The sequence below is a fragment of the Oncorhynchus gorbuscha genome, linkage group LG22, assembly GCF_021184085.1.
Source record: "Oncorhynchus gorbuscha isolate QuinsamMale2020 ecotype Even-year linkage group LG22, OgorEven_v1.0, whole genome shotgun sequence".
NCBI lineage: Eukaryota > Metazoa > Chordata > Actinopteri > Salmoniformes > Salmonidae > Oncorhynchus > Oncorhynchus gorbuscha.
Genome location: NC_060194.1, coordinates 40,333,712 through 40,394,659, shown reverse-complemented (window position 1 = coordinate 40,394,659; position 60,948 = coordinate 40,333,712). Strand labels below are relative to the sequence as shown.

The following is a 60,948-nucleotide window of genomic DNA, read 5'->3' as shown; positions in this document are numbered from 1 at the left end:
AGGTAAAAAATATGTTTAAAAAAAAATTGTTGTAGCAACTAAGGATTCTAGCTTTAAGTATGTCTAACCTGCCCTCATTGTCTTTCATTGGTAATAAAGAACGTGGCCTTAAACACAGATTGAGTATATCCCTGTCTGAAACTCAGGACACACACACTTGAATTCAACGATTTGTGTTAGCCTGAGATCAGCATTAAATAATTGTTGGTTAAGAAATAAAACCTCAATATTCAATATTTTTTTTATTTTTTTTTGTTAGCAATCCACATTTGCTGTTTTGTTTTTAATAATTCATTCTCATTTTTATACAGTATTGAAAAACAAAAAAAACAACAAAAAAAAAAAGTGGTGCATTCACATCTTTCCCAAGGGATTCTTTTAAGGTCGATCTCTACAAGGGTAAAACGGTGAAAAGCTGGAATCCATCCATGTTGAAATTCTCACAGGGAGTAAGAGTAGTTGGCCTGATAAAAAAACAAATCTACAACACTTCATGGATTTTTTTTTTGTATTATTTTTTTCCTTTTAACTTCTGGTTTTTGTCATTTTTGTAAAGGGAGGAGTCAGCTTCCCAGCATTTATCTTTTAAAAAGGAACTTCCCCAGTCCATGCGCACAACACTCCCCCTCAATCCATTTCTCCTCTCCCACAACGCTCCTCTCCTCTTATGCAACGTAGGTGTAGACTTTGCGATCCTCAGGCGTCCGTGCCAAATATTCTCTCTCTATGAGTCCTTCAATGCGCTTCTTAATGACCACGGGGCTGGGGAGGAACCGGGCCCTCAGCTGCTGGGTGACCTGGGGAGAAAGGCAATACAATAACACTATTAGACACTACATTATCGTTTCTCTGGTTCAAGAGACTGTGCTGAAAATGTCCTTGAAATATCATGTTAATGTCCTGTACCGAAATTCTATGTCCCGAAATATCCAGTTTATTTTCATTAAAAACAATAACATGATGATAGGTGAAAGAATAGCACTGAGATGATTGCCGGCACTCATGTTGCAAAAGTTACCTCAAAGTACTCACTGAAATACTGTAGGGATAAACATTTCCATGTAAAAATATAAATTGAAAACAAAATCTTATATTCAACCAAATTGACTCAGAAATGATCTAGGGATGCAGATTATAATAATAAAAACTATCTTCCAAACCTGGCTGCACACCAACCCTACACATGCTGTGACGAGGGACTGAATGGACAACAGATGGAAATGTACCAGCTTTGCTCAGAGACAATTTATGCTTTTGATCCGAAAATGTGGTCAGTGTTTCCATATGGAGGCGTTGCGGAGCCTCCGGAAGCATTCAGAGGTAAAACTGAGCTCCATACCGCATCGCCGTGCACCTTGCACATTTCGAAACAACGCAGAGTGCTCCGTAAAACTAAGCATTGACATGATTGATTGATGGAAGGTGAGGGGGGGGTCCTGTATAAACACAAACTCACTTCCTTGACAACAGCTCTGCACTGCTCTGAGAAGTACGAATGCCCTGACTTCTGCAGTGGCCCGATCATCCTTACTGCTGCACGGCCAATGCAGACAACAGATTGGCCACACAGCGCCTTTTAGTCTGAAATATTGAACAATATGTGTTGTCCCTGTGAAATAAACCAAGTCCAGGGCAGTACAGCAGGTGGAGATCAAGGCAGAGAGTTCTCTCCAGACCCCATGGGCCGGTTTCCCTAAACAGATTCAATGGAAATTCTCCCATTGAGCTAGTTATTCTTTAGTCTAGAGCAGGGGTGTCAAACTCAAATACCCAGTGGGCCAAAATGTAAAACCTGAACAAAGTCACGGGCAACGTTGAACAAATTAACCTTTTAATATGGACCCAAACAAGTTTTGCTTTAACATTGAATATGGAACAAGCATCGCTTATTACCATACAATATATCATTTAATAGTGGAGACAAGCAAAATCGAAATTTCAAATGCAAAATCGAATTTCAAATGAAAAAAACACATCAATGGCAGTCATTTATTAAATAAATAACATTTAAATAAAAATTGTATGCCTCTTTTCTATTTGCAGCCTTATGATTTAAATACCAAAATAAACCTTTTCCACTGGCTAATAATTTTACAAATAAAATGATAATAAATCAATCAACCATTCAAGCCCATGCCTTGTAGCAAGAAAAAGTGCATAAAGAAAACATTAATTATTGCACACTGGTCTAATCTGATGTGCCCAAGCCAGATACCTGGCATCTCTTCTTGGATGCTAGTTCATCAATGTCTGGGCTCAAGCTCTGAGCTGAAGAAATCCTCAGTATCGAGCGAAGATGTTCATCAGTCAGACGTCTCCTGTGAGTTGTTTTGGTCATCTTCATCGAGGAGAAAAGTTGCTCGCATAGATAAGTGCTGCCGAACATGGAGAGCATCTGAGCAGATTGGGTGCGGAGCTGAGGCATTGTGTCAGGGATGAACCGTGGAAACTGTGCGGCGCCCACAGCATCATACTTTGACTTCAGCGTGTCATTGCACTGGAGTTCAATCAGCTCCATTTGGATGTTGGTTGGTGCATTTTCCACATCAACTGCGAAGGGATTACTAAGCAGTTCAAACTTGCATTTCTGGGCATCGAAGTCGGCAAATCGCCGGCTAAACTCAGCGGCGAGAACACTGAGTTTTTCAGCAAACTGTGCGCATGGGAACACGGCGGTAGAGATCTGCGCTTTTATGGATTGGCAGCTGGGAAAATGGCAAGGGTTTCCTTGCAGCATCTGATTCTCCCACAGGCACAGTTTAGTTTTGAAGGCCCTCACTGCAGCGTACATGTCTGTGATGATGCGCCCCCGCCCCTGAAGCTGCAGGTTCAGCGCATCGAGATGGCTCGAGATGTCACAGAGAAAGGCCAGCTCACACAGGAACTTTTCCTCCCGGAGCTCTGCTGTATCCTTCCCTTTGGTTTCCAGGAATTGACATATTTCCTCACGCAGCTCGAAACATCTGTTCAGTACTTTTCCTCTGCTTAGCCATCTCACCTCTGTGTGATACGGCACGTCTGCGTATTCCGAACCACACTCCTCCAGAAAAGATTTAAACTGGCGGTGATTTAGACCTTTGGCTCTTATAAAGTTAACTACCTGTGTTACTGTGGTCATAACATGTTCCATCTTTAGGGCTTTGGCACACAGTGCTTCCTGATGTATGATGCAGTGGTAAACAGTTAGCTCACCTGCACAGTTCTCTTCCCGCATCTTCTCCCGAACCATGCCCACCAGTCCACTCTTTTTACCGCACATCGCTGGCGCACCATCTGTCGTTAATCCAACGAGTTTATCCCACGGCAGCTTTATTTCACTTACACATTTGGAAACCTCCTCAAAGATTTCCTTTCCTGTGGTTGTGCCATGCATTGATTTGAATCCTAATAGCTCCTCTGTAACACACAGATTTGAGTCCACTCCACGGATGAAGACTGACAGCTGAGCAGTATCAGATGCGTCGCAGCTCTCATCCACAGCGAGGGAGAACGCAACAAAATCTTTTCCCTTTTCCATCAGCTGGTCATACAGATTGGTGGCAAGATCACATGTGCGATCAGCTACTGTGTTCCTGCTCAGGCTCACGTTTGAAAATGCTTGTTTTTTCTCTGGGCATACGAGGTCACAAACCTTCATCATGCACTTTTTCATGAACTCTCCCTCATTAAAGGGCCGGGCTGATTTTGCGATCTCTGCTGCCACTATATAACTGGCCTTTACAACAGCCTCGCTGTGTGATGTGGCTTTTTTAAACATATTCTGTTGTGAAACCAAACTTCTTTTAATCTCCTCTACTTTCTGGCTCCTTTGAGTCATGTCCAGGTCCTTGTATTTGTCATGATGTTTCGTTTCATAGTGTCGTCTAATGTTGTACTCCTTACTTACAGCCACGTTGACTCCACAAACAAGACAAACAGGTTTGTCTTTTACATATGTAAACAGATATTCTGCCTCCCACTTGTCCAGAAAGCTCCTGTTTTCTGCCTTTCTTTTCGCCATTTTTGGGAAGGGTTAGCTCGCTGACAGTTGTAGCGTCTATGTTGCTATGACTACTGTCACAGAGGAGAGAGCGTTTCTGGGTCCTGTCCTGATTGGCGCGCGAAAACAGCAGAGCATTATGGGATTCGTGGTATTAGTGGTGAATGCGCTGTATAATACCGGCGGGCCAGCTCTAGTAGTAATTTGGTATTGTCTCGCGGGCCAAATATAATTACCCCGCGGGCCAAATTTGGACCACGGGCCAGAGTTTGACACCCATGGTCTAGGGCAAAGGTCCGTCCTCCACCCCTTTTTCCTCTGTCCACAGTAACCCCCGAAACTGATAAGTGGTCTAGTAGATGAATGTCAATGGGTTGGTAGGAGAACGGAAGAGGCTCCTCCCCTCCTCTACAGCCACCTTTCATTGGGAAGAGTCACGTGAATACTACGAGTCTTTATTAGAAGAGGCTCCTCCCCTCCTCTACAACCACCTTTCATTGGGAAGAGGCACGTGAATACTACGAGTCTTTATTAGAAGAGGCTCCTCCCCTCCTCTACAGCCACCTTTCATTGGGAAGTCACGTGAATACTACGAGTCTTTATTAGAAGAGGCTCCTCCCCTCCTCTACAGTCACCTTTCATCGAGAAGAGTCACGTGAATACTACGAGTCTTTATTGGAAGAGGTTTGGAATCTGCCTCACCCCCTTTGAATCCGTGTTTGTTTTGTCTGTATGCTTTTCTCCTTCAGACGTGTTAAAACAATATGCCTCAAGGTTTTACCTAGAAAATGTCTTGCACAACCAACTTGTTTTTATCATTTCACAGATGTATTTTGGGAACCACCCTAGTAAACGTCATTTAACTGATGACGCACGAGAGAAGGAGCTTCTCATTTCATAAACGCGCTTTTTTTTCTCTACTTTCCCTCTTCTTCTTCAAAAAGGAGGGGAAAGGAAGTCTCCATTTGATTTGCTCAACTGCTGAAAGGCCATCTCCATGGTAACACTACCACTTACCGTTAGAATCTCTATGGATGCCATATAGGCCTAAGCTTACTCTGTGTCCAGGAAACAACTCACCTCCTACCGGGACGCCGAGGCCTCCTCTACCTACCGGGACGCAGAGGCCTCCTCTACCTACCGGGACGCAGAGGCCTCCTCTACCTACCGGGACGCAGAGGCCTCCTCTACCTACCGGGACGCAGAGGCCTCCTCTACCTACCGGGACGCAGAGGCCTCCTCTACCTAGGGACCTCCTCTCTACCTACCGGGACGCAGAGGCCTCCTCTACCTACCGGGACGCAGAGGCCTCCTCTACCTACCGGGACCTACCGGGACAGAGGCCTCCTCTACCTACCGGGACGCAGAGGCCTCCTCTACCTACCGGGACGCAGAGGCCTCCTCTACCTACCGGGACGCAGAGGCCTCCTCTACCTACCGGGACGCAGAGGCCTCCTCTACCTACCGGGACGCAGAGGCCTCCTCTACCTACCGGGACGCAGAGGCCTCCTCTACCTACCGGGACGCAGAGGCCTCCTCTACCTACCGCCGGACGGAGGCCTCCTCTACCTACAGAGGCCTCCTCTACCTACCGGGACGCAGAGGCCTCCTCTACCTACCGGGACGCAGAGGCCTCCTCTACCTACCGGGACGCAGAGGCCTCCTCTACCTACCGGGACGCAGAGGCCTCCTCTACCTACCGGGACGCAGAGGCCTCCTCTACCTACCGGGACGCAGAGGCCTCCTCTACCTACCGGGACGCAGAGGCCTCCTCTACCTACCGGGACGCAGAGGCCTCCTCTACCTACCGGGACGCAGAGGCCTCCTCTACCTACCGGGACGCAGAGGCCTCCTCTACCTACCGGGACGCAGAGGCCTCCTCTACCTACCGGGACGCAGAGGCCTCCTCTACCTACCGGGACGCAGAGGCCTCCTCTACCTACCGGGACGCAGAGGCCTCCTCTACCTACCGGGACGCAGAGGCCTCCTCTACCTACCGGGACGCAGAGGCCTCCTCTACCTACCGGGACGCAGAGGCCTCCTCTACCTACCGGGACCGGGGACGCAGAGGCCTCCTCTACCTACCGGGACGCAGAGGCCTCCTCTACCTACCGGGACGCAGAGGCCTCCTCTACCTACCGGGCCTCCTCTACGCAGAGGCCTCCTCTACCTACCGGGACGCAGAGGCCTCCTCTACCTACCGGGACGCAGAGGCCTCCTCTACCTACCGGGACGCAGAGGCCTCCTCTACCTACCGGGACGCAGAGGCCTCCTCTACCTACCGGGACGCAGAGGCCTCCTCTACCTACCGGAGGCCTCCTCTACCTACCGGGACGCAGAGGCCTCCTCTACCTACCGGGACGCAGAGGCCTCCTCTACCTACCGGGACGCAGAGGCCTCCTCTACCTACCGGGACGCAGAGGCCTCCTCTACCTACCGGGACGCAGAGGCCTCCTCTACCTACCGGGACGCAGAGGCCTCCTCTACCTACCGGGACGCAGAGGCCTCCTCTACCTACCGGGACGCAGAGGCCTCCTCTACCTACCGGGACGCAGGGACGCAGGCCTCCTCTACCTACCGGGACGCAGAGGCCTCCTCTACCTACCGGGGACGCAGAGGCCTCCTCTACCTACCGGGACGCAGAGGCCTCCTCTACCTACCGGGACGCAGAGGCCTCCTCTACCTACCGGGACGCAGAGGCCTCCTCTACCTACCGGGACGCAGAGGCCTCCTCTACCTACCGGGACGCAGAGGCCTCCTCTACCTACCGGGACGCAGAGGCCTCCTCTACCTACCGGGACGCAGAGGCCTCCTCTACCAGGACGTCAAGGCCTCCTCTACCAGGACGTCAAGGCCTCCTCTACCAGGACCTCAAGGCCTCCTCTACCAGGACGTCAAGGCCTCCTCTACCAGGACGTCAAGGCCTCCTCTACCTACCGGGGACGCAAGGCCTCCTCTAGGCCTCCTCCTCCTCTACCGGGACGTCAAGGCCTCCTCTACCAGGACGTCAAGGCCTCCTCTACCAGGACGTCAAGGCCTCCTCTACCAGGACTTCAAGGCCTCCTCTACCAGGACGTCAAGGCCTCCTCTACCAGGACGTCAAGGCCTCCTCTACCAGGACGTCAAGGCCTCCTCTACCAGGACGTCAAGGCCTCCTCTACCAGGACGTCAAGGCCGCACCCACCTCTGCTACCAGGACGTTGTGCTGCATCCTCTTTCTGGACTTCATGATGCGGACGATGGCCGCCTCGATCTCATGCTTCCTGTCGTCGTCCACCTTCTGCCGCGTCTCCTTCCTCTCTGGGTCCGACTCGCCCTGCTTAGCAGCGACTGGAGGGAGGGAGAAAGCGAGAGACAGCAACCTTAGCACGGCGGAGGGAGGGCTGTCAACCTCGGCGGAGGGGGCTGGGGGGGGCCGCAACCTCAGCACAAGGCCACGTTCAGTAGCCGAACGTTGCAGATAGAAATACCACAAATAGAGCCAATTATTTTGCAAAACACGACATGTCAGAGAAGCATGTTTGTTCTAAATAGCATATCTCTATCTGCGCGTCCTGCTGAACACATCTCAGGTCATAAGGGCAAAGTCAAAGGTCAACATGCCCAGATGTTAAATGAGCAATAGTTGGAAGATGACCCCCTAAGCCTGTAGCTCCCCAGACCAGAAGACCACTGTGATATGGGTCATTTTATCATTTAGAATAACAGACAGACACACTCACCCGTCTGTATTTTGACTCTGTGCAGCTTGGAGGTAAACTGATCGTTGACTGTAAACACGTGGCCGTTCTCGATCTCCTTGGACTTGGGCTCCTTGGTGAGAACGCGCTGTGTGGGCTTCCCGCAGGCCAGCGACTGCAGGGCTCGCACCAGCTCCCTCTCCGGTATGTCCGTCTCCTGCTGGATCTCCTACAGTGGGGACGGGAGTGGAAGAGAGGGTAAAGGAGCATTGGGAGTGAAGGAGGAAGGGGAGCAGAAAATGGGAGGAGGAAAGAAGATTTTTTTTCAGCTTGCCATCTTTATCTGTGAATTCTAACACTTTGATGTGATGGAGACTGACCTGTATCTGGCTCTTACCTCAAACGTGGACTTTTCTCTGTTGTTGAAGAGTATGAGGATGGTCATCTGGAAGGTGGAGACCTGCAGTATGTGCTTCCTGGTGTTAGAGCCCGTCACCTGGGCTCCTCCCACTCCCACCTCCGAACCATCCTCCTGGAGAGACGGAGAGAGACTGTGACTGACCCAAACTTTAAGGAAAGCTTTGACTATGTACAGACTCAGTGAGCATAGCCTTGCTATTGAGAAAGGCCGCCATAGCCCGTCTTCTCTTGAGAGTCAGGTCTGCCTATGTGCTCACTGCCCACAAAATGAGGTGGAAACTGAGCTGCACTTCCTAACCTCCTGCCCAATGTATGACCATATTAGAGACACATACTTCCCTCAGATTACACAGATCCACAAAGAATTCGAAAACAAAACCCAATTTTGATAAACTCCCATATCTATTGGGTGAAATACCAGTGTGCCATTACAGCAGCAAGATTTGTGACCTGTTGCCACAAGAAAAGAAGTGAAGAACAAACACCATTGTAAATACAACCTGTATATATGTTGATTTATTTTCCCTTTAGTACTTTAACCATTTGCACATCGTTACAACACTGTATTTATACATAATATGACATTTGAAATGTCTTTATTCTTTTGGAATGTTTACTGTACATTTTAGTTTTTCACTTTTGTTAATGATCCATTTCACTTAATTTGGCAATGTTAACATATGTTTCCCATGCCAATAAAGCCCCTTGAATTGAGACAGAGTGACCAGAGGTAGAAAGAGATGGAAATGGGTTAAGAGAAGGGAGAGTGGAGAGAGAAATGTAAAACAGTATTGACAGTTCACATCATTCTGAGTAGACACCCCCCCCCCATGCCTTATTGTCGACAGGAAACCTTTACCTTCTTGATGGGGCCGTGGAAGGTTGCGTTGAGGTCAGCTGAGCCCATGTGGTGCTGGAGGGTCAACTGTCTGCCACTGTGTTTGGCCAAGTAGAACCTAACAGAAAAATATATATTAAATTGACTACACTGTGGAAGACACATGTAATAGATAACAGATCCATCGATGAGGCTCAGAGCATGGCCGGTACCTTCTGAAGACCTCGAAGGCGTGTCTCGGGGAGGGGGGGATGGTGCATTTGGGCGTGGCCGACTGTGTGGGCCAATAGCCAGTGGTGAGTACTCTTACTGTGAGGTCGACGCCCCCTAGAGACAGCTGGGAGAAACGGCAGTCACAACATGAAAAGGAGAACCAAGACACACAGGAGTCCAGGGTTTAGAACACAGAAACAAGACATGTTAGGGCAATGCCCGTTTTTCATTTGATAGAAATAGGTGGTGACAACGTGGACTGTTAGGGGGGGTGGTGACAACGTGGACTGTTAGGGGTGTGTGTGTGTGTGTGTGTGTGTGTGTGTGTGTGTGTGTGTGTGTGTGTGTGTGTGTGTGTGTGTGTGTGTGTGTGTGTGTGTGTGTGTGTGTGTGTGTGTGTGTGTAGACAATGTGGACTGTTAGGGGTGTGTGTGTGTGTGTGTGTGAGTGTGTGTAGACAATGTGGACTGTTAGGGGTGTGTGTGTGTGTGTGTGTGTGTGTGTGTGTGTGTGTGTGTGTGTGTGTGTGTGTGTGTGTGTGTGTGTGTGTGTGTGTGTGTGTGTGTGTGTGTGTGTGTGTGTGTGTGTGTGTGTGTAGACAATGTGGACTGTTAGGGGTGTGTGTGTGTGTAATGCAATGACATCTCCTGGTTTCAATGATGTTTCTAGAGACAATATCTCTCTCTTCATCACTCAATACCTAGGTTTACCTCCACTGTATTCACATCCTACCATACCTTTGTCTGTACATTATACCTTGATGCTATTTTATCGCCCCCAGAAACCTCCTTTTACTCTCTGTTCCAGACGTTATAGACGACCGATTCTTATTGCTTTTAGCCGTACCCTTATTCTTCTCCTCCTCTGTTCCTCTGGTGATGTAGAGGTGAATCCAGGCCCTGCAGTGCCTAGCTCCACTCCTATTCCCCAGGCGCTCTCTTTTGATGACTTCTGTAACCGTAATAGCCTTGGTTTCATGCATGTTAACATTAGAAGCCTCCTCCCTAAGTTTGTTCTATTCACTGCTTTAGCACTCTGCCAACCCGGATGATCTAGCTGTGTCTGAATCCTGGCTTAGGAAGACCACCAAAAATTCTGAAATTTTAATTCCAAATTACAACATTTTCATACAAGATAGAACTGCCAAAGGGGGCGGTGTTGCAATCTACTGCAAAGATAGCCTGCAGAGTTCTGTCCTACTATCCAGGTCTGTACCCAAACAATTTGAACTTCTACTTCTAAAAATCCACCTCTCTAAAAACAAGTCTCTCGCCGTTGCCGCCTGCTATAGACCACCCTCTGCCCCCAGCTGTGCTCTGGACACCATGTGTGAACTGATTGCCCCCCATCTATCTTCAGAGCTCGTGCTGCTAGGCGACCTAAACTGGAACATGCTTAACACCCCAGCCATCCTACAATCTAAACTTGATGCCCTCAATCTCACTCAAATTATCAATGAACCTACCAGGTACCCCCCCCAAAGCCTTAAACACGGGCACCCTCATAGATATCATCCTAACCAACTTCCCCTCTAAATACACCTCTGCTGTCTTCAACCAAGATCTCAGCGATCACTGCCTCATTGCCTGCATCCGTAATGGGTCAACGGTCAAACGACCTCCACTCATCACTGTAAAACGCTCCCTGAAACACTTCAGCGAGCAGGCCTTTCTAATCGACCTGGCCGGGGTATCCTGGAAGGATATTGATCTCATCCCGTCAGTAGAGGATGCCTGGATATTTTTTTTAAATGCCTTCCTAACCATCTTAAATAAACATGCCCCATTCAAGAAATTTAGAACCAGGAACAGATATAGCCCTTGGTTCTCCCCAGACCTGACTGCCCTTAACCAACACAAAAACATCCTATGGCGTTCTGCATTAGCATCGAACAGCCCCCGTGATATGCAGCTGTTCAGGGAAGCTAGAAACCGTTATACACAGGCAGTTAGAAAAGCCAAGGCTAGCTTTTTCAAGCAGAAATTTCCTGCAACACTAACTAACTTCCTGCAACACTAACTCAAAAAAGTTCAAAAAAGTTCTGGGACACTGTAAAGTCCATGGAGAATAAGAACACCTCCTCCCAGCTGCCCACTGCACTGAAGATAGGAAACACTGTCACCACTGATAAATCCACCATAATTGAGAATTTCAATAAGCATTTTTCTACGGCTGGCCATGCTTTCCACCTGGCTACTCCTACCCCGGTCAACAGCACTGCACCCCCAACAGCAACTCGCCCAAGCCTTCCCCATTTCTCCTTCTCCCAAATCCATTCTGCTGATGTTCTGAAAGAGCTGAAAAATCTGGACCCCTACAAATCAGCCGGGCTAGACAATCTGGACCCTTTCTTTCTAAAATTATCTGCCGAAATTGTTGCCACCCCTATTACTAGCCTGTTCAACCTCTCTTTCATGTCGTCTGAGATTCCCAAAGATTGGAAAGCAGCTGCGGTCATCCCCCTCTTCAAAGGGGGGGACATTCTTGACCCAAACTGCTACAGACCTATATCTATCCTACCATGCCTTTCTAAGGTCTTCGAAAGCCAAGTCAACAAACAGATTACCGACCATTTCGAATCTAACCATACCTTCTCTGCTATGCAATCTGGTTTCAGAGCTGGTCATGGGTGCACCTCAGCCACGCACAAGGTCCTAAACGATATCTTAACCGCCATCGATAAGAAACATTACTGTGCAGCCGTATTCATTGATCTGGCCAAGGCTTTCGATTCTGTCAACCACCACATCCTCATCGGCAGACTCGACAGCCTTGGTTTCTCAAATGATTGCCTCGCCTGGTTCACCAACTACTTCTCTGATAGAGTTCAGTGTGTCAAATCGGAGGGTCTGCTGTCCGGACCTCTGGCAGTCTCTATGGGGGTGCCACAGGGTTCAATTCTTGGACAGACTCTCTTCTCTGTATAAATCAATGAGGTCGCTCTTGCTGCTGGTGAGTCCCTGATCCACCTCTACGCAGATGACAGCATTCTGTATACTTCCGGCCCTTCTTTGGACACTGTGTTAACAACCCTTCAGGCAAGCTTCAATGCCATACAACTCTCCTTCCGTGGCCTCCAATTGCTCTTAAATACAAGTAAAACTAAATCCATGCTCTTCAACCGATCGCTACCTGCACCTACCCGTCTGTCCAACATCACTAACTACTCTGGACGGCTCTGACTTAGAATACGTGGACAACTACAAATACTTAGGTGTCTGGTTAGACTGTAAACTCAACTTCCAGACCCATATCAAACATCTCCAATCCAAAATTAAATCTAGAATTTGCTTCCTATTTCGCAACAAAGCATCCTTCACTCATGCTGCCAAACATACCCTTGTAAAACTGACCATCCTACTAATCCTCGACTTTGGCGATGTCATTTACAAAATAGCCTCCAATACCCTACTCAACAAATTGGATGCAGTCTATCACAGTGCAGTCCGTTTTGTCACCAAAGCCCCATATACTACCCACCATTGCGACCTGTACGCTCTCGTTGGCTGGCCCTCGCTTCATACTCGTCGCCAAACCCACTGGCTCCATGTCATCTACAAGACCCTGCTAGGTAAAGTCCCCCCTTATCTCAGCTCGCTGGTCACCATAGCATCTCCCACCTGTAACACACGCTCCAGCAGGTATATCTCTCTGGTCACCCCCAAAACCAATTCTTTCTTTGGCCGCCTCTCCTTCCAGTTCTCTGCTGCCAGTGACTGGAACGAACTGCAAAAATCTCTGAAACTGGAAACACTCATCTCCCTCACTAACTTTAAGCACCAACTGTCAGAGCATCTTACAGATTACTGCACCTGTACATAGCCCACCTATAATTTAGCCCAAACAACTACCTCTTTCCCAACTGTATTTAATTTATTTATTCATTTTGCTCCTTTGCACCCCATTATTTTTATGTCTACTTTGCGCATTCTTCCATTGCAAAACTACCATTCCAGTGTTTTACTTGCTATATTGTATTTACTTTGCCACCATGGCCTTTTTTGCCTTTACCTCCCTTCTCACCTCATTTGCTCACATTGTATATAGACTTGTTTATACTGTATTATTGACTGTATGTTTGTTTTACTCCATGTGTAACTCTATGTCGTTGTATCTGTCGAACTGCTTTGCTTTATCTTGGCCAGGTCGCAATTGTAAATGAGAACTTGTTCTCAACTTGCCTACCTGGTTAAATAAAGGTGAAATAAAAAAATAAATAGTGTGTGTGTGTGGAGACCAGGTGGACTGTTAGGTGTGTGTGTGTGTGTGTGTGTGTGTGTGTGTGTGTGTGTGTGTGGAGACCAGGTGGACTGTTAGGTGTGTGTGTGTGTGTGTGTGTGTGTGTGTGTGTGTGTGTGTGGAGACCAGGTGGACTGTTAGGTGTGTGTGTGTGTGTGTGTGTGTGTGTGTGTGTGTGTGGAGACCAGGTGGACTGTTAGGTGTGTGTGTGTGTGTGTGTGTGTGTGTGTGTGTGTGTGTGTGTGTGAGACCAGGTGGACTGTTAGGTGTGTGTGTGTGTGTGTGTGTGTGTGTGTGTGTGTGTGTGTGTGTGTGTGTGTGTGTGTGTGTGGAGACCAGGTGGACTGTTAGGTGTGTGTGTGTGTGTGTGTGAGACCAGGTGGACCGTGTGTGTGTGTGTGTGGTGTGTGTGTGTGTGTGTGACCACCAGGGGTGTGTGTGTGTGGAGACCAGGTGGACCGTTAGGGGTGTGTGTGTGTGGAGACCAGGTGGACCGTTAGGGGTGTGTGTGTGTGGAGACCAGGTGGACCGTTAGGGGTGTGTGTGTGTGGAGACCAGGTGGACCGTTAGGGGTGTGTGTGTGTGGAGACCAGGTGGACCGTTAGGGGTGTGTGTGTGTGGAGACCAGGTGGACCGTTAGGGGTGTGTGTGTGTGGAGACCAGGTGGACCGTTAGGGGTGTGTGTGTGTGGAGACCAGGTGGACCGTTAGGGGTGTGTGTGTGTGGAGACCAGGTGGACCGTTAGGGGTGTGTGTGTGTGGAGACCAGGTGGACCGTTAGGGGTGTGTGTGTGTGGAGACCAGGTGGACCGTTAGGGGTGTGTGTGTGTGGAGACCAGGTGGACCGTTAGGGGTGTGTGTGGAGACCAGGTGGACCGTTAGGGGTGTGTGTGTGTGGAGACCAGGTGGACCGTTAGGGGTGTGTGTGTGTGGAGACCAGGTGGACCGTTAGGGGTGTGTGTGTGTGGAGACCAGGTGGACCGTTAGGGGTGTGTGTGTGTAGAGACCAGGTGGACCGTTAGGGGTGTGTGTGTGTAGAGACCAGGTGGACCGTTAGGGGTGTGTGTGTGTAGAGACCAGGTGGACCGTTAGGGGTGTGTGTGTGTGGAGACAAGGTGGACCGTTAGGGGTGTGTGTGTGTGGAGACCAGGTGGACCGTTAGGGGTGTGTGTGTGTGGAGACCAGGTGGACCGTTAGGGGTGTGTGTGTGTGGAGACCAGGTGGACCGTTAGGGGTGTGTGTGTGTGGAGACCAGGTGGACCGTTAGGGGTGTGTGTGTGTGGAGACCAGGTGGACCGTTAGGGGTGTGTGTGTGTGTGTGTGGAGACCAGGTGGACCGTTAGGGGTGTGTGTGTGTAGAGACCAGGTGGACCGTTAGGGGTGTGTGTGTGTAGAGACCAGGTGGACCGTTAGGGGTGTGTGTGTGTAGAGACCAGGTGGACCGTTAGGGGTGTGTGTGTGTAGACCAGGTGGACCGTTAGGGGTGTGTGTGTGTGGAGACCAGGTGGACCGTTAGGACCAGGTGGACCGTTAGGGGTGTGTGTGTGTGGAGACCAGGTGGACCGTTAGGGGTGTGTGTGTGTGGAGACCAGGTGGACCGTTAGGGGTGTGTGTGTGTGTGTGGAGACCAGGTGGACCGTTAGGGGTGTGTGTGTGGACCGTTAGGGGTGTGTGTGTGGAGACCAGGTGGACCGTTAGGGGTGTGTGTGTGTAGAGACCAGGTGGACCGTTAGGGGTGTGTGTGTGTAGAGACCAGGTGGACCGTTAGGGGTGTGTGTGTGTGGAGACCAGGTGGACCGTTAGGGGTGTGTGTGTGTGGACACCAGGTGGACCGTTAGGGGTGTGTGTGTGTGGACACCAGGTGGACCGTTAGGGGTGTGTGTGTGTGAGACCAGGTGGACCGTTAGGGGTGTGTGTGTGTGGACACCAGGTGGACCGTTAGGGGTGTGTGTGTGTGGACACCAGGTGGACCGTTAGGGGTGTGTGTGTGTGGACACCAGGTGGACCGTTAGGGGTGTGTGTGTGTGGACACCAGGTGGACCGTTAGGGGTGTGTGTGTGTGGACACCAGGTGGACCGTTAGGGGTGTGTGTGTGTGGACACCAGGTGGACCGTTAGGGGTGTGTGTGTGTGGACACCAGGTGGACCGTTAGGGGTGTGTGTGTGTGGACACCAGGTGGACCGTTAGGGGTGTGTGTGTGTACACCAGGTGGACCGTTAGGGGTGTGTGTGTGTGGACACCAGGTGGACCGTTAGGGGTGTGTGTGTGTGGACACAGGTGGACCGTTAGGGGTGTGTGTGTGTGGACACCAGGTGGACCGTTAGGGGTGTGTGTGTGACACCAGGTGGACCGTTAGGGGTGTGTGTGTGTGGAGACCAGGTGGACCGTTAGGGGTGTGTGTGTGAGACCAGGTGGACCGTTAGGGGTGTGTGTGGAGACCAGGTGGACCGTTAGGGGTGTGTGTGGAGACCATGTGGACCGTTAGGGGTGTGTGTGTGTGGAGACCAGGTGGACCGTTAGGGGTGTGTGTGGAGACCATGTGGACCGTTAGGGGTGTGTGTGGAGACCATGTGGACCGTTAGGGGTGTGTGTGGAGACCATGTGGACTGTTAGGGGTGTGTGTGGAGACCATGTGGACTGTTAGGGGTGTGTGTGGAGACCATGTGGACTGTTAGGGGTGTGTGTGGAGACCATGTGGACTGTTAGGGGTGTGTGTGGAGACCATGTGGACTGTTAGGGGTGTGAGTGGAGACCATGTGGACTGTTAGGGGTGTGTGTGGAGACCATGTGGACTGTTAGGGGTGTGAGTGGAGACCATGTGGACTGTTAGGGGTGTGAGTGGAGACCATGTGGACTGTTAGGGGTGTGAGTGGAGACCATGTGGACTGTTAGGGGTGTGAGTGGAGACCATGTGGACTGTTAGGGGTGTGAGTGGAGACCATGTGGACTGTTAGGGGTGTGAGTGGAGACCATGTGGACTGTTAGGGGTGTGTGTGTGTGTGTGTGTGGAGACAATGTGGACTGTTAGGGGTGTGTGTGTGTGGAGACAATGTGGACTGTTAGGGGTGTGTGTGTGTGGAGGTATATAACAGTCTTACCCCCGTGGACTGTAGGTGTTGTCTGAACTCGTCCATGGTGGTGTTGGAGATGCTCATGTCTCTGAACATCCCTTCCAGTTTAGAGGTGAACTGACAGCCACACTCAGTCTACACAGAGAAGACAACACAGCACATCGAGTCACACAGCACAGCGAGTCACACAGCACAGCGAGTCACACAGCACAGCGAGTCACACAGCACATCGAGTCACACAGCACATCGATTCACACAGCACATCGATTCACACAGCACATCGAGTCACACAGCACAGCGAGTCACACAGCACATCGATTCACATGTTCAGGGTTGAGACCAGCACAATATGGAAAACCAGGTCAAACAACTACCAGTCCATTCTAATGCTTAGAGATGTAAGATAGTCAAGAACATCCTGATTATTAATGATAATAAAGTAATAATCTAATTCAAATCAAATGATTTAGTTATATATTGGGTATGAAATGTCAATGTGTAATTGACAGCAGACTCGTTCATCTCCTCACCTTTAGCTTAGAGATCATGTTCTTTTCAGAGTCGTCGGAGACACTCTTGTTGGTGAGCAGCCTCCGGGCCAAGTGCTGTTTGTAGTACCTCTCAAACACATCCTTCTCCTGCATGAACCGGAAAAGAACCATGGCCTTGTCCAGGATGGACTCCACCTCCTGTTCTGTCAGCTGGAGACCCAAACAGACAGAGTTAGGATATTGGTTTGAATAGTTTTGGGTAGGTACGGTAGATATGAAAGGTGGAGTAGATATGGAAGGTGGGGTAGGTACGGAAGGTAGCTATGAAAGGTGGGGTAGGTACGGAAGGTAGCTATGAAAGGTGGGGTAGGTACGGAAGGTAGCTATGAAAGGTGGGGTAGGTACGGAAGGTAGATATGGAAGGTGGGGTAGGTACGGTAGATATGGAAGGTGGGGTAGGTACGGTAGATATGGAAGGTGGGGTAGGTACGGTAGATATGAAAGGTGGGGTAGGTACGGTAGATATGAAAGGTGGGGTAGGTACGGTAGATATGAAAGGTGGGGTAGATACGGTAGATATGAAAGGTGGGGTAGGTACGGTAGATATGAAAGGTGGGGTAGGTACGGTAGATATGAAAGGTGGGGTAGGTACGGTAGATATGAAAGGTGGGGTAGGTACGGTAGATATGAAAGGTGGGGTAGGTACGGTAGATATGAAAGGTGGGGTAGGTACAGAAGGTATGGAAGGTGGGGTAGGTACGGTAGGTATGGAAGGTACGGTAGATACGAAAGGTGGGGGAGGTAGGGTAGGCGCGGGAGGTAGGGTAGGCGCGGGAGGTTGGCATGGAAGGTAGGGTAGGTATGGTAAGGAATGGAAGGTAGGGTAGGAGGTAGGGTAGGTATAGGAGGTAGGGTAGGTATAGGAGGTAGGGCATGGTCGGTAGGTGTGGAAGGTAGGGTCGGTGTGGAAGGTAGGGTCGGTATGGAAGGTAGGCTAGGTATTGAAAGTATGGATGGTAGGGTAGGCATGGACAGTAGGGTAGGCATGGAAGGTAGGGTAGGCATGGAAGGTAGGGTAGGTAGGGTAGGCAGGGTAGGCATGGAAGGCAGGGTAGGCATGGAAGGCAGGGTAGGCATGGAAGGCAGGGTAGGCATGGAAGGCAGGGTAGGCATGGAAGGCAGGGTAGGCATGGAAGGCAGGGTAGGCATGGAAGGCAGGGGCATGGAAGGCAGGGAAGGCATGGAAGGTAGGGTAGGTATGGTAGGTATGGAAGGTAGGGTAGATATGGACGGTAGGGTAGATATGGACGGTAGGGTAGGTAGGTATGGAAGGTAGGGTAGGTATGGAAGGCATGGAAGGATAGGGTAGATATGGAAGGATAGGTTATGTATGGAAAATAGGGTATGTATGGAAGGTAGACATGGAAGGTAGGGTAGGTAGGGGTAGGTATGGAAGGTATGGAAGGTATGGACGGTAGGATATGTAGGGTAGATATGGAAGGTCGGGTAGGTATGGAAGGTAGGGTAGGTATGGAAGGTAGGGTAGGTATGGAAGGTAGGCTAGGTATTGAAAGTATGGACGGTATGGAAAGTAGGGTAGGTATGGAAGGTAGGGTAGGTATGGAAGGTAGGGTAGGTATGGAAGGTAGGGTAGATATGGACGGTAGGGTAGATATGGACGGTAGGGTAGATATGGACGGTAGGGTAGATATGGACGGTAGGGTAGGTATGGAAGGTAGGGTAGGTATGGAAGGTATGGAAGGATAGGGTAGATATGGAAGGATAGGTTATGTATGGAAGGTAGACATGGAAGGTAGGGTAGGTAGGGACGGTAGGTATGGAAGGTATGGACGGTAGGATAGGTAGGGTAGATATGGAAGGTAGGGTAGGTATGGAAGGTAGGGTAGGTATGGAAGGTAGGGTAGGTATGGAAGGTAGGGTAGGTATGGAAGGTAGGGTAGGTATGGAAGGTATGGAAGGTATGGAAGGTATGGAAGGTATGGAAGGTAGGGTAGGCGCGGGAGGTAGGGTAGGCGCGGGAGGTTGGCATGGAAGGTAGGGTAGGTATGGTAAGGAATGGAAGGTAGGGTAAGAGGTAGGGTAGGTATAAGAGGTAGGGTAGGGCATGGTCGGTAGGTGTGGAAGGTAGGGTCGGTGTGGAAGGTAGGGTCGGTGTGGAAGGTAGGCTAGGTATGGAAGGTATGGAAGGTAGGGTAGGCATGGAAGGATAGGGTATGTATGGAAGGTAGATATGGAAGGTAGTGTAGGTAGGTATGGAAGGTAGGGTATGTATGGAAGGTAGGTATGGAAGGTAGGGTATGTATGGAAGGTAGGTATGGAAGGTAGGGTAGGTATGGAAGGTAGGGTAGGTATGGAAGGTACGGTAGATACGGAAGGTGGGGTAGGTACGGTAGATACGAAAGGTGGGGTAGGTACGGTAGATACGAAAGGTGGGGTAGGTACGGTAGATACGAAAGGTGGGGTAGGTACGGAAGGTGGGGTAGGTACGGTAGGTACAAAAGGTGGGGTAGGTACGGTAGATACGAAAGGTGGGGTAGGTACGGTAGATACGAAAGGTGGGGTAGGTACGGAAGATACGGGAAGGCGCGGGAGGTAGGGTAGGCGCGGGAGGTAGGGTAGGCGCGGGAGGTAGGGTAGGCGCGGGAGGTAGGGTAGGCGCGGGAGGTAGGGTAGGCGCGGGAGGTAGGGTAGGCGCGGGAGGTAGGGTAGGCGCGGGAGGTAGGGTAGGCGCGGGAGGTTGGCATGGAAGGTAGGGTAGGTTGGGTAAGGAATGGAAGGTAGGGTAGGGTAGGGTAGGTATAGGAGGTAGGGTAGGGCATGGTCGGTAGGTGTGGAAGGTAGGGTCGGTGTGGAAGGTAGGCTAGGTATTGAAAGTATGGACGGTAGGGTAGGTATGGAAGGCATGGAAGGTAGGGTAGATATGGAGGGTAGGGTATGTATGGAAGGTAGGGTATGTATGGAAGGATAGGGTATGTATGGAAGGTAGATATGGAAGGTAGGGTAGGTAGGGACGGTAGGTATGGACGGTAGGATAGGTAGGGTAGGTATGGAAGGTAGGGTAGGTAGGTATGGAAGGTAGGGTGGGTAGGTATGGAAGGTAGGGTGGGTAGGTATGGAAGGTCGGGTAGGTAGGTATGGAAGGTCGGGTAGGTAGGTATGGAAGGTCGGGTAGGTAGGTATGGAAGGTCGGGTAGGTAGGTATGGAAGGTCGGGTAGGTAGGTATGGAAGGTAGGGTGGGTAGGTATGGAAGGTCGGGTAGGTAGGTATGGAAGGTAGGTATGGAAGGTAGGGTAGGTAGGTATGGAAGGTAGGTAGGTATGGAAGGTCGGGTACTACATGACATTAGTCCATTGAAGTGTAGCAATTTAACATTTAGCAGGTTGAACACTGACGTACTCCTTTGACTCCCTTCTTGAGCTTGTCGTCGATGAAGAGGGAGAGGTACTCTGGGGAGCGGGAGTTGAGGTTGAGGAAGTACTCAAAGTCTCCGGCGATGGTCTGCTTGAAGAGCCGGTCGTTGTTGAACGACTCCAGGAGGAAACGGTCGAACCGCGTCTTCAGGTCCAACAGGCCCTATAGGACAGAGAATCAAATCCAACTTTATTTAAAGTGAATTTAAAATCACAGCTCACTTTACAATAAGTAATAACACTATGGAGATTGCAAGTGGTTTACGTGTTACAGTGGGGCAAAAAAGTATTTAGTCAGCCACCAATTGTGCAAGTACTCCACTTAAAAAAATGAGGCCTGTAATTTTCATCGTTGGTACACTTCAACTATGATCACTACAAATCACATTGTAGGATTTTTTATGAATTTGCAAATTATGGTGGAAAATAAGTATTTGGTCAATAACAAAAGTTTCTCTCAATACTTGTTATATACCCTTTGTTGACAATGACAGAGGTCAAACGTTTTCTGTAAGTCTTCACAAGGGTTTCACACACTGTTGCTGGTATTTTGGCCCATTCCTCCATGCAGATCTCCTCTAGAGCAGTGATGTTTTGGGGCTGTTGCTGGGCAACACGGACTTTCAACTCCCTCCAAAGATTTTCTATGGGGTTGAGATCTGGAGACTGGCTAGGCCACTTCAGGACCTTGAAATGCTTCTTACGAAGCCACTCCTTCGTTGCCCGGGCGGTGTGTTTGGGATCATTGTCATGCTGAAAGACCCAGCCACGTTTCATCTTCAATGCCCTTGCTGATGGAAGGAGGTTTTCACTCAAAATCTCACGATACATGGCCCCATTCATTCTTTCCTTTACACAGATCAGTCGTCCTGGTCCCTTTGCAGAAAAACAGCCCCAAAGCATGATGTTTCCACCCCCATGCTTCACAGTAGGTATGGTGTTCTTTGGATGCAACTCAGCATTCCTTGTCCTCCAAACACGACTAGTTGAGTTATTACCAAAATGTTACATTTTGGTTTCATCTGAACATATGACATTCTCCCAATATTCTTCTGGATCATCCAAATGCTCTCTAGCAAACTTCAGACGGGCCTGGACATGTACTGGGTTAAGCAGGGGGATACGTCTGGCACTGCAGGATTTGAGTCCCTGGCGGCGTAGTGTGTTACTGATGGTAGGCTTTGTTACTTTTGTCCCAGCTCTCTGCAGGTCATTCACTAGGTCCCCCCGTGTGGTTCTGGGATTTTTGTTCACCGTTCTTGTGATCATTTTGACCCCACGGGGTGATATCTTGCGTGGAGCCCCAGATCGAGGGAGATTATCAGTGGTCTTAAGTGTCTTCCATTTCCTAATAATTGATCCCACAGTTGATTTCTTCAAACCGAGCTGCTTACCTATTGCAGATTCAGTCTTCCCAGCCTGGTGCAGGTCTACAATTTTGTTTCTGGTGTCCTTTGACAGCTCTTTGGTCTTGGCCATAGTGGAGTTTGGAGTGTGACTGTTTGAGGTTGTGGACAGGTGTCTTTTATACTGATAACAAGTTCAAACAGGTGCCATTAATACAGGTAACGATTGGAGGACAGAGGAGCCTCTTAAAGAAGAAGTTACAGGTCTGTGAGAGCCAGAAATATTGCTTGTTTGTAGGTGACCAAATACTTATTTTCCACCATAATTTTCAAATAAATAAATAAAAAAATCCTACAATGTGATTTTCTGGATTTTTTTCTTCTCATTTTGTCTGTCTTAGTTGGAGTGTACCTAATGATGAAAATTACAGACCTCTCATCTTTTTAAGTGGGAGAACTTGCACAATTGGTGACTGACTAAATACTTTTTTGCCCCACTGTAACTCTTGGTGATGCCCTAAAAAGATCATTGGTATTCTTCTGTACTGAAATTCCAAATACTGTAGCACTTGGCAGTACATAGTTTTTATTCCTTTTGCTTATTTTCTGAATTACTGTAAGATGTACATATTGTGTCGTTCCTGGAAGCTGTTGCCGTAGTGATAACCAAAAGATACTCCCTAAAAAGAGTGGGCTGGAACCTTAGCTTCAATGCTTATTGGGGTAGTTACCAATGTTACTATTTTAAACACGCTTCAGATTTGAGTTCTTTCTGGTCAGAAAATAATCTGTGCCCTGATTGTTATGGACATGTTCTGAGAATAAAAATGCCAGACAGTCTTTGATTTGAGGTTAGGCCCAGCATACCTGGATGTAGTCGACAGGGTTCTTGCCCTCTCCCTCCTCTGACACCAGAGCCTTGCCCTGCTCCCTCAGGTAGGAGCTCATACACTCACACATGGTCTTCAGGCCGTTAGGCACACGGCTGAACAGCTTGTACATACAGCCCAGGTCTGGAGCGCAAGAGAAAGAGAGAAGAGATGGGAGAGAGCAAGAGGGGAGAGCAAGAGAGGGGAGAGCAAGAGAGGGGGAGAGCAAGAGAGCAAGGGGGGAGAGCAAGAGGGGGGAGAGCAAGAGGGGGCAAGAGGGGGGAGAGCAAGAGGGGGAGAGGGGGGAGAGCAAGAGGGGAGGAGAGCAAGAGGGAGAGCAGAGGGGAGAGAGGAAGAGGGGAGAGAGGAAGAGGGGAGAGAGGAAGGGGGGGGGAGGAAGAGGAAAATGGAGAAGAGACAAGTTTATGAAGGAAGTTCAAACCAATACACAGACCTACAGTCAGAACTTGACATTGGTTTAGATGTCAAAGATTCACTGGCTCTGTCTTATCTGTATTTCTCCATGTCTGATTTCAGAGTTAATCTGCGAGGTGAATGCAGAGCTCAGGAAATGCGCTTGAAGCAAATTTCGGTAAAAGAAAGAGAACTGAACCAGTAAATACATGAGTGAGAGTTAACTTATTTGTCTCGCCGATTTGAAAATCATCAACACGAGGGTTTGATTCAGTCAACTCATCTTTAATAGGTCTTGTACTATCTAGTATTTGTATCCGTCTGATAGTATGACATCTAGTGGCCCTTTTGAGTACTTCAGACTAACACACATGTTTAATTATCTCTGGCTCTCTGTGTGGCCTTCTACCCCACTATTGTTTGTGGAGATATGCTTCGATTGGTCGACTGACCAAAAGCTCAGCTATAATTAAAATAAATGTGGATCTGACTGGAAGTGTGCAGAGACTTTATTTCTCCCCGTTTCACTTTTGTCTCCAGTAGCTTCACTAATTAGCTTTGGGTGTCCGGTAGATTGTGCCTAATTGGCTACGGTTACATAGGCAACCCATTCAGATCTTTTGCCAATTATTTCCATATCTGATCCCAATCTGATATTTTTTCCTAATGTATGAACAGCAACAACGAGTCATATATTGAATATGATCTTTTGCCTGAAGATTCATACCATGTCCATACGTGTGGACCTCAATCCTAACGCAATTCTGATGCTCCAATATGTGGCCTCATTTGTATGATCTAAAAGGGATTTTTGTTTGTGCGCACATGACTTGCCGTTATCAACCACCCCGAAAATGTTATGCAACAGTGACAGGAAATGAGCGTTACATCTGTGTGCTACTTCAGAGGCTACATCAGAGAGGAGAGGAGGAGGAGGAGGAGAGGAGAGGAGAGGAGAGGAGAGGAGAGGAGAGGAGAGGAGAGGAGAGGAGAGGAGAGGAGAGGAGGGAGAGGAGAGGAGGAGAGAGGAGAGGAGAGGAGAGGAGAGGAGAGGAGAGGAGAGGAGAGGAGAGGAGAGGAGAGGAGAGGAGAGTGGGAATGTGCAAATCTGATATGAGTGTGGACAGTCAAAAAAAAATAAGACTGGATAGAAGACAATGGCTAGGTCTGGAGAATCATTGATTAACCCTGGATAACATGCCTATGTCCGGGCAAGAACGGGAACGCTGATCTAGGATTAAGTTTCTCTTTTAGACCACAGTGAAAAGGTTTCTATGGACAGGATGTGTTCAGCACTCATACTCGGATGAAAGAGCCCAGGTCTCCAGATATAATTAAACACACAAGTTCTCAGTCTTGATTAGAACTCAATTCAGTCTTAATCCATTGCCTGTAAAACAAGCCTGTTTTCCACGTTCACCTTCTGTCTTGCCGTTCTTGAGCATGTGAACCAGGCCAGAATTCTCCATCTCCACAATGGTCTTCATGTGTTTGGAGATGAGCTCCCGTTCCACCACCTTGACGATGGGCTCCTCTGTGGACTTGTCCAGGCAGTGCAGCACCCGCTCTATCTCCTCGTTGATCCTGGCCTCCACCTTCTTGATGTACACACTGGCACTGTTCTCCGCTAGGAACTTCTGGCTCTCCATCTGAGGGGTAGGACAGGGTACGGTTTGAGGAGGAGGGGGATGGGACAGGGTACGGTTTGAGGAGGAGGGGGATGGGACAGGGTACGGTTTGAGGAGGAGGGGGGTGGGACAGGGTACGGTTTGAGGAGGAGGGGGTGGGACAGGGTACGGTTTGAGGAGGAGGGGGGTGGGACAGGGTACGGTTTGAGGAGGAGGGGGTAGGACAGGGTAGGGTTTGAGGAGGAGGGGGTGGGACAGGGTACGGTTTGAGGAGGAGGGGGTGGGACAGGGTACGGTTTGAGGAGGAGGGGGTGGGACAGGGTAGGGTTTGAGGAGGAGGGGGTGGGACAGGGTAGGGTTTGAGGAGGAGGGGGGTAGGACAGGGTAGGGTTTGAGGGGGGGTAGGACAGGGTAGGGTTTGCGGAGGAGGGGGGGTAGGACAGGGTACGGATGAGGAGGAGAGGGGTAAAACAGGGTACGGTTTGATGTGAGATAGAGGTATTTCAGATACAGAACTAAGTGGAAGTTGGAAGGGGTTTATAGGGCAATACAAACTTATGTAAAACTGAAAATAAAAAGCATTTTATTTGTGTGGACAATTGTTGAGGAGCACACGATGGCGAACTGATGGGCTTCGACTCATGAACCAAGAGGTCACCTATGTTGGAATGTTGCTATATGGGGTTAGATGAGGATAGAGAGAAGCTCCACTGACTAAATGCAGCTTAACGTTTTGTAATAGCTTGGTTGCGTGTTTTTGTGGTTTTAGCATCCATGCCAACATCATAAAACAAATCTCAGCAGTCACAATGACTGGACAAAAAAAAAAAAAAAAAAAAAAAAAAAAAAGTGTGTGTAAAATGATGCCCAACCCACCTGGAAGAATTCTGCAGACATTTCTAAGAAGGGGGACTCAAAGTCTTCCTCGTACACAGACCTACCCTCCAGACCCAGAATCATCAGCATCTGACAGGCGTTCCTGATCGCTCCCCTGTGCACACACACGGAATAAACATATGATCTACATTTTTGAGGGGGGATTTCGCTCTTTAAAGAGATAAAAACCATATGATAGGATTTATAGTTTTATGACTCCTTAAAAACAAACAGTTTTAAAAAAAAAAGAAGTAACATTGAGTAAAACCTATTTGCCAGAGTGGTGATGAGTTGGGTATTAATGTAGTAGTTAATCTCCCAAGTTGAAAGGTCAGTTCTCTGTGAATAGGATGTGCTACTGCACTTATCATAGGCAAACATTTTTTAAAAAAACAGGCAAAGAGAAAGATGGAATGGTTTCAGGGGCTTAAACCTCACATCACAGATAGCCATTGTCCCCTAGGATATGACTTATGCACCAGCCTCACCAAATACCCACTATCTGATCAACAGTAGCAGGGACTGTATACACAAAGCAAATCAGTCATCATGACTAATACACTGAATAGATACAGGTCTTTATTTTGTTAGACAGATCCCAGAACAGTCCTTACCTGTCCACCACCTCTCCTTTCCTCTCCCGTGCGATCATGTCCAGCAGGGTCTGTCGCAGGTGGTCTCGGATGCAGCCGTAGCGCACCACCTGGTCTCTGAAGATGATCAGGCCCAGGTTGTAGACGTTCTCCACGTTGTTCTGCTGCACGTACACCCGGTCCTGGAGCCAAGGGGAGTACAGCGCGTTAGAGCGGCCGGTAAGTTAGAATAAAACTCATTTGAATACTTTGTCCTCCGAGGGGAAAGTTTACTCAAAGTTTACTCAAATTAAAAATTCAGGAACGGGTAAGGGGGGAGGACTCCAAAAAGTCAGTTTTTTTGCACTGAAAAGCCATATGATACCTGATAGGCTGGTGTCCTTGGTACTTGGTTACACTCAATACCAATCTATAGCCTACTAGGCAGACACAAAAGAAATATGTCTGAAATCTTAGTTCTGGGATTAGATGTTTTTATTACCAAAATAACACTACATCCTCTTCCCATGTATGCACACATGACTGTAAGTCGCTTTGGATAAAAGCGTCTGCTAAATGGCATATATTATTATTATTATTATTATATTATTTCTGCTCCTAACACTGAGCAGGCCAGGCAACTAACTGGAGACCCAGGACGCAGGGAAAGGTCAAACTTCCTTCCTTTTGTGAGCGTACTCTTTACCGTTCGTTTTATATTGTTTATTTCACTTCTGTTTATTATCCTTGTCACTTGCTTTGGCAATGTTAACATATGTTTCCCATGCCACTAAAGCCCTTTGAATTGAATTGAGGAGAGAGAGAGAGAGAGATCGAGCCCTTTAAATTGAGAAGGGGTGGGGAGGGGGGAGCGGGGAGAAGGAGAGAGAAAAACAAAAGAATCCCGAGAGAATTCTGCAGTCTCCATAGCGACTGTGTCACTGGATTGTCCCCCACCTCATACAGCACACAGTTGGCCTTACTGTTACAGTAAATCAAGGAGAGTTACCACTAGTTGCCCAAAAAACTGGAGAAATAAAAAACAGAAGTTCTTTGTTCTGCCCAGGGAAAACAGGGCAAACGGCAACTCGAAGGCTGGCCCGCCCAACACCCGCCATGACATGTCGTTAAGGAGAGTCTGCCCAGGGAAAACAGCAACTAGAAGGCTGGCCCGCCCAACACCCGCCATGACGTGTCGTTAAGGAGAGTCTGCCCAGGGAAAACAGCAACTAGAAGGCTGGCCCGCCCAACACCCGCCATGACGTGTCGTTGAGGAGAGTCTTCCCAGGGAAAACAGCAACTAGAAGGCTGGCCCGCCCAACACCCGCCATGACGTGTCGTTAAGGAGAGTCTTCCCAGGGAAAACAGCAACTAGAAGGCTGGCCCGCCCAACACCCGCCATGACGTGTCGGTGAGGAGAGTCTGCCCAGAGTAAACAGGGCAAAAAGCAACTAGAAGGCTGGCCCACCCAACCCCTTCCATGACGTGTCGGTGAGGAGAGTCTGCCCAGAGTAAACAGGGCAAACAGCAACTAGAAGGCTGGCCCACCCAACCCCTTCCATGACGTGTCGGTGAGGAGAGTCTGCCCAGGGTAAACAGGGCAAACAGCAACTAGAAGGCTGGCCCGCCCAACCCCCGCCATGACACATCATTGAGGAGTCTGCCAGGGCCATTCTTTCATACAAGGAAACTATTATTTACACTTTAGGGAAACCACTGGAGACAAAACTCCACAACTTTCTGGAGAAGCAATACTACTGATTAGTCCTGTCTGGGGTTAAAAAGACATCTGGAGAATACTTCAGGACCGGGGTTTGGGAATTCTGCAGATTCATGTAAATTCGGCATATTTTCCAGCAGATCCCTGGTATACAGACAGTAGTTGTGCTTCTTGACATGGTCGACATGGACAGGACATTTCCAATTCAGTGTAACAACAAAACTGTTGTTCTTCCATCAATAACCACAGAACACACAAGAACAGGAGTGTCAAACTTTCAATTAAGACCCAGGTGAGGGGAGTTCTTTACTACTAGTTAGTGACCTTAATTCATCAATCAAGTACAAGGGTGGGGCGAAAACCTGCAGACACTCGGCCCGCCGTGGAATGAGTTTGACACGTGAACTAGACCTAAAGCAGTACACCTACCATGTACATCAGGATGTCTCTGATCATGACCATGGCTGTCTGGTGGTCGTTCCACGCTTGATTCAAAGTCTGCAGAAAGTTATTGTTTAACGAGTTTAGGACATCTTCCCGTACCTGCGGAAAGACATAAGATAAGTACTGAGAGTCTTAGTAAAGATATAGGATAAGTACTGAAAGTCTTAGTAAAGATATAGGATAAGTACTGAGAGTTGTAGTAAAGACATAAGATAAGTACTGAGAGTCTTAGTAAAGATATAGGATAAGTACTGAGAGTCTTAGTAAAGATATAGGATAAGTACTGAGAGTTGTAGTAAAGACATAAGATAAGTACCGAGAGTCTTAGTAAAGACATAAGATAAGTACCGAGAGTCTTAGTAAAGACATAAGATAAGTACAGAGAGTCTTAGTAAAGACATAAGATAAGTACCGAGAGTCTTAGTAAAGACATAAGATAAGTACCGAGAGTCTTAGTAAAGACATAAGATAAGTACCGAGAGTCTTAGTAAAGACATAAGATAAGTACCGAGAGTCTTAGTAAAGACATAAGATAAGTACCGAGAGTCTTAGTAAAGACATAAGATAAGTACCGAGAGTCTTAGTAAAGACATAAGATAAGTACCGAGAGTCTTAGTAAAGACATAAGATAAGTACCGAGAGTCTTAGTAAAGACATAAGATAAGTACCGAGAGTCTTAGTAAAGACATAAGATAAGTACCGAGAGTCTTAGTAAAGACATAAGATAAGTACCGAGAGTCTTAGTAAAGACATAAGATAAGTACCGAGAGTCTTAGTAAAGACATAAGATAAGTACCGAGAGTCTTAGTAAAGACATAAGATAAGTACCGAGAGTCTTAGTAAAGACATAAGATAAGTACCGAGAGTCTTAGTAAAGACATAAGATAAGTACCGAGAGTCTTAGTAAAGACATAAGATAAGTACCGAGAGTCTTAGTAAAGACATAAGATAAGTACCGAGAGTCTTAGTAAAGACATAAGATAAGTACCGAGAGTCTTAGTAAAGACATAAGATAAGTACCGAGAGTCTTAGTAAAGACATAAGATAAGTACCGAGAGTCTTAGTAAAGACATAAGATAAGTACCGAGAGTCTTAGTAAAGATATAGCTTCTGTCTATGTTGAAGTTGCCTGTTGACACTGATCCAAGGCAAAGACATTTGAGATCAGCGTCTCCATTTTTTGGAGTTTCCAAACTAATGGTGTAAGTTAGGAATGAAATTGAATGAACTGATCCTAGATCTGTACCTATGGGCAACGTCTACCCAGGGCTCTGTGTTAGAACAGCTGGAGCCGGACAACATGTGGACATACAGGTTATGACCCCAGCTATCTGGCCTGCTGTATGCTAAATGTTATATTCATGAGAGAAGGCGATGCCTAATACTAAAATCCAGTGCAGACCAGCTGGTGGTTCATATGAATCAGCCCAGTCCCCAGACAGAATAGACTGCTACAGCTCCCATACTCATCAATCACAAGAGTTTAATCAAGTCTGTCTGTCTGGTTCTGTTTTGAGTGTGGTGAGTTTTCATGTAGGCTATATAGCTCTATCATCCGTATATCTATATTTTAGCTGAACGGGGGATTGTTTCATTGCGTGCGTACTTAATTTGCAAAGTGGATTGCACTGTGTTGTGTGTGTGCACAGGTTCTCAGCTGATTTTGCATATCAAATTGTGTCCGTTACAAAAGGTAAACTTTACAGAAACTCCTGGGCCTAATTCGCTGTGTAAGTCAACACCCATTCACAATTTTTATTTAAAAATATATTCTCTTTAATTTCCCCCAATTTTGTCATTATTTATTTATTTTCTTTTTTTGTGTTGAATTTTACCCCCTTTTCTCCCCAATTTCGTGGTATCCAATTGTTAGCAGTTATTATCTTATCTCATCGCTACAACTCCCGTACGGGCTTGGGAGAGACGAAGGTCGAAAGCCATGCGTCCTCCGAAACACAACTCAACCAAGCCGCACTGCTTCTTAACACAGCGCGCATCCAACCCGGAAGCCAGCCGCACCAATGTCTTGGAGTAAACACTGTGTACCTGGTTAGCGTGCACTGCGCCCGACCCGCCACAGGAGTCGCTAGTGCGCGATGAGACAAGGATATCCCTACCGGCCAAACCCTCCCTAACCTGGACGACGCTAGGACAATTGTGAGTTGCCCCATGGACCTCCCGGCTGCGACAGAGCCTGGGCTCGAACCCAGAGTCTCTGGTGGCACAGCCTTAGACCACTGTGCCATCCGGGAGGCCAGTCAAACTATTTTGAATGGGATTCAAGATTATATCCTCAAATTCATGAAGGTACGATATATAAAATGATATTGTGATTACGGATTAAATTGACTTCTACCAGATGCCTCTTATTACGATTTTCATATGCATACACATGCTTTTGCTCTTGAAGACCATAAAAACCAAACTACAAGGCGTGAGGGATGGTCACCTTCACAGCGTATTATGGGAAATTATTTATAGAAGATAAACAGCGGTGCATTATGGGAGGCGTAGTCCTTTACTTTGTTGACGAGGTGCTCGGTGACGACCTCCCGCAGGCCCGTGTAGAGCTTCTCGCCGTGTTTGTGCAGCACCATTGTGTAGGCGTTCCTGTAGAGCTCCTCGAAGCTCAGCCCACTGTTGTTCTTCCTCTGGATCTCCTGGATGGCGTTCTTCAGAAGGTCCCAGATGTTGTTGACATACTTCTCATCCATTGTCATCTAGGGAGAGAGAAATCGGACACAATGAAGAAACAATAATGACAACGGAACTGCTCTTCAACCCTTTTCACCAGTGTCCGTTCATTCTTAGTAAGGATTGTTTCCTCATTCTGCAAATCTGAACAGATGACATCTTTGTCAATTGATATATGACAGCAAGTGCACAGACGTTTGTAATTCATTTAGAGGTTGCTATCGGGTTAGAACAATGATGCAAGTTTATAAGTATCTTACAGTGTTTCATACAGTCTCAAAAGTTGTTTAGGTATGGCTATGATCGACGACAAGCCCTGCACCTAGTATGCATTTTTGTGATTTGCGTGAGGATTTGAAGCCTTAACTTAAAAATGTTCTAAGTGCTTGCTTTGATAAACAACAGGTGCAGCTCGTGTCTAAAACTTGAGTGATAATAACATGAAAAACAAAACAGTCAATTATGACTTCACAGTGACTCAATCATGGCGGTTGAAACAACCTTGTCTCAACACATTTGAAACAAAGAGAACGCCATTGGCCTATTATTAGGGATGTCTGTGTTTCTCATTGGTAGAGAGAAGGGAGGAGTTGGTGCATTAGGAAATCAAGTGACTAGGCTAATTGTAGTCAGAACATCTGTATTAGGACTATTGTGTAGGTTGTGATGGTGCAACACGCGATAAGTCAAATACAAAACAATAATACATTTATTTCAGTTAGGGATTTTCATTATACAGGTCATCTCAAAGACGCTTAAAACCAAAAGTACATGTAGTTCTTGGGCTGGACGATGGTCATCAACAGAGGCTGACGTGTCCAGGTCCCATCACCTCCGGTGGGTTAGAGATAGCATGACGTCGGTCTAAGCCTAGGTGTTTTTATATTTTAAAGTATTGGTAATTATCAATAGTAGAACGAGTACATAGCAGTAAATGATATATTTGCTTGCGTTCGTTTACATGATCATAATCTGACATTATTCATGCAGATAGGGTCTATAACTACAACAAAGTGAACAAACCAGGAGTTGTTATGCAAGCCTGTCTGTATAAACACATTAATGAATGAGATAATTTGTTGTGGGAAAGTATCTTGTCTTTCCCTAGGCAGGTGCAGAAGAATAGAAAATTCCAAGATGAGGTGAGGGGGAAAAAAATATGCAGACAGTAACATTTGTTTTAATCAACTACAGATATGATTCTGATTAAAATTAATGTGGGCACAGCAGAGGCACCAAGATGAGTCAAGTCTTTTTGCCCCGTAGCTTATTAGTATTACAACAGCTTAGCTAGCTATCAAACCCTGTCAAGATGTCCATTCTTTTGGCCATTCAAACCTCAGGGATCCAGTCACCTGACCAGAGAGCATATTAGCACTCCAGCCACAACCATACACCTATTAGACAGGCAAGGAGAGGGCTGGAACCTGTAACTTTGATTGACTTCATGGCCGTTTGTCCGCCAGAGATGGATGTTCAACTCACACATTGACATGAGGAGTAATTGAGGGTGATTGACTCAGCCTAAGAGTTTAAAATGAGAGAGAGAGAGAGAACGGGCCATGCCAACAAGTCATTATTCTACACCCGAGTGCCTCCCCTCCACAAAGTAATTACATAATCTGTTTTATTATATCAGGGCCAACAACTGAACTGAGGGGTACAGGATGCACCAACATGTGCAAAGGGGAAAACTGCCTAAATAGAATCCAGTTCTTCATGGCAGTCTAAATTAAAGCCTGCCCAATCATGCAGAGATGTAAGCAAACACATAGGCCCTAAACACACACACACACTACACTGAAAGTCACTTTGGTGGGCCTACATTTGGAACATGGGCCAAATAAACTGGGGGGCAAGTAGTTGTGTAAGATGAAAAGCTTATCCCTTCTCCTGCTCAGTTATTATTAGGTGGGGCTGCTGCAGGTATGCAGGCAGACAAAACTGCATATCCCATACCCTGGCTACTGTCCAGGTGCACAGACTGAGTGCGTGGTCACAGAAGCACTCGCACGGCCATTCCGCTGCTGTTATTCCTGCAGCATTCAAGCAGTCAGAGTGTAACAGAGTGCGTGTGTGCGAGATATTCAGGGGACGAGAGAGTACATTTCTGTCTAAGCCCAGGGCCCTGACTGCAATGTCATTCCTTCACACATACAGCCAATGTCTGACATCTAACAGTGTAGGGCTGCTCTCATAAAAACGAGAGACTAACGTTATCTAACTAACGTACAGCAATCGGTATACATGTTTAGCTAGTTCTGCAACATAGTCAGGCTACATATTGCCATGTTAAATATCTACAAATCACGACACCGATTTTTTAAAAACAACAACAAAAAACCACTGACAAATTAGTTTAGAAACTCTGTTTATACCCTTTCTGAGTTAGTAAGTTAGGCCTACGCTACAGGCAGTTTTTACGGATGGGCAGTTTGTTACACAGCTAAGGAACTAGATAACGTTAGCCGGTAGCTTACTAGCTAACGATAGATAGTTGACTTAAAAGTGTAGTTAACCAAGTAGCTAGTTAGTTACCAAGCTAGGTGTCTGCTAACTAGCTAATAAGGTTAGCTGGCTGCCAATGTATATAGTTAGCCAACGACCTAGCTAGAAACTAGTTTGTCAGCAACACCGCAAGTTAGCTAACGAACAGTTATCTAGTGGATATTTTCCAATGTGCACTGCACAAATAACAGACACTTACCGAATCAAAGCTAGCTAGAAAACTAGCTAGCTAGTTGTTGTTAGCTGACAGTGACATTTTCAAAGTATCTAGTTTAGCTAACTAGCCAGGCCCGTCTTTAGCAAATGACATCCCCGGTGCTCGCGTCTCAGCGTACCCGGCCAATACTTACAGGAAAGGCTCTTATCCTCATCTTGGTGTCCTTCTTGACGCCGCCTTTGAGGTTGGACATGATTAGTTTGTACGTCCCGTCTTCTCTACGTTATCATGAAATACTATTTTAGGCTGCAACAGGGATGCCTGCAAATGGAAAGTGGTAAAGATCCCCCTCGACCTTCCCCTTGGGCTTGGGTCCGTCTCTCTGCGCTGTTGTTGTCACTCCTCTTCTCCCAATTTTTGCCGAGCTTCTCCTTGCAGTGATGGCGGACAAGCTTCTACGGGGGCAATGGTAACTGCGAACCGAAATCACGCGAGATGAACCATGGAAAACATAATGTTGCAAAAAGATATAGCACGTTCATCCTCATTCTACCAGTTGGATATATATCCAATTAACTTTAACCCAGTATCAAGTCTGGACAATGTGTGTGTATACAGTCTATTCAGTTCATATCATATTGCATTTTATCAGGTGGCCAACATTGGAAGTGACATGGAGTTTTTTTTAAATATTACACAAACGCGCACATTTCAAAATAAAGCATTCTTTCTTTGTGCTCACTAGATACCTAGCTACATTATTGAGTAGTCAGTACCCATGCACTAGGCCTGTCAACTATGATGAGTTGGCCAATACAGTCTCAATCACATGATGTCCATGCTGTTTTGTTATTTAAATACCAGTGTGCATGTACACATAAAGCCTTGACACAGTGCTAATGTAAACTGAGGGACATGTGATGTCACTCGGCCTAATAGTGTGACAGGGTAGGAACCATGGCATCTGTTCCTTTAAGGAGACCCTTAGTTACCATGTGAAATGTATAAAAGCAACCTTTTTTTTCAGGTAGGCCTAAAATATTTTGTCCTAAAGGTCCTGAGAGGTAATTGTGATTTGTTGTTTCTGAACTGTTAAAGTAAATATAGGCCTATGTGTGTTATTTACTCTTATTGCCTTGTCTAACTGTTATTTTACTGTTCTCTTACTGCCTAGTCTAACTGTTATTTTACTGTTCTCTTACTGCCTAATCTAACTGTTATTTTACTGTTCTCTTACTGCCTAGTCTAACTGTTATTTTACTGTTCTCTTACTGCCTAGTCTAGCTGTTATTTTATTGTTCTCTTACTGCCTAGTCTAACTGTTATTTTATTGTTCTCTTACTCCCTAGTCTAACTGTTATTTTATTGTTCTCTTACTGCCTAGTCTAGCTGTTATTTTATTGTTCTCTTACTGCCTAGTCTAACTGTTATTTTATTGTTCTCTTACTGCCTAGTCTAACTGTTATTTTATTGTTCTCTTACTGCCTAGTCTAACTGTTATTTTATTGTTCTCTTACTGCCTAGTCTAACTGTTATTTTATTGTTCTCTTACTGCCTAGTCTAACTGTTATTTTATTGTTCTCTTACTGCCTAGTCTAGCTGTTATTTTATTGTTCTCTTACTGCCTAGTCTAACTGTTATTTTATTGTTCTCTTACTGCCTAGTCTAACTGTTATTTTATTGTTCTCTTACTGCCTAGTCTAACTGTTATTTTATTGTTATTTTATTGTTCTCTTACTGCCTAGTCTAACTGTTATTTTATTGTTCTCTTACTGCCTAGTCTAACTGTTATTTTATTGTTCTCTTACTGCCTAGTCTAACTGTTATTTTATTGTTCTCTTACTGCCTAGTCTAACTGTTATTTTACTGTTCTCTTACTGCCTAGTCTAGCTGTTATTTTACTGTTCTCTTACTGCCTAGTCTAACTGTTATTTTATTGTTCTCTTACTGCCTAGTCTAACTGTTATTTTACTGTTCTCTTACTGCCTAGTCTAACTGTTATTTTACTGTTCTCTTACTGCCTAGTCTAACTGTTATTTTATTGTTCTCTTACTGCCTAGTCTAACTGTTATTTTATTGTTCTGTTACTGCCTAGTCTAACTGTTATTGTATTGTTCTCTTACTGCCTAGTCTAGCTGTTATTTTATTGTTCTCTTACTGCCTAGTCTAACTGTTTAGAGGTAGGTTATGTTTGTCACTGTTGTTGATCCGTTTGTTGTTTTGTAACCTGTAGTCCTGTGAAAGCACTATTGCACTTCAGGAAGGCACTTCGATCGAAAAAGCCTTGTGTGTAGGTGTTTTGTACATTATTAAATCTCAACCCTAAATATTAGGCTACGTCTAGATGTTACACTTGGCCTTATACAACATCAGATAATGAAATTAAAATGGAGACGGGTGATATTTTAAAGAATTACTTTAATTCTTTTGGGTATGCACAAAAATAATTGTGTTACAATTACTGTTGGTATTTGCTCAGAGAATTAAAGAAGCCAGTGATGGCTACATGCGTGATAATGAGCCTCCACTGCAATACAGTAAACACACACAAGAGGGTAACGTTGCGCTCTTATCAATCCAAGGCTATAGTTATTTATTTAACCTTTATTTAACTAGGCAAGTCAGTTAAGAACATTAAGAACAAATTCTTATTTACAATGGTGGCCTACCAAAAGGCAAAAGGCCTCAAGCGGGGACAGGGGCTGGGATTAAAAATAAATATAAATATAGGACAAAACACACATCACGAGAAGATGAGGGTCAGGCGAGGGTCAGGTGATGAACGAATCAACTAAGTAAACATCACCCTTCACATGTCACATTATGCTGTCCAGTGTCCACCGTGCCTCCGTCAGAGGGTTATTCCATCTCTCTCTCTCTCTCTCTCTCTCTCTCTCTCTCTCTCTCTCTCTCTCTCTCTCTCTCTCTCTCTCTCTCTCTCTCTCTCTCTCTCTCTCTCTCTCTCTCTCTCTCTCTCTCTGCACCCTGGTCACATTATGCTGTCCAGTGTCCACCGTGCCTCCGTCAGAGGGTTATTCCATCTCTCTCTCTCTCTCTCTCTCTCTCTCTCTCTCTCTCTCTGCACCCTGGTCACATTGAAATCTCCTGGGTCGATGATCGACCAAGGACTGGAAGATGGAATATCTTCTCACAGTCATGACGATGCTCTCTGAATAAGGCAATAGACAGATTGTAAAATAACGTTGTGTAGCCAAATGCATTGCATTATCCCATTTATTCTTCACATGAGGATACAAACAAAAAGTATAACTGCAAGCAGCAATGAGCAGTGTTCACAGGATGACAGAAAGAACACAGGATCAGTTGGATAACAAAGCAAGCACATCGTGTAGGAACTATCTTCCTTTATGTGAAAGCATTACCATGTTTATTTTTCAATACCACAAGGATGACACAAGTGAAGTTTTGTGTAGTGCTGTAGGATGCAGGATGTTATCCTTCTTAAAGTCATTACTTCATGTATTGAGGTTATATATGAATATTTATATATATACTGCATATATTCATATATATATATATATATATTCATATATATATATATATATATATATATATATATATATATATATATATATATATATATATATATATATATATATATATATGCTGACTGTGCAAGCAGCAAGACTTACAATTTCACATTTTCCAGAATAAAATATACACATTTCACTAAATTCAGACCAATAATAGGGCTAGTATTATGATACAGATATACTAATAACAATAATTCACATAGTTTTTAAGCATAATTTAAATCAAACATTAATTTGCACGAGACAAAGTCCACTTGATCACTAGTTATTGCCCTAGTATCCTATGGTGCCACTGGTGCCAATGACATCTATAGTGCCACCAATTTGTCTGGTGCAGTGACTTTATAGCCACACAACTTCTAAGGACATATACATAAGGTTTACCTACCAAATGTCATGGCCCCATGTCCATTGGTTCAGTTGTTGTAGCCCTGTTGTGATATGGTGCCATCTAGTAGTGTAAGGTGGCTCACTTTGAATGCAGCAACTAATCAATCTCAATTTCATTAGAGGCTAATTCATTGAGTCTACATACCCATTCTGGAGTCGATATGGTTCATGAGAAGAATAATTAGAATAATTAGTATAAGTATTTTTATCATTGGCATACGTGCTTTAAATTGTATTTTTGAATTGAACCTTTATGTAACTAGGCATGCTAACGCGCATCTAGATGTACAGTGTAGCTATATTTTAATGGAGCAACTATTGTAATGATGTAATGAGTCTAAATGCAGAATCTGGAGTGAATCTGACTTATGGTTCATGAGGAAAAGATGATTGCATATGATTTTGTAACTCATTCTTTATAAGCATTTGCTTATAAAGAATGAGTTAGTTCACTTTTTTAGATTTTTATATATCAATAACAAATTCAGTGTGGTTTATCTTAAGGATATCCCTGACAGCGATGACAAGTTCAAGTTGATAGGCCACTGTGGAGTGGATTTACAGTGGTTTAAATTAACATATATTTTGGGGGTATTATCTCAAACTCAGTTAAGACATGTCCATGTGCCTACATTCCAAATTTGATCTTCCACGAGAAGACTTTTATAGCATATTTAGCATATTTGAGCATATTAGCGTATGTGCTAAGTTAAGGGATGTGCCATGGGCCTACATTCTAAATTGGGTGTTATTTGGTCTTATGTTTCATGAGAATATGTTTTAAAAATGTTTTCCGAAATTTCCAAGATGGAGGGAAATCTATCCTGATGGACCTTATGGGTCCTTGAGGCAGATTGGTTCATCATAAGGAAAGACACATACATACAACGTTTCAAGTCTCTAGGTCAAACGGGCCTATAGATATGAGAGTTTAATTGAGACTGCTTATAACAACTCCACCTATAGGCCAATCGGTGCCATTCTTTTTGACCAAGTTAATCATGGCCTCTTGTTTCTGTGTGCCGAATTAGAAAGCAAGTTACCAATCCCTGCTTTAGTTATTTGACCATGTCAAGGGAAACAAATGATACGAATACAGAAAATAACAATATGTTTTAACCCCTAAAAACAGAGAGAAAAAAGGAAAACGTGAAGGTTTGACTCACTTTTGTATTCGGCCACTAATGTAGGGGAGGTAGTACTCCTTCTTAACTTGTTTCCAACTCTTCTCAGCCCCATGTTCTCTAACTCCAATTTCCGGATTTCCGACCGCATTTCTATGATTACCTGCGTGAGTCTCCGTTCGCTATCCATGGTGCTGAAACGACTGACTAATGTCCGCGCGTAAAGTGCCATAGGGACAGAATATCTTACCCTTGGCCACTTGCCTCATCTGACCTGGTAAATAGATATCATGCTCTCCTAAACGGTTTTCCTCTGTACATACACTATTTCAGTCACATGGTAGGCCTAGTTTTTCCTCCCCTCATCTCGGTTGTCAATGTGATTGTCGCGCGCGGACCCGGTTAGTGAACCATGTGGAGCAACGTTTTTTTCCTCTCACTTTTTTAAATGAACAAAATAAACAATTACCCTGTCATCGCACCATTGATAACACAGCCACATGACGTAGGCCAACTAGTGTCATTTTCTTCTCTGAGACCCGATGCCACCCACTTTCTCTGCGACAGTTAAATATTTATCCGTTCTGTCAACGTAAAGCAGCAATAGGCAATCTAGTACGGGTCAGTGACACGTAGGACGACACTGCAACGTTGTGGTGATTTCATTAAATCACTTTCATTTTCTGTCTCTTGTTTACTGTCGTCTGCCATTCACCTGCATCTGTATGCTCTCCATCCGTTCCAGTCACTAAAAGTCATTTGAAAATAAAATAAAGTGTTATTGTCACATACACGTGTTGAGCAGATGTTATTGTGGGTGTAACGAAACGCTTGTGCTTCTAGCTCCAACAGCGCAGTAATATCTAACAAGTAATATCTAACAATACACACAATCTAAAGTAAAGGAATGGGATTAAGAATATATATATATATATATAAATAGCTAGATCTATAGGTGATTCCTATAATAGAAAATGTGTATACTTTTGTAGACCATTTTCTTGCAGGCCTAGAAAGTCCCTATCAATTTTTGAAAGTTGTGAAAAATAGGGACCTTTAAGTTAGATCTAGGTCAAAATGGATCCTTGAGAAGTCCAAAACATATTTTCCAGTTCCCACACTGCTATCATTATCTGCTATTACATACACTAAGTGTACAAAATATTAGGAACACCTGCTCTTTCCATGACATAGACTGACCAGGTGAATCCAGGTGAAAGCTATGATACCCCTCATATGTTTAATAAAATCAAATCAAATGTATTTATATAGCCCTTTGTACATAAGCTGCTGTACAGAAACCCAGCCTAAAACCCCAAACAGCAAGCAATGCAGGTGTAGAAGCACGGTGGCTAGGATAAACTCCCTAGAAAGGACAAAACCAAGGAAGAAACCTAGAGAGGAACCAGGCTATGAGCTCTTCTGGCTGTGCCGGGTGGAGATTATAACAGAACATGGCCAAGATATTCAAATGTTCATAAATGACCAGCATGGTCAAATAATAATAATCACAGTAGTTGTCGAGGGTGCAGCAAGTCAGCACCTCAGGAGTAAATGTCAGTTGGCTTTTCATAGCCAATCATTAAGAGTATCTCTACCGCTCCTGCTGTCTCTAAAGAGTTGAAAACAGCAGGTCTGGGACAGGTAGCACGTCCGGTGAACAGGTCAGGGTTCCATAGCCACAGGCAGAACAGTTGAAACTGGAGCAGCTGCACGGCCAGGTGGACTGGGGACAGCAAGGAGTCATCATGCCAGGTAGTTCTGAGGCATGGTCCTAGGGCTCAGGTCCTCCGAGAGAGAGAAAGAAAGAGAGAAAGAGAGAATTAGAGAGAGCATACTTAAATTCACACAGGACACCAGATAAGACAGGAGACGTACTCCAGATATAACAAACTGACCCTAGCCCCCCGGCACATAAACTACTGGAGGCTGAGACAGGAGGGGTCAGGAGACACTGTGGCCCCATCCGATGATACCCCCGGACAGGGCCAAACAGGAAGGATATAACCCCACCCACTTTGCCAAAGCACAGCCCCCACACCACTAGAGGGATATATTCTATAATCCAATTCAATCAGTGTAGACGAAGGAGAGATTAGGTTAAGGTTAATTAAGTCTTTTTTAGCCTTGAGACAATTGAAACATGGATTGTATATGTGTGCCATTCAGAGGGTGAATGGGCAATACAAAATATTTAACGGGTTGTGGTAGTTGGTGCACACCGGTTTGAGTGTGTAAGCATTGGAGTCAACATGGGCCAGCATCCCTGTGGAACACTTTTGATACCTTGCAGAGTCCATGACCCAATGAATTGAGGCTGTTCTGGGTGTGCAACTCAGTATTAGGAAGGTGTTCCTAATGTTGTGTACACTCGGTGTATACAGTGTAACACTATATAAATGGCTTTCTTAGCTGTCATGTTGACACTTGCATTGTATCGATGGCAATTTGAATGCACAGATATACCGTGATGAGATCCTGAGGCCCATTGTTGTGCCATTCATCTGCCTCCATCACCTCATGTTTCAGCATGTTAATGCATGGCCCATGTCACTAGGATCTGTACAAAATTCCTGGAAGCTGAAAATGTCCCAGTTCTCCCATGGCCTGCATACTCACCAGACATGTAGCCCATTGAGCATGTTTGGGATGCTCTGGATCGACGTGTATGACAGCGTGTTCCAGTTCCCGCCAATATCCAACAACTTCGCACAGCCATTGAAGAGGAGTGGGACAACATTCCACAGGCCACAATCAACAGCCTGATCAACTATATGTGAAGAAGATGTGTCAAGCTACATGAGTCAAATGGTAATCACAGCAGATACTGACTGGTTTTCTGATACATGCCCCTACCTTTTAAGGTATCTGTGACCAACGGAATCATATCTCTATTCCCATTCATGTGAAATCCATAAATTAGGGCCTAATGCATTTAAAAAAAAATGTATTGTTGTTTTTATGTTGAATGACACATCTGGATTCAAAATGTATCACAATTAAATTCAACTTAATCCTAAACCCCTTTCATCATAACCCTAACCCACAACAACATCCAGAGGTTTTCTACCTACGACATGGACCAGGACAGCATGTGAACTGTGCTGATAGTTACCTGGCAGGTTTCTGGTACTACAGGTGCTACAACGTTAACCCCAACGGTGTGTACAGCCAAAAGAGACTGTCTTGGAGGGACATCGGATTCCTCTGGTCGAGAAGAAGCTCTCTGAAGGCGTCGGGCGATTGACATGAATATACAACCTGTAAGTCAAACAGAGTCTTTCACATTATAGTCATAGACATTACTGTGTCATATTCCTCATAATAAGCAGTGATAATGTATTACAATGTAGGCCAGGGTGTCACATGTATTTTGCCCCAGGGGCTGCATTTGGTCTTCACAGAGGTCCAGAGGGCCACACCTGAAATACATTATCTTTCCTTGAAGTCAAAATTTGCCAAAAGTAGTCCTCTGTCCATCACTTTTAGAATTGTGATGCTCCCTGACTGTCATGCTTTGTTCAATGACTATTAACTAGCTGGACATAGTGAAGAGACTATAGATGACTGTTATCTAGCTGGACAGAGGGAAGAGACTATAGATGACTGTTATCTAGAGACTATAGATGACTGTTATCTAGCTGGACAGAGTGTAGAGACTATAGATGACTGTTATCTAGCTGGACAGAGTGAAGAGACTATAGATGACTGTTATCTAGCTGGACATAGTGAAGAGACTATAGATGACTGTTATCTAGCTGGACAGAGGGAAGAGACTATAGATGACTGTTAGGACAGAGTGGAGAGACTATAGATGACTGTTATCTAGCTGGACAGAGTGTAGAGACTATAGATGACTGTTATCTTGCTGGACAAAGTGAAGAGACTATAGATGACTGTTATCTAGCTGGACAGAGTGAAGAGACTATAGATGACTGTTATCTAGCTGGACAGAGGGAAGAGACTATAGATGACTGTTAGGACAGAGTGGAGAGACTATAGATGACTGTTATCTAGAGATTATAGATGACTGTTATCTAGCTGGACATAGTGAAGAGACTATAGATGACTGTTATCAAGCAGAACAGAGTGAAGAGACTATAGATGACTGTTATCTAGAGACTATAGATGACTGTTATCTAGCTGGACAGTGAAGAGACTATAGATGACTGTTATCTAGCTGGACAGAGTGAAGAGACTATAGATGACTGTTATCTAGCTGGACAGAGTGAAGAGACTATAGATGACTGTTATCTAGAGACTATAGATGACTGTTATCAAGCTGAACAGAGTGAAGAGACTATAGATGATTGTTATCAAGCTAAACAGAGTGAAGGGACTATAGATGACTGTTAGGACAGAGTGGAGAGACTATAGATGATTGTTATCAAGCTAAACAGAGTGAAGGGACTATAGATGACTGTTAGGACAGAGTGGAGAGACTATAGATGACTGTTAGGACAGAGTGGAGAGCCTATAGACGATTGTTATCTAGCTGGACAGAGTGAAGAGACTATAGATGACTGTTATCTAGCTGGACAGAGTGTAGAGACTATAGATGACTGTTATCTAGCTGGACATAGTGAAGAGACTATAGATGACTGTTATCTAGCTGGACAGAGTGTAGAGACTATAGATTACTGTTATCAAGCTGGACAGAGTGAAGAGACTACAGATGACTGTTATCTAGCTGGACAGAGTGTAGAGACTATGCTGGACAGAGTGAAGAGACTATAGATGACTGTTATCAAGCTGGACAGAGTGAAGAGACTACAGATGACTGTTATCTAGCTGGACAGAGTGTAGAGACTATGCTGGACAGAGTGAAGAGGCTATAGATGACTGTTATCTAGCTGGACAGAGTGAAGAGACTATAGATGACTGTTATCTAGCTGGACAGAGTGAAGAGACTACAGATGACTGTTATCTAGAGATTATAGATGACTGTTAGCTAACTGGACATAGTGAAAAGACTATAGATGACTGTTATCAAGCTGAACAGAGTGAAGAGACTATAGATGACTGTTATCAAGCTGGACAGAGTGAAGAGACTATAGACGATTGTTATCTAGCTGGACAGAGTGAACGGACTATAGATGACTGTTAGGACAGAGTGGAGAGACTATAGATGACTGTTAGGACAGAGTGGAGAGACTATAGATGACTGTTAGGACAGAGTGGAGAGACTATAGATGACTGTTATCTAGAGATTATAGATGACTGTTATCAAGCTGGACAGAGTGAAGAGACTATAGAGGACTGTTATCAAGCAGAACAGAGTGAAGAGACTATAGATGACTGTTATCTAGAGACTATAGATGACTGTTATCTAGCTGGACAGAGTGAAGAGACTATAGATGACTGTTATCTAGCTGTACAGAGGGAAGAGATTATAGATGACTGTTATCTAGCTGGACAGAGTGAAGAGACTATAGATGACTGTTATCTAGCTGGACAGAGTGAAGAGACTATAGATGACTGTTATCTAGCTGTACAGAGGGAAGAGATTATAGATGACTGTTATCTAGCTGGACAGAGTGAAGAGACTATAGATGACTGTTATCTAGCTGGACATAGTGAAGAGACTATAGATGACCGTTATCTAGCTGGACAGAGTGTAGAGACTATAGATGACTGTTATCTAGCTGGACATAGTGAAGAGACTATAGATGACTGTTATCTAGCTGGACAGAGTGAAGAGACTACAGATGACTTGTTATCTAGCTGGACATTGTGAAGAGACTATAGATGACTGTTAGGACAGAGTGTAGAGCCTATAGATGACTGTTATCAAGCTGAACAGAGTGAAGAGACTATAGATGACTGTTATCAAGCTGAACAGAGTGAAGAGACTATAGATGACTGTTATCTAGCTGGACAGAGTGAAGAGACTGTAAATGTACAGGAGGTCCATTATCATTCCTACACATTTTCAAAATTGGTTTTAGTCCTTTCAATGTCAATTGGGCCACATGAGCACATAGATATGTGTGTACATGGTGTTTAAGCATGTGTGTGTGCTGCCTGTGGCCCCGTTCCAAATGCTTCACAATTCTCTATTGATTGCACTACTTTAGACCAGGGTCCATACGTTTCTGGTCAAAAGTAACGTACTAAATAGTGAATAGGGTGTGTGTACATAGTTGCATGTTTCAACACTGTGGCCCAGTGGTTCCCAATCAGGGGGACTAGGATCCCTGGGGGTACTTGTCCGAACCACAGGGGTTACTGGAGAAGACTCACAGACCATAGGTCTACTCAGGGCCGGTTCCAAGCAGAAGCGACATAAGCTTTTTATTTATCACATCTTTGGGGGAACTCAGTGGGGTCTCAATTTACTATTGTGAGTTAGAATAGTAGAATACATCAGGGGCAATTTAGAAATGTGCTTGTGCATCGCCATTTTTTCTATTGTTATGTCAATCCCTGACAGTCACTCAATGAGCAATGTCAGCTAAATGTTTTTAGATTGGTAGTTAGTCTAGCCAGCCCTGATGTCCAGGGGACCCCCATTGATTTTGTTAGTAATTCTCACTCAGAAATCTTATTAACATGAAACAAGCCATTATAAAATGGTAGAATTGCAGGAAATTAGCTGTAAATGGGTCCCCCAAAACAAATCTCGCTTCGGGCCCCCAAAAGGCTAGTTGGCCCTGGGCCTACTGGTAAAATGCACATGAGTTGGTGGTACAGTTATCGAAAAATGTTGGTAACCACCACTGTAGCCTAGCCTGTACTCTGCATTCCTCCCATTCCACAAAACAGTGTCTCAGCTGCTGTTTGCTTGCTGATAACAACCCTTACAGCAACTGACAGATAGACTGACCTCCTTCCTCTTTCTGTGTCATGGTGTTGAGTAAACACAGGAAGTTAACCTCTGAAGTCTGAAAGCATCTGTAGATAAAGGCTATATCGTTCTGCTATTACAGGATTAGTAAAGGCCCAGTGTACTCCTTTTTTGGATTTTTTTTATATAGATATATTTGTATTTACTGACATTTTTCTTCTTCGATTTGTTTTAGGGGGTTCTGCAGCACCCTCGACAGCCCTGCTTCCCGCGGTTCTGTACATCATTTAAAATGTTGAGTCCTTAATTTAAAAACTGAAGTACCAAAATCAACCTACAGATGTCAGTGTTGCGTGCTATTCTTTGGCTGCAGGCCTTGCTGGCAATCTGAATCTGCTGTCTTTCGTTGAGGAAGCATACAAATGTCGAATCAGGACAGGTAAGATACACATGAAAAGTATGTGCAAAGATTATAGAACAAACGTCTTCCCCTTTTATAAGTGGTATGTTAAAGTTAACGTTAACCGGCAGATGCACGTTGTGCTACCTGTCGTTTTTTTTCCAGTAATGCTGATAGGTGCACTGCTGCTGCGGTTGATTTATGCTACGTTGGCCCAACGTTATTCACGGTGCATGGGCGCTGATGCCAAAAGCGCTGACATTAAGAAAAGTCAAGAAAACAAACGCTGCTGACAACCGTATCCCCGTTTCATCATTTTAGCAAGTCACTTTTGTCTTTGTGCCAACAGCACAATATTGGAGGAAATTAATCCCATAATGGTGTTGACCTTGAAACAGTTTATTGTCCACATTGGCTACTGAGAAAATATATCCAGGGATATATTCAGTGAAACAGGGATGAGATGTATTGTCAGCTTGTCCTCTGTTTAATGGCCACGAGTTTCTCCCTGAACCTGGCCTTCTGTGTTGTCAATTCTAGGGAGCTACTGTGACAGTAAAAGACATATCTTTGCTTTCTTTCATTCACAGGGGTTGATACAAAGAATATATCCTTAGTTCTTCTATACCTTAAGTAGACCTAGTACATCAATAGCAGTGGTCAATACATTTTTTAATGAGCATGGCCTTCTTTCTATTACAGCATATGTGATTACTGTCATTCATTTTCCATTCACCCAGCTCAATGTAACAATGATAGGTTCAGGCTACTACATGATACTTGCATTTGCCCTATACCCATCATGAGGTTGCTACAACCTAACCTACAAACATATATACAGTTGAAGTCAGAAGTTTACATACACCTTAGCCAAATACATTTAAACTCAGATTTTCACCATTCCTGACATTTAATCCAAGTAAAAATGCCCTGTTTTAGGTCAGGTTAGGATCCCCATTTTATTTTAAATCTGCAGGATTTGAATCCCTGGTGGCATAGTGTGTTACTGATGGTAGGCTTTGTTACTTTGGTCCCAGCTCTCTGCAGGTCATTCACTAGGTTCCCCCGTGTGGTTCTGGGATTTTTGCTCACCGTCCTTGTGATCATTTTGACCCCACGGGTTGAGATCTTGCGTGGAGCCCCAGATCGAGGGAGATTATCAGTGGTCTTAAATGTCTTCCATTTCCTATTAATTGCTCCCACAGTTGATTTCTTCAAACCGAGCTGTTTACCTATTGCAGATTCAGTCTTCCCAGCCTGGTACAGGTCTATAATTTTGTTTCTGTTGTCTTTTGACAGCTCTTTGGTCTTGGCCATAGTGGAGTTTGGAGTGTGACTGTTTGAGGTTGTGGACAGGTGTCTTTTATACTGATAACAAGTTCAAACAGGTGCAATTAATACAGGTAACGAGTGGAGGACAGAGGAGCCTCTTAAAGAAGAAGTTACAGGTCTGTGAGAGCCAGAAATCTTGCTTGTTTGTAGGTGACCAAATACTTATTTTCCACCATAATTTGCAAATAAATTCATTAAAAATCCTACAATGTGATTTTCTGGGTTATTTTTCTTCTCATTTTGTCTGTCATAGTTGAAGTGTTCCTATGTTGAAAATTACAGGCCTCTCCCATCTTTTTACGGAGACATGGCTTACTAGGAAAACGCTATCCAGGGCGGTACAGCCAACGGGTTTCTCCACGCATCGCGCCGACAGAAACAAACATCTCTCTGGTAAGAAGAGTGGAGGGGGCGTATGCCTCATGACTAACGGGACATGGTGTGATGAAGGAAACATACAGGAACTCAAATCCTTCTGTTCACCTGATTTAGAATTCCTCACAATCAAATGTAGACCGCATTATCTTCCAAGAGAATTCTCTTCGATTATAATCACAGCCGTATATATCCCCCCCCAAGCAGACACATCGATGGCTCTGAACGAACTTTATTTAACTCTTTGCAAACTGGAAAACATTTATCCGGAGGCTGCATTCATTGTAGCTGGGGATTTTAACAAAGCCAATCTGAAAACAAGACTCCCTAAATTTTATCAGCATATCGATTGCGCAACCAGGGGTGGTAAAACCTTGGATCACTGTTACTCTAACTTCCGCGACGCATATAAGGCCCTGCCCCGCCCCCTTTCGGAAAAGCTGACCACGACTCCATTTTGCTGATCCCTGCCTACAGGCAGAAATTAAAACAAGAGGCTCCCACGCTGAGGTCTGTCCAACGCTGGTCAGACCAAGCTGACTCTACACTCCAAGACTGCTTCCATCACGTGGACTGGGACATGTTTCGTATTGCGTCAGATGGGAATATTGACGAATACGCTGATTCGGTGTGCGAGTTCATTAGAACGTGCGTCGAAGATGTCGTTCCCATAGCAACGATAAAAACATTCCCTAACCAGAAACCGTGGATTGATGGCAGCATTCGCGTGAAACTGAAAGCGCGAACCACTGCTTTTAATCAGGGCAAGGTGTCTGGCAACATGACTGAATACAAACAGTGCAGCTATTCCCTCCGTAAGGCTATCAAACAAGCTAAGCGTCAGTACAGAGACAAAGTGGAATCTCAATTCAATGGCTCAGACACAAGAGGCATGTGGCAGGGTCTACAGTCAATCACGGACTACAAGATGAAATCCAGCCCAGTCACGGACCAGGATGTCTTGCTCCCAGGCAGACTAAATAACTTTTTGCCCGCTTTGAGGACAATACAGTGCCACTGACACGGCCTGCAACGGAAACATGCAGTCTCTCCTTCACTGCAGCCGAGGTGATTAAGACATTTAAACGTGTTAACCCTCGCAAGGCTGCAGGCCCAGACGGCATCCCCAGCCGCGCCCTCCGAGCATGCGCAGACCAGCTGGCCGGTGTGTTTACGGACATATTCAATCAATCCCTATACCAGTCTGCTGTTCCCACATGCTTCAAGAGGGCCACCATTGTTCCTGTTCCCAAGAAAGCTAAGGTAACTGAGCTAAACGACTACCGCCCCGTAGCACTCACTTCCGTCATCATGAAGTGCTTTGAGAGACTAGTCAAGGACCATATCACCTCCACCCTACCTGACACCCTAGACCCACTCCAATTTGCTTACCGCCCAAATAGGTCCACAGACGATGCAATCTCAACCACACTGCACACTGCCCTAACCCACCTGGACAAGAGGAATACCTATGTGAGAATGCTGTTCATCGACTACAGCTCGGCATTCAACACCATAGTACCCTCCAAGCTCGTCATCAAGCTCGAGACCCTGGGTCTCGACCCCGCCCTGTGCAACTGGGTACTGGACTTCCTGACGGGCCGCCCCCAGGTGGTGAGGGTAGGCAACAACATCTCCTCCCCGCTGATCCTCAACACGGGGCCCCACAAGGGTGCGTTCTGAGCCCTCTCCTGTACTCCCTGTTCACCCACGACTGCGTGGCCACGCACGCCTCCAACTCAATCATCAAGTTTGCGGACGACACAACAGTGGTAGGCTTGATTACCAACAACGACGAGACGGCCTACAGGGAGGAGGTGAGGGCCCTTGGAGTGTGGTGTCAGGAAAATAACCTCACACTCAACGTCAACAAAACTAAGGAGATGATTGTGGACTTCAGGAAACAGCAGAGGGAACACCCCCTATCCACATCGATGGAACAGTAGTGGAGAGGGTAGCTAGTTTTAAGTTCCTCGGCATACACATCACAGACAAACTGAATTGGTCCACTCACACTGACAGCGTCGTGAAGAAGCGCAGCAGCGCCTATTCAACCTCAGGAAGCTGAAGAAATTCGGCTTGTCACCAAAAGCACTCACAAACTTCTACAGATGCACAATCGAGAGCATCCTGGCGGGCTGTATCACCGCCTGGTACGGCAACTGCTCCGCCCTCAACCGTAAGGCTCTCCAGAGGGTAGTGAGGACTGCACAACGCATCACCGGGGGCAAACTACCTGCCCTCCAGGACACCTACACCACCCGTTGTTACAGGAAGGCCATAAAGATCATCAAGGACATCAACCACCCGAACCACTGCCTGTTCACCCCGCTATCATCCAGAAGGCGAGGTCAGTACAGGTGCATCAAAGCTGGGACCGAGAGACTGAAAAACAGCTTCTATCTCAAGGCCATCAGACTGTTAAATAGCCACCACTAACATTGAGTGGCTGCTGCCAACACACTGTCATTGACACTGACCCAACTACAGCCATTTAATAATGGGAATTGATGGGAAATGATGTAAATATATCACTAGCCACTTTAAACAATGCTACCTTATATAATGTTACTTACCCTACATTATTCATCTCATATACATATGTATATACTGTACTCTACAACATCGACTGCATCCTTATGTAACACATGTATCACTAGCCACTTTAACTATGCCACTTTGTTTACTTTGTCTACATACTCATCTCATATGTATATACTGTACTCGATACCATCTACTGTATGCTGCTCTGTACCATCACTCATTCATATATCCTTATGTACATGTTCCTTATCCCCTTACACTGTGTATAAGACAGTAGTTTTGGAATTGTTAGTTAGATTACTTGTTGGTTATCACTGCATTGTCGGAACTAGAAGCACAAGCATTTCGCTACACTCGCATTAACATCTGCTAACCATGTGTATGTGACAAATAAAATTTGATTTGATTTGATTTGATTTGATTTACGTGGGAGAACTTGCACAATTGGTGGCTGACTAAATACTTTTTTGCCCCACTGTATAGCTGTAAGTAGCACATGCAAAAAAAGGTTTTGTTTCTTTGTCCAGTATGAAGGAAGTTAGAATTAATGTTGTGAGTCATTGCAAATTAGCCTTTAGCACAATGCTATCCTGGATCTACGTGCTCTCCTCTTCATACCATTTCCCTTTGCTGTCTGTGACCTGGCAAAAAAACTCTCTACGCCAAACCTTTATACCATAACCGCTAACCACAGCACAGTCTACATTGTTGTCACCATATTAACATTAAACTCAACCAACTAGAACCAATGCGTGTGCAATCATGCAGTACGGTGTACAGCAAGCAGTTTAGCAGCTACACCATTGGTCCCCGGTGGCAATGAATGAATAAAAACGAAAGCTTACCTTGTCTTGGAAGAGTTGCCGAGTTGGAGAGCCTTAGTCAGCTAGATAACATAGTATCCCTCTCTGTTTGATAGCCTTAGTCAGCTAGATAACATAGCACCTCTCTCTGTTTGATAGCCTTAGTCAGCTAGATAACATAGCATCCCTCTCTGTTAGATAGCCTTAGTCAGCTAGATAACATAGCACCTCTCTCTGTTTGATAGCCTTAGCCAGCTATATAACATAGCACCTCTCTCTGTTTGATAGCCTTAGTCAGCTAGATAACATAGCACCTCTCTCTGTTTGATAGCCTTAGCCAGCTAGATAACATAGCATCCCTCTCTGTTAGATAGCCTTAGTCAGCTAGATAACATAGCACCTCTCTCTGTTTGATAGCCTTAGTCAGCTAGATAACGTAGCATCCCTCTCTGTTTGATAGCCTTAGCCAGCTAGCTAACATAGCATCTCTCTCTGTTAGATAGCCTTAGTCAGCTAGATAACATAGCATCCCTCTCTGTTTGAGTCAGGTTTTTGAGTAGGCTAAATTAACTGTTTAGAAGCCTCTTGCACCTAGACTTGTTGCTCCGGGACCGCTTGCCGTGCGGTAGCAGAGAGAACAGTCTATGACTAGGGTGGCTGGAGTCTTTGACAATTTTGGACACCGCCTTGCATAGAGGTCCTGGATGGCAGGAAGCTTGGCCCCAGTGATGTACTGGGTCATACGCACTACCCTCTGTAGTGCCTTACGGTCAGAGGCCAAGCAGTTGCCGTACCAGGCAGTGATGCAACCCGTCAGGATGCTCTCGATGGTGCATCTGTATAATCTTTTGAGGATCAGAGGACCCATGCCAAATCTTTTCAATCTCTTGAGGGGGAATAGGTCTCGTCATGCCCTCTTCACAACTGTGTTGATGTATTTGAACCATGTTAGTTTGTTGGTGATGTGGACACCAAAGAACTTAATGCTCTCAACCTGCTCCACTACTGTTATGCAGGTGAATGAGGACCCAAAAGCGACTTGGCGAAAACAGAGTCTTTATTCCAGTAAAGGAAATATGCAATACTCCTAGACAAATCGGAGCGGTAAACAAAGCATAAAAAACGAATTCCACTCGTAGTGACGAGGACAGACTGGAGACTCGACCATAAGCTGTAGGTTGCCTCGGGAAGGCACCGACCGTAGCAGACTCAGACACCTGCTCACACGCAGCATCTGAGGGAAACACGACACGACAGGGCGAGACAAAGACACAGCACGGTGAACAATATACAAGGATCCGACAGGACAGAAACGGAAGACAAGGGAAGAAATAGGGACTCTAATCAGAGGGCAAGATACGGAACAGGTGTGAAAAGATTAGATGATTGATAGGGGAATAGGAACAGCTGGGAGCGGGAACGGAACGATAGAGAGAAGAGAGAGAGGGAGGGAGAGAGAAAAAAGGGAACGAACCTAATAAGACCAGCAGGGGGAAAACGAACAGAAGGGAAAGCAAAATGACAAGACAATATAAGACAAAACATGACAGTACCCCCCCACTCACCGAGCGCCTCCTGGCGCACTCGAGGAGGAATCCTGGCGGCAACGGAGGAAATCATCAATCAGCGAACGGTCCAGCACGTCCCGAGACGGAACCCAACTCCTCTCCTCAGGACCGTAACCCTCCCAATCCACTAAGTATTGGTGACCCCGTCCCCGAGAACGCATGTCCATGATCCTACGTACCTTGTAAATAGGTGCGCTCGACAAGGACGGGGGGGAGGGAAGACGAACGGGGGTGCGAAGAAAGGGCTTGACACAGGAGACATGGAAGACAGGATGGACGCGACGAAGATGTCGCGGAAGAAGCAGTCGCACAGCGACAGGATTGACGACCTGGGAGACACGGAACGGACCAATGAACCGCGGAGTCAACTTACGAGAAGCTGTCGTAAGGGGAAGGTTGCGAGTGGAAAGCCACACTCTCTGGCCGCAACAATACCTAGGACTCTTAATCCTACGTTTATTGGCGGCTCTCACAGTCTGTGCCCTGTAACGGCAAAGTGCAGACCTCACCCTCCTCCAGGTGCGCTCACAACGTTGGACAAACGCTTGAGCGGAGGGAACGCTGGACTCGGCAAGCTGGGATGAGAACAGAGGAGGCTGGTAACCCAGACTACTCTGAAACGGAGATAACCCGGTAGCAGACGAAGGAAGCGAGTTGTGAGCGTATTCTGCCCAGGGGAGCTGTTCTGCCCAAGACGCAGGGTTTCTAAAAGAAAGGCTGCGTAGTATGCGACCAATCGTCTGATTGGCCCTTTCTGCTTGACCGTTAGACTGGGGATGAAACCCGGAAGAGAGACTGACGGACGCACCAATCAAACGACAGAACTCCCTCCAAAACTGTGACATGAATTGCGGACCTCTGTCTGAAACGGCGTCTAACGGGAGGCCATGAATTCTGAACAAATTCTCGATGATGATTTGTGCCGTCTCCTTAGCGGAAGGAAGCTTAGCAAGGGGAATGAAATGTGCCGCCTTAGAGAACCTATCGACAACCGTAAGAATCACAGTCTTCCCCGCAGACAAAGGCAGACCGGTAATGAAGTCTAAGACGATGTGAGACCATGGTCGAGAAGGAATGGGAAGCGGTCTGAGACGACCGGCAGGAGGAGAGTTACCTGACTTAGTCTGCGCGCAGTCCGAACAAGCAGCCACGAAACGGCGCGTGTCACGCTCCTGAGTAGGCCACCAAAAGCGCTGGCGAATAGAAGCAAGAGTACCTCAAACGCCGGGATGACCAGCTAACTTGGCAGAGTGAGCCCACTGAAGAACAGCCAGACGAGTAGAAACAGGAACGAAAAGAAGGTTACTAGGACAAGCGCGCGGCGACGCAGTGTGCGTGAGTGCTTGCTTAACCTGTCTTTCAATTCCCCAGACTGTCAACCCGACAACACGCCCATAAGGAAGAATCCCCTCGGGATCAGTAGAAGCCACAGAAGAACTAAAGAGGCGGGATAAGGCATCAGGCTTGGTGTTCTTACTACCCGGACGGTAAGAAATCACAAACTCGAAACGAGCGAAAAACAACGCCCAACGAGCTTGACGTGCATTAAGTCGTTTGGCAGAACGGATGTACTCAAGGTTCTTATGGTCTGTCCAAACGACAAAGGAACGGTCGCCCCCTCCAACCACTGTCGCCATTCGCCTAGGGCTAAGCGGATGGCGAGCAGTTCGCGGATTACCCACATCATAGTTGCGTTCCGATGGCGACAGGCGATGAGAAAAATAAGCGCAAGGATGAACCTTATCGTCAGACTGGAAGCGCTGGGAAAGAATGGCTCCCACGCCTACCTCTGAAGCGTCAACCTCGACAATGAATTGTCTAGTGACGTCAGGAGTAACGAGGATAGGAGCGGACGTAAAACGTTCTTTGAGAAGATCAAAAGCTCCCTGGGCGGAACCGGACCACTTAAAACACGTCTTGACAGAAGTAAGAGCTGTGAGAGGGGCAGCAACTTGACCGAAATTACGAATGAAACGCCGATAGAAATTAGCGAAACCTAGAAAGCGCTGCAACTCGACACGTGACCTAGGAACGGGCCACTCACTGACAGCTTGGACCTTAGCGGGATCCATCTGAATGCCTTCAGCGGAAATAACAGAACCGAGAAAAGTAACGGAGGAGACATGAAAAGAGCACTTCTCAGCCTTCACGTAGAGACCATTCTCTAAAAGGCGCTGCAGTACACGTCGAACGTGCTGAACATGAATCTCGAGTGACGGTGAAAAAAATCAGGATATCGTCAAGGTAGACAAAAACAAAGATGTTCAGCATGTCTCTCAGAACATCATTAACTAATGCCTGAAAAACAGCTGGTGCATTGGCGAGACCAAACGGCAGAACCCGGTACTCAAAATGACCTAACGGAGTGTTAAACGCCGTTTTCCACTCGTCCCCCTCTCTGATGCGCACGAGATGGTAAGCGTTACGAAGGTCCAACTTAGTAAAGAACCTGGCTCCCTGCAGAATCTCGAAGGCTGATGACATAAGGGGAAGCGGATAACGATTCTTAACCGTTATGTCATTCAGCCCTCGATAATCCACGCAGGGGCGCAGAGTACCGTCCTTCTTCTTAACAAAAAAAACCCCCGCCCCGGCAGGAGAGGAAGAAGGCACAATGGTGCCGGCGTCAAGAGACACAGACAAATAATCCTCGAGAGCCTTACGTTCGGGAGCCGACAGAGAGTATAGTCTACCCCGAGGAGGAGTGGTCCCCGGAAGGAGATCAATACTACAATCATACGACCGGTGAGGAGGAAGGGAGTTGGCTCTGGACCGACTGAAGACCGTGCGCAGATCATGATATTCCTCCGGCACTCCTGTCAAATCGCCAGGTTCCTCCTGAGAAGTGGGGACAGAAGAAACGGGAGGGATTGCAGACATTAAACACTTCACATGACAAGAAACGTTCCAGGATAGGATAGAATTACTAGACCAATTAATAGAAGGATTATGACATACTAGCCAGGGATGACCCAAAACAACAGGTGTAAAAAGTGAACGAAAAATCTAAAAGGAAATAGTCTCACTGTGGTTACCAGATACTGTGAGGGTTAAAGGTAGTGTCTCATATCTGATACTGGGAGATGACTACCATCTAAGGCGAACATGGGCGTAACTGTCTCTAACTGTCTGAAAGGAATGTCATGTTTCCGAACCCATGCTTCGTCCATAAAACAACCCTCAGCCCCAGAGTCTATCAAGGCACTGCATGTAGCACCCGAACCGGTCCAGCGTAGATGGACCGACATAGTAGTACAGGATCTTGATGGAGAGACCTGAGTAGTAGCGCTCACCAGTAGCCCTCCGCTTACTGATGAGCTCTGGCTTTACTGGACATGAATTGACAAAATGTCCAGCAAGTCCGCAATAGAGGCACAGGCGGTTGGTGATCCTCCGTTCCCTCTCCTTAGTCGAGATGCGAATACCTCCCAGCTGCATGGGCTCAGTCTCTGAGCCAGAGGAGGGAGATGGTTGCGTGCGGAGCGGGAAACACTGTTAACGTGAGCTCTCTTCCACGAGCTCGGTGACGAAGATCTACCCGTCGTTCTATGCGGATGGCGAGAGCAATCAAAGAGTCCACACTGGAAGGAACCTCCCGGGAGAGAATCTCATCTTTAACCTCTGCGTGGAGTCCCTCCAGAAAACGAGCGAGCAGCGCCGGCTCGTTCCAGTCACTAGAGGCAGCAAGAGTGCGAAACTCTATAGAGTAATCCGTTATGGATCGATCACCTTGACATAGGGAAGCCAGGGCCCTAGAAGCCTCCCTACCAAAAACTGAAGGATCAAAAACCCGAATCATCTCTTCTTTAAAGTTCTGGTAATTGTTAGAACAATCAGCCCTTGCCTCCCAGATAGCTGTGCCCCACTCTCGGGCCCGGCCAGTAAGGAGTGATATGACGTAAGCAACCCAAGCTCTCTCTGTAGAGTATGTGTTGGGTTGGAGAGAGAACACAATATCACACTGGGTGAGAAAGGAGCGGCACTCCGTGGGCTGCCCTGAGTAACAAGGTGGGTTATTAACCCTAGGTTCCGGAGGCTCGGCAGTCCAGGAAGTAACAGGTGGCACGAGACGAAGACTCTGGAACTGTCCAGAGAGGTCGGAAACCTGAGCGGCCAGGTTCTCCACGGCATGACGAGCAGCAGACAATTCCTGCTCGTGTCTGCCGAGCATGGCTCCTTGGATCTCGACGACAGTGTTACGAGCGTCTGTAGTCGCTGGGTCCATTCTTTGTTCGGATCCTTCTGTTATGCAGGTGAATGAGGACCCAAAAGCGACTTGGCGAAAACAGAGTCTTTATTCCAGTAAAGGAAATATGCAATACTCCTAGACAAATCGGAGCGGTAAACAAAGCATAAAAAACGAATTCCACTCGTAGTGACGAGGACAGACTGGAGACTCGACCATAAGCTGTAGGTTGCCTCGGGAAGGCACCGACCGTAGCAGACTCAGACACCTGCTCACACGCAGCATCTGAGGGAAACACGACACGACAGGGCGAGACAAAGACACAGCACGGTGAACAATATACAAGGATCCGACAGGACAGAAACGGAAGACAAGGGAAGAAATAGGGACTCTAATCAGAGGGCAAGATACGGAACAGGTGTGAAAAGATTAGATGATTGATAGGGGAATAGGAACAGCTGGGAGCGGGAACGTGTCATGTTTGTCATTTATTGTCATGTCTTGTCCCTGTGCTCCCCATGCTATTCGTTTCCCTCTGCTGGTCTTGTTTGGTTCTATCCCTCTCTCTCCCCCTCCCTCTCTCACTCTCTCGCTCTCTCTTCTCTCTGTCGTTCCGTTCCTGCTCCCAGCTGTTCCTATTCCCCTAATCATCATTTAGTCTTCCCACACCTGTTCCCGATCCTTTCCCCTGATTAGACTCCCTATTTATTCCTTTGTGATCCGTTCCTGTTCCGTCGGTTCCTTGTTTTGTATTCACCATGCTGTGATTGCGTTTCGCCCTGTCCTGTCGTGTTTTTTGCCGTGATTGTGTATCACCCTGTCCTGTCGTGTTTTGTGCCTTCATCAGACGCTGCGTGTGAGCAGGTGTCTCAGTCGACTACGGCCTGCGCCTACCCGAAGCGACCTGCAGTCTGTGGCCGCTTCTCCAGTTGTTTTCCCCTCTACAAATCTAGAGGATTTCAGTTATTCCGTTTTGTACATTAATAAACTCTGTATCTGTTAAGTCGCGTTTGGGTCCTCTTTCACCTGCATGACAGAAGGAACCGACCAAGGAATGGACCCAGCGACTTCAGACGCTCGTTACACTGCCGTCAAGATCCAAGGAGCCATGCTCGGCAGACACGAGCAGGAATTGTCTGCTGCTCGCCATGCCGTGGAGAACCTGGCCGCTCAGGTTTCCGACCTCTCTGGACAGTTCCAGAGTCTACGTCTCGTGCCACCTGTTACTTCCTGGCCTGCCGAGCCTCCAGAACCTAGGGTTAATAACCCACCTTGCTACTCCGGGCAGCCCACTGAGTGCCGCTCCTTTCTCACGCAGTGTGAGATTGTGTTCTCTCTCCAACCCAACACATACTCTAGAGAGAGAGCTCGAGTTGCTTACGTCATTTCACTCCTTACTGGCCGGGCTCGAGAATGGGGCACAGCTATCTGGGAGGCAAGGGCTGATTGCTCTAACAAATTCCAGAACTTTAAAGAGGAGATGATTCGGGTTTTTGACCGTTCAGTTTTTGGTGGGGAGGCTTCTAGGGCCCTGGCTTCCTTATGCCAAGGTGAACGGTCCATAACGGATTATTCCATTGAGTTTCGCACTCTTGCTGCCTCTAGTGAGTGGAACGAGCCGGCGCTGCTCGCTCGTTTTCTGGAGGGACTCCACGCAGTGGTTAAGGATGAGATTCTCTCCCGGGAGGTTCCTTCAGATGTGGACTCTTTGATTGCTCTCGCCATCCGCATAGAACGACGGGTAGATCTTCGTCACCGGGCTCGTGGAAGAGAGCTCGCATCAACGGTGTTTCCCTGCTCCGCATCGCAACCATCTCCCTCCTCTGGCTTTGAGACTGAGCCCATGCAGCTGGGAGGGATTCGCATCTCGACTAAGGAGAGGGAACGGAGGATCACCAACCGCCTGTGCCTCTATTGCGGAGTTGCTGGACATTTTGTTAATTCATGTCCAGTAAGAGGCCAGAGCCCATCAGTAAGCGGAGGGCTACTGGTGAGCGCTACTACTCAGGTCCCTTCATCTAGATCTTGTACTACTATGTCGGTCCATCTACGCTGGACCGGTTCGGGTGCTACATGCAGTGCCTTGATTGACTCTGGGGCTGAGGTTGTTTCATGGACGAAGCATGGGTTCGGAAACATAACATTCCTTTCAGACCGTTAGACAAGCCTACGCCCATGTTTGCCTTAGATGGTAGTCATCTTCCCAGTATCAAATTTGAGACACTACCTTTAACTCTCACAGTATCTGGTAACCACAGTGAGACTATTTCTTTTTGATTTTCCGTTCACCGTTTACACCTGTTGTTTTGGGTCATCCCTGGCTAGTATGTCATAATCCTTCTATTAATTGGTCTAGTAATTCTATCCTATCCTGGAACGTTTCTTGTCATGTGAAGTGTTTAATGTCTGCCATCCCTCCCGTTTCTTCTCTCCCTACTTCTCAGGAGGAACCTGGCGATTTGACAGGAGTGCCGGAGGAATATCATGATCTGCGCACGGTCTTCAGTCGGTCCCGAGCCAACTCCCTTCCTCCTCACCGGTCGTATGATTGTAGTATTGATCTCCTTCCAGGGACCACGCCTCCTCGAGGTAGACTATACTCTCTGTCGGCTCCCGAACGTAAGGCTCTCGAGGATTATTTGTCTGTGTCTCTTGACGCCGGTACCATAGTGCCTTCTTCTTCTCCGGCCGGGGCGGGGTTCTTTTTGTTAAGAAGAAGGACGGTACTCTGCGCCCCTGCGTGGATTATCGAGGGCTGAATGACATAACGGTTAAGAATCGTTATCCGCTTCCCCTTATGTCATCAGCCTTCGAGATTCTGCAGGGAGCCAGGTGCTTTACTAAGTTGGACCTTCGTAACGCTTACCATCTCGTGCGCATCAGAGAGGGGGACGAGTGGAAAACGGCGTTTAATACTCCGTTAGGGCATTTTGAGTACCGGGTTCTGCCGTTCGGTCTCGCCAATGCGCCAGCTGTTTTTCAGGCATTAGTTAATGATGTTCTGAGAGACATGCTGAACATTTTTGTTTTTGTCTATCTTGACGATATCCTGATTTTTTCTCCGTCACTCGAGATTCATGTTCAGCACGTTCGACGTGTTCTACAGCGCCTTTTAGAGAATTGTCTCTACGTAAAGGCTGAGAAGTGCTCTTTTCATGTCTCCTCCGTTACTTTTCTCGGTTCCGTTATTTCCGCTGAAGGCATTCAGATGGATTCCGCTAAGGTCCAAGCTGTCAGTGATTGGCCCGTTCCAAGGTCACGTGTCGAGTTGCAGCGCTTTTTAGGTTTCGCTAATTTCTATCGGCGTTTCATTCGTAATTTCGGTCAAGTTGCTGCCCCTCTCACAGCTCTTACTTCTGTCAAGACGTGTTTTAAGTGGTCCGGTTCCGCCCAGGGAGCTTTTGATCTTCTAAAAGAACGTTTTACGTCCGCTCCTATCCTCGTTACTCCTGACGTCACTAGACAATTCATTGTCGAGGTTGACGCTTCAGAGGTAGGCGTGGGAGCCATTCTATCCCAGCGCTTCCAGTCTGACGATAAGGTTCATCCGTGCGCTTATTTTTCTCATCGCCTGTCGCCATCTGGGCGCAACTATGATGTGGGTAACCGTGAACTGCTCGCCATCCGCTTAGCCCTAGGCGAATGGCGACAGTGGTTGGAGGGGGCGACCGTTCCTTTTGTCGTTTGGACAGACCATAAGAACCTTGAGTACATCCGTTCTGCCAAACGACTTAATGCCCGTCAAGCTCGTTGGGCGTTGTTTTTCGCTCGTTTCGAGTTTGTGATTTCTTACCGTCCGGGTAGCAAGAACACCAAGCCTGATGCCTTATCCCGTCTGTTTAGTTCTTCTGTGGCTTCTACTGATCCCGAGGGATTCTTCCTTATGGGCGTGTTGTCGGGTTGACAGTCTGGGGAATTGAAAGACAGGTTAAGCAAGCACTCACGCACACTGCGTCGCCGCGCGCTGTCCTAGTAACCTCCTTTTCGTTCCTGTTTCCACTCGTCTGGCTGTTCTTCAGTGGGCTCACTCTGCCAAGTTAGCTGGTCATCCCGGTGTTCGAGGCACTCTTGCGTCTATTCGCCAGCGCTTTTGGTGGCCGACTCAGGAGCGTGACACGCGCCGTTTCGTGGCTGCGTGTTCAGACTGCGCGCAGAAGAAGTCTGGTAATTTTTTTCTGCTTCTGCTCCTGGTCTTGCTGGGTCTCAGTCTGTTCCCTGCCATCGCATCTCTCCTGTTCTTGTCCCTGCCCTTGCTGTGTCTCAGTCTGTCCCTAGTTCTCATTTTTTTTTTAGAG

At 46.4% G+C, this 60,948-nt stretch overlaps 1 protein-coding gene across 1 annotated transcript; it reads right to left on the bottom strand.

Moving 5' to 3' along the window:
• Positions 1 to 229: 229 nt before the first annotated feature.
• Positions 230 to 34,069, bottom strand: LOC124009558 (cullin-3-like). The gene is made up of 16 exons (XM_046321449.1): positions 33,784 to 34,069; positions 30,754 to 30,951; positions 28,217 to 28,330; positions 26,110 to 26,270; positions 25,496 to 25,610; positions 24,412 to 24,640; positions 22,576 to 22,721; positions 20,349 to 20,525; positions 16,970 to 17,140; positions 16,467 to 16,574; positions 9,130 to 9,254; positions 8,939 to 9,035; positions 8,057 to 8,191; positions 7,702 to 7,888; positions 7,164 to 7,309; positions 230 to 797 (listed from the first exon to the last, which is right to left on the bottom strand). The coding sequence occupies exons 1-16, from the start codon at positions 33,841 to 33,843 to the stop codon at positions 666 to 668; spliced, it is 2,301 nt and encodes a 766-aa protein (XP_046177405.1). The 5' UTR covers positions 33,844 to 34,069; the 3' UTR covers positions 230 to 665.
• Positions 34,070 to 60,948: the final 26,879 nt, after the last annotated feature.

Coding starts and splice junctions, on each gene's coding strand:
- LOC124009558 (XM_046321449.1), bottom strand. CDS start 33,843: ATGTCCAACCTCAAAGGCGGCGTCAAGAAGGACACCAAGATGAGGATA. Junction 17,141..20,348: donor TCAAGAAGGGAGTCAAAGGA/GTACGTCAGTGT, acceptor TTGGGTCTCCAG/CTGACAGAACAGGAGGTGGA. Junction 16,575..16,969: donor ACATGATCTCTAAGCTAAAG/GTGAGGAGATGA, acceptor TTCTCTGTGTAG/ACTGAGTGTGGCTGTCAGTT.